Source organism: Gymnoscopelus braueri, assembly GCF_963280865.1.
Source record: "Gymnoscopelus braueri genome assembly, chromosome: 13".
NCBI classification, from domain to species: domain Eukaryota; kingdom Metazoa; phylum Chordata; class Actinopteri; order Myctophiformes; family Myctophidae; genus Gymnoscopelus; species Gymnoscopelus braueri.
Window position 1 is genome coordinate 24,939,528 of NC_137615.1, and position 67,052 is coordinate 25,006,579.

A 67,052-nucleotide genomic window follows, 5' to 3' on the forward strand; every position below is an offset into this window, starting at 1 on the left:
TTTACAAGCAGTTGGAGTTGTAGGAGTTGAAACATTATATTGTGTTCGACTCGGTTCCACAGATACATTTTATGAAAATAGCAGATGTACAGCTCACAACGTTGCGAGGCGTTGTGAGCTTGTAGATTGGCTATTTTCAAATGATTTGCCTCTTTCTTAGATTATTTGGCCTATATTTGACCAGTTCTAGTTCAGTTCTTCTTAACTGTCATCTGGGGTCCAGGTCCACAGGTTGAGAACCACGGTGCTACCCAGCAGCACACTAAAGTAACTAAAGTCAGCCTCACCTTTACCAGCTGCAGCATTAAAGTGACACATTAATGCATTACTAATGTTGTGGAGTTACACGTTGTAAACATTTGTTTCTGGCTACAAGTTTATAATAACATACTGTATGTTACATCACATAAAAAATAAGATTAAATATTTACCCCATCATTAAGAATATAAAGTATACTAGGCAAAAAAACAGACAAATAAACAAAGTGCGACCCACGTATCTCAACATGTCCACTAGTCCAAAAAGAAAGTTTTGCTATATTTAATATTAAACCAAATAAATCCTATTCAAACAAGCCTTTGAATGTATGGATGTAAATGGTGCATTTATATAGCCTCTTTATCCAAAGAGCTTTACAATGTGCACTACATTAACGCGATGGCGAAGGAAACCATGAAAAGCACCAACCTGCTCATCGGGAGCTGTTAGGGGTTCAGTTTCTTGCTCAAGGACACTCAGACAGTAACGCAGTGGGAGCCCGGGACCGAACCGGGAACCTTCCGATTTCCCAAGCGGCCGCTCTACCTCCTGAGCAGCTATATCCACACTAAAAAACATGCTGCCAAAAATGCAATTATGGTGCATTTAATTGTTACACAGAACCAAAAAGTGAAACACAATTCCAATTAAGCACATTAACATAAACTAGATCAAATACATCCTTGCGTCCCTTTTCTAAAATTTTGTAGAGAAGAGGATCAGTTCCACTTTTCAGTATAAACCATTGAATGATCGTTCTATCAACACTTGGCAGTTCCAGTTCTAACACGGTTGCCTAAGTACAGTACCACAGAAATGGGAAATTGAGAAAACATAAACAGTAGTTATGAACAAACTTTAATGTGGCACAGGCGCAACATAAGTCAGTTTGACAGCATCTGTGGTTTTTACATTCAGTATTTCAGGATAGACTACATGTGATTCACATGTCACAAAAAGATAAAACATTGAATTTCCTTATTTAAAAGAAAACTAACAAATTAAAAACCTTTCACATCCAACAATCATCTTAGATTTTGAATGAAATATGTAGCAATACATAATGATTTTTTGTTTTGTTTACATACATCATTTTCTTTCAAATGTTACTATATTTAGAATAGAAAAAAGCAGCAGTTAATACAGGGTCTAAAGGTCCCCAACATAATGTGCAAGAACTGACAAAATCTTAATAGTTTCAAGAGAGGAACATCACTCACCAAGGGTAATACCTGTGTAGTTGTAATTCACTGAAGCAATTTTACTGCACTTTTTAAAATTACATTTCCTGTAATGTACCATACCACCGTCTCCATCTCCTATTGTCCTGAGTGCCCGGTTTAGCCTTAATTGCTACAAATTCAAGACCTGATTTCCTACAAAAAGTCATTCCTTCCACTGTAGAAATCTTTGCACACTATCTTTCCATCTAAAATAAAGGTAACAGCACAAGCACCAGAATATATGTCAAGCTTTTGTTTTCTGTGTAGCAGCCACAGCATGTACACAATAAATTAAATGTCTCACTGGTGATCATGCATCCCATCAGATCTTTAGTGCGACAGACCTCATCCCACAACATCTGTTGCATAAGTCAGGATAATATCATCTACAGAGGGACATGGTATCAAAAGCACAGGTCACAATGGTTTTGACTAATGAAGAGGTAATCTCATCCTTCATTCCAAGGCATGTAACAGTACAAGTATCTATGCTATTCCAGAAAGACCCTGTGACATCTCAGAATTGTGGGCTAGTGAACATGGTTGACAGAAAGCTGATTTACACAACATACAGTTGAATCATCCATGCATGCACACATAACATACGTTATCTTAGTTGATTGGCTGTTTAAGTAACTTCTTTAAGGGGTGTGGTATGGGTAGTATAGTCAAAGGTGCAATACTTCAGGAATAAAGGCATTAGTACAGTCTTAATTTCCAGGTAAGGACAGTACAGGGTAACCATAGATAACAGAGATGTTACAGAACATATAGGCCTAAAGGAATCAAAATGTATAAAGAACTTTCTCTCTTCTGCCCTTTCTGATGAATCCATGATATGTTGGCCGCTTTGGTCCGTTTCAGAAAGCATCTTTAATGTTATTGAGTTGCCGAACAGCCAGGTCCACCGGGAGGTTGAATTTGAGGTGGCTGATGCGACCGAGGGTGCGTAGGGCCCCTTCAAAACCAGTCTGGGCCATATAGCTCCATGGCTGGTAGTGTGGGTATATGAGTGTTCCTGTCTTACACAACAGGTTAAGCCACGACACTAGCCGTTGCTCATTTAGGGCCATACACACTAGTGCCTTAAACTCAGAGTCCGCACTTCGTTTGTAGCGTCCGTGCTCCTTAAGCACAGTGTGAATGGCCCACAGCAAGGACTGTTTAGGAGTGATGGTGACTGGGCCACCCCCCACAGGCAGACTATAGGACTGTGACAGCTGGCGGGCTGGAGTCTCCACAAAGGCCTTTCCATTTTTGGAATGGTAGTAGCTGACAAAGAGTTCCCAGGGGTGCATGGTTTGTGGACCCGGTCTGTAAGGAAGCAGGCAGGAGATGGGTGCGAGCACCAGGCTCATGCCCTGGGAGGGTGTGTAGAGGCCGTGGGCCAGCAGATCTCTGAGGGCCATGGCCAGCTCCTTCCTCACAGACGTTGTCAGCTCATCTCTGGGCCCCAGGGAGGGATTACTGGTGTAGTTCACCACATGCTCGACAGAAGATTGTCTGCACGAAGCTTGCACCCGCACCTTGTCCACAGCTGCCTCCAGACGCTGCAGCAGGAGGCCATAATCCTGTCCCGTCTCGCCCTGAGACCACATGTTCTGGGGAACGTGCCCGGCCGCACAGCCAAACTGGCTGACAGCAAAGATCTGCAGCACAGCCAGTGCCTTCTGGATAAGCTGCAGGCCTGTTTCCCGTATCTTCTGGGCCTGCTCTGGGTCCACTACGGCAGGAACAGGAGATCCGTCAGAATATGTACACTACAGTATGTCCAGAACTGTGCAGCAGACTATAATACAATGTGAAGACATTGTGCATGCTGACTACACTTAGTGTGAGGTATACAATGACTGACTGACCTTTTCTCTTCACCCCTGGAGCTCTGGGGTTAGTCCCTGCTGCCTGTGGCTGCTGGCTCTGTTCGCAATCGGACAGAAGAGGGTTCCCCACCTCATCTGTTGGGAAAGGAGCAAGGTTATCATAATTATTAAACCAAACTAGAAAAATATGACAAGAGTCATACACAAGAACAGTGGACAGTGTCAGGAAATATAAACCACTAAATGATTAATATCCGATCCAAGTGGGTCTACAGTACACACCCTGGATGAAGTTAATGAACATCTCCAGGTCCCTGATCTGGGTTTTAAGCTGATCCACCAGCTGTTCTTTGACCCTGGCTGGATTGACGATCTGAGCAATGGCAGCATCTACTCTCTGCCTCAGCTCTTCAGGCGTCGCGTTCCCAATGTCCTCATTCAGGTTCACATCCAGCTTTTTAATCAGCTCATCAATGATGACCTGAAACGTGCAAGACAGGTGGTTAATGTTAGAGTGGCCAATGCAGTCGATGAACTGTGACATGTGACATGTAACGCACTCAAAAGAACAGGGAAGCAATACCACATTGAATGCTCAATATGAATTTTGCCTAAACAAACAGACACTTGAGGGCAATGTAAAGCCTTGTACTTTGTTGCACAACAGGTTAAATTTGGTTCAGGATTTAACATAAACTAGGTTTTGTTCCCCCAATAGACTGGTCTGTACCTTCTGTCTTTCCATCACGACCGACTGCGGTAGGGAGTCGTAGCTTCCCTCCTGGTAGGCAAAGTGTTCGAGGTCATCCAGCTGAGTCTTCAGCTGGACAATGAGGTCCTTCTGCTTCTCCCTCTGAGCCTCCAGGCGCTCCCTCTTCTCCCTCTCACTCTGACAGGACAAACAGAACAGCACAGTCAGAGAGAGACAAATCTACAAAACAAGAGTGACGGCAGGCTTTTCTATTGAGGAATTGAGGCACAGGCAGACGTGGACGCCTGCCAAGAGAGGAGAGGTCTGATGTCTCGTTTATCACAGAGAGAGGTTGAAGTAGAGCTGCACGTTCTACTACACTGGAACAAACGCACTGGCGTACGGGGGACTTATTTCTGAAAATAAGGGGATATACCTAAATAGATAGACTAAAACACAATATTCTATTAATCAACATAGGACACAATTTCATCCATTAGCCTATAATTTACAGAATATTGGGCATATTCATCCAAACTGCTAAATATATATTTACCTCCAATAAATGGTGGGCACACAAGTTGACAAGTTGAACAATGAGCAAAGTTAAGCGTATAAATCGCATTTATGTTTGATCAAGTCCTAATACAGAAATCTTCTGGAAATGAAGACGATTTAATCTAATCTACCAATTTTAAGTAATCTACTGTGCTGAGCATTTGGGGGCAGGGGTTAGACTAAGTCTTACTAGGCATGAGCATTACAATAAAGTATGCAGTACATACAAAACCCTGAAATCTATTGACACAATCTATAGGTATCATACTCACCAAGTCCTCCTACATGTAAAGCATGTCACAAGAGAAAAACATGAAGAGAGATAATTGGAATTTGATTACAAAAGGAGGTGAAGTCCTACAGGTTAGGTCTCTCTAAATGGAAAGAGGCGGGACCGGGGACCAGGGAGTAAACAATGGCAGGGCCTAAGTGCTTCGGTTCAATGTTGCTGTGCACATAGAAGCTGTTAGGTCCATTATACAGGTACTACAGATCTGCTAGAGGCATGTTTGTTGAGCCTGTGCTCTGAATCACCCGCTTTTGTCAAACACCACCATTTTGTGATTTCCTCCACAGATAAGAGATCTCAGGGAACACAAACACAGCCCTGTTGTGTGACGCAACAGGCACCGACAAAGCTTTAATCAGAAGCCTTGCAGCCAGAGTGTTGACATCTCGTGCTGATGTGATGTCTACTGGGTGATATGGGCCGGCAGATGCAGCTAGATTAGGTCATTTATATTCACTAAGGTGCCTCAGGGGGCTTGCTTTGTTTGACAAGACAATGCAACTGACAAAGAAAGTGAATCAACTGTGGACACAAAAAAAGCATGTAATTACAGTTTTGGACATTATGCTCATCTTCTGTGGCGTGCAGGAAACTGCAGAGTAATTCTGCCTATATCATTTCAGCAATTTTTTTTAGAGAATGGTACCTACACAACTGAATGCATAATTCAGTTGTATAACCTGCTATTGATTGGTTATCCACTTAATTCACTCACATAATAACATGCAAACCACTTGTAACTCTGAGAGAGTAGGCTATACAATAACATTCATGCTCAGAGTTGAATGAACACAGGACTTTATCGTGTAAAATGAACGAACAACCAGACCACTTAGCCCTAGAATGGCTGTGACATTACATACATAACATTTCATGTCTTCCAAATACACAGCCATAGATCGATCCTATCCCCGCCATCACATCACATAGACACTCACCGCGTTCTCCATCTGTTTGGCATCCTGTGCTCTGCAGCCCACAACGTGAGGACACCCTTTGAACGCGAACTCCTCCAGCTCCACCAGCATCCTCTCCTTCTCCTCGCTCTGAGCGTGAACGATCTGTTTCAGGCGGAACTGCACCTGCGCGAAGTGGGACGTGAGGGCGAGGAGAGAGGAGTTGAGCAGCTGCTGTTCCTCCTCCAGTTTCCTCATCCTGGCGGACCCTTCCTCCTCGGTGGCCGAGGACGCGGCTCCTTGCCTCGGCAAAGGAGCGTCTGCAACCTCGGGAGTCGGACTGGCGACAGCCCCGACGGGCGCCCATCGCTCCCCAGCGCCAGCTGTGACGCCTTCGCTGTCCGAGGTGGAGAGTTCTTCTGTAGACATGTCGTTGTTTCACCCGAGGGATCGATTTGAGTCCGTTATTAAAGTACACCGGGGTGGTCTTATTGTTGTGACACGGCTTCCACTCGTTTTCTACGGTTGTACGCCGTGATGTTAGGGATTACCGCCGATGAAACAGGTGCATCGCCATCTTTGAAAGGGATGATTCATACGTCAAACAAGGGGAGGGGCGAGGAGTTGAAAACAGTGCAACGTCAACTCTCCGTATTTTCTTAAGGAGTATGTTAAAGAAGGAGAGGTCACAGAACACACCCCTCTACGCACTGGGACTGTCTGGGAGTCAAACTGGAGCAGGAAGTTTGAGAAAAAGAAAACAGAAAGAAAACACACACACTGCGCGCACACACACACACACACACACACACACACACACACACACGCACACACACACGCACGCACGCACGCACGCACACACACACACACACACACACACACACACACACACACACACACACACACACACACTATAGGGAAGTCAAGGGCGGTTGGATCAGGCCCAAATATGGTGTCAGATAAGTCATAGACTGGCCTAGCCCTAGAATGGCTGTGATATTACATACATGTATGTAATAAATAATATAAAGTAATATCACTGCCATTCTATGGCTAAGGCTGGCCCCACTTCCACTTCTCCACTTCTTGGCGGAGATACTGTAGGCCTATGGGCCAGCGCATGAATGCCCCTACTACTACAACTAAAACAAAAAACTTCAATGTCTTATTTCCCTGAAGTCAAGAGATTATTAAGAGTCCCACTCCCCACCAATTTAAAAGTTCTGGCCCCACTTTGCCTCTCGGTGAGTTTTTTTTAAATGTGACGTATTTGACCGCTCCTCGTCCAACAGCTAGACACAAACAGAAAATATGGCGGCCAGTCCTGTTTCGGCGAGGTGACTCGGAGGACCGTGTCTAAGATCCGCTGCTGAAGACCTATTCAAACCGTGCTGGGCCCGGAATGTCCCATTTCGGACTGGCCCACACTTGGTGGCCCTCGGACTCGGCCCCTGGGCCCTGGCTAGTGGTCGACGTCCCGGACCTGATCGCTTAAGGGACTGGTGGTGGTGGTCGACAGGGAGATCAATGAGTGAATCCCTCTGGCTCCCCTAAACTCTAGAGGAACATTGTTTAATTGTATTTGGGAATGCGTAATAGTGACAGAACATCCGACCCAAATTTTTGTATGCTGGGCATTTACCCTGAGACCCTTGTTTTGCTAAGAGAAACCAGAGCCCAAACTACACTGTTGATTTTTGTATGGCAGTTTGCATCCATAATGTTGCATTACCGCCATCTCCTGGTTATAAACAGTAATTACATAAATTATTTTAGTGTCCACTGTCCACCAGTGATAGCATTCACAACATTGTCTACTCTGTTCTGTAATCCAGCCTGAATTGTCTTGAGTTGGTGCAAATCGGGGTCCTTCCCTCTGTGTATCATCTAGATCACCACACAATGTTCTAAAATCTCCTGGCTATATCCTGCATCATCTGAACAATACATTTATAATAAGACCTGTTTGATCACACAGGGGAAATTCAGTTTTCAGCTTCACTCAGCTGATTGCTGCCCAAGTAGTCAGTGCAGGGGGGAGTAGTTAGGGGTCGGGTGTCTTGCTCAGAGACCTCGACACATTGCTGGGGCTGGGAATCGAACCTGGGACTTTCTGTTTCCCAGGCAGCCTCTCTGAGTCTACCCATTCAGCTATGTCCGCCCCTATCTGAATCCTTTCTGATGTCTTCTGTATTTCAACAGCACAATTTATAACCATGGCAATGAATGCCAAATATCTTTTCTTGTCCATGGTATGCAGATATTCTGGTCAGCTCAGCTCCATTCCTTTTTTCCTCCAGTTCCTTTTGCACTGCCTCCATTTCCCTCCATTGTCTTAGCAGCTTCAGCATAAGACAACGCCTTTTCTGCACTTTCACTTCCTTCTACAAAGATGCAGTACTTCATGTAATTTGAAGAAGTGTCAGCTAAAAAAGACATTCCAAGAAAACACTTCTTCAAATAGGCTACCTCAAAAACATGAATTGGCCATGGCAACTCTTACTTTTTTGGAAGTGGAAAGTGGAGACATGCAATCACTTCAATATAAATGGTTGATGCACATGCACATAACCCCTGTTAAACTGCATAGGTTCAATGATAACATCCCACATACCTGCATTAAATGGCATGATTCAAGAGGAAAATTGTTTAATTGTATTTGGGAATGCGTAAAAGTGAACATCTGACCCAAATTTTTGTATTCTGGGCTTTTACCCTGAGACGGTGAGCCCTGTTTTGCAAAGAGAAGAAATTAAATTCATAGACTACAAACAAAATGTATAATTGCTTTAGGCTGGACAAATGTTAATGCCCACAGATTCATATGTGGTGTACAGAAATGTCCTCATCTATGTCCATGGAAAAGATAACTTGTATTATTAGACAAAAAAACTCATGAAATTGAAGAAATCTGGAGACCTATTCACTTACTTAAAGTAATGCCAGTGTTGGTACAGTAACCTACAGCAACAGGAGGAGGATGTGGGGGTCTTAGGGTCATATTCAATAACCTATTGCCTGTGATGATGAGATGCACACCTTTATTCTACTTCATATTTTTGTTATCTTTAATTCAATATGTTAATGTCTGTATGTTTAGTTTTTCTGAGTTCTTGTCAAGGAGAGGCTGGGAGAGGGTGGTGGGTGGGAGATGTACAGTACGTTTGAGAATAATGTTTTGTTAAATGCAAAAGGAACAGTAAACACATTGTTTTAAACTTTCACTTCCTTCATTCTTAGTGAAAGTGAAATGGATATGTGCTGAGCCTGCAGTAATTCCCCTCAAAGTGCAGACACTGCTTCCTCTTCCTCTACTTTGTGATCCTCCTCATAACGGTTGTCCTTCCCACATCCTCTGCACCATGTCCTTACTCTCTGAGACACCTCATATGGCATTGGCCTGTAACACATAGTCCAGATAAACTGTTCCCCTTCGAATGACAAACACACTAACTACTGTCCTAATGCCCTTCTCGGATTGCTTCACACGCCTGAAAAGCACTGACAGTGGCACACTACTTGCACTGTAAAATCCCCAGTGATTTAACAGAGTGTATAAATGTAAAGACATGGCCCCATAATGGTCCATTTGATTACATTTGTCTCTGAGTTCCTATAAAAGTGCAAATCTTCAGGGCTTTCTCTCTCTGACTCTTTGATTTGAATGGCCAATGATAGTATGCTATCATTATATTAGCTGTGTCACACTAGTATTAACACACAAGAAGAAAATGTCGCTATTTTCTTGTCTGCTAAATACAAACACTGTTTTCATCAGAATTCTTTAATTAACCAAAAATACAAATCATTGTTTATATTGGATTGTGCACCATTATTTCATGGTGGAAATATACAAATGCAAATCAAATTATAAGCCTACTGAATGTAGATATGTCGGAAAGTGATGTAGGCCAATACAAGGTCTGAGATGAAGCTGTGCCACAGGTGTAGAATTGATGTGAAATCTTTGTAGAACTCTGTAGAATTTTTAGAACTCAATGAGAAATGCATGTTACACAAAATGTAACAATACAAATATCACAATGTAAGATCAGCTAACAATTTCACTAATTAATTTGAACACTAAATTGGAAGGACATTCTGTACCTACAGACAAATGTACCCTGTGAAGCAAGCAGCAGAAGCAGTGTGTTTACATTAAAACAAAACAAAATATGGTGACTATTATTTGGCAGTGTAAAAACAACAACATTGAACCAGCTAAAATGATCTGGAGTGTTTCAAATTAAACACATATTTTGAACCCAAAGGGTGGTTTCAAGTAGCAAATGTAGCAATAGTGCAATTTGTCTCAAGCCCTGAGTACAAGCGTAGTGCAATTAGTATCCCAACCTACATTCAAAATGTCCCCTGAGGAAAAAAAACATCTATTCATTGTCTAATTCCCTAAACTACATTGCATATGGAAATGAAGTACAGTCGAGAGACACACAGTGTGTTTTCACAAAAGCAGAGCTCGTTTCTTGTTGAAGAAGAATTGCTGCCAGTTGTCCCAGCTGAGTTCTGTGTTCTGTGAGCAGGTCCCATCCTTGTTGCAGGTATGGCCAGCAGGACAGCAATTCTTCATGTCGCTGCAACACACCGCCTGGTGGACAGTCAGGAATAAAACAAGAGGGAGAGGAAAGAAGGACATGACAGTTATTATGGAACTGAATATTCAAATACGGCTCCTTCAGCCGAAGCCAATATTTAAATGACATACTGATATGGTGTCTTTCTACTCCTGTTGATACAACTGCAGTTTGATAACTATGGTGGAAACGTGCACGGCTCAATTACGGTATATAAAGTATGCAAGACAATTGTAGGTTTACTGTAGGCTAGTCTCGCATAGCCAGACCATCAGAGAACTGAATGATATGTCTGATCTAAATTCAGTCCAGTGTGTAAAACTGAAAAAACAGCATCACAGTACCAATTAGTGCGTGCCTTCATATGGGATGTTTTCAGGATTGGTTTTCGAAGCAGTATGCGTAGGTTTGTTACAGCTAGTTTTCTTCAGCGTCCACGCCCACCCAATACATTTCCCCAGACATATCAGTAGGCGGAGATGTCTGATCGTCTGGCTATGTGAGACTAACCGTAGGCTACAGCCTCAAGTAGCAATTAGACATGCAACCCTGAATAAAACTTCCTTTTGTAGGTGTTTTGTTTTTCACTTGTCTGTGCTTGTTTTCCTTTCTATAAAATGTGCTATAATGTTATTGTACTGTATGTCATACATTCGGAGATGGACAACAGCCCCATGTAGTGGTGGATGTCCTGCAGCATGTCTCTCCATCTTTGCAGGTGCCACCCTCACATTGGACAACCCTCCCTAAGTCATACAACTTGGGTTGGGTTTTGGGCTGCGCCAGTGATGGTAGCCCAGAAACCCGGGTTGATGGCACTCTCTGTAGCTGTAGTATGGTGACTTTCAGACAGGATGCTGAGCCCAGGTTGCAGCTGTAACCTTGTGGACAGCAGTGCTCCATATCTGGGCAGCACACAGCCTGAAGGAAGACAAGATACAAAGGATGTTACTGTAAAGAATAGACCATTTATACGCTGCATGTGTGTTTTACATTTAGTCATTCTGATAAGGTTAATCCATAGTGATATTGCATGTCATGTAGGCTGATGAAACTAAATTCTTATGCAATCTCTTTTACCTCTGTCTGTCTCTCTCCCCCCCCCCCACACACACACACACACACACACACACACAAACACACACACACCTTGTGTAGAGGGCAGCAGCCCCACTGTCCTGTGGAGAGCCGGCAACAAGTGGAGTGTTCAGGGCATGTATTCTGGACATCACACTCCACAGAGTTGGGAGTTAGTAGCTGGGAGTTAGTAGCTGGGAGCTTGTTGTACCATGGAATCACCACTTCCCCTTTGCGACACGCGGTTTTATCCGGATCACAAGAGTAGCTCTTGGGGCAGCAGTGGTCTCCATTTTTACAGCATACCGCCTATGGAGAAGTGAGAGAAGAAGTATTCAAATTGACTTCATGTCTTAATTAGTGCTTTTATTAACCATGAGTGGTATGATGGTTCTCTACTGATCATATTCAGAGTGAGGTTTCTCACTCATTGTACACATACAATATAGGTATTGGCATTCTTATACAGTACTTGAAGTTTCTCAACAGTGTGCAAAACGGCAAAAGGGCCATTGTGTGAATATGGTCTATAATGATGTCTTAAGATGGAAATTGTTATTAGTTATAAAGAGTAGCTTGCCTCTGGCACTGGGCAGCATCCCCACTTTTTATATTTATCAATGAAACAACAGGTGGTGTATTTTGGGCAGCTGGTGTGTCGGTCACATGGAATTCCGTCTTCTGCCCCTTCTTCTTCTTCTTCTTCTTCTTCTGCTAGCTCTTGGGTTGTGGCTTCCACAGTACTGGGGGCCACCGTTGTATAAGCAGGCACCTTCTTCACAATGGGCAGAGAATCTGAGGGACCGTTACACTTTTGGGAGGCCAGGTCACAGGTGTAGCCATGGGGGCAGCAGTGTATATGGTCCTCACAGCACACAGCCTTTATTGGGAAAATTAGTGGTGGTCTTGTTAATCATCTTGCAACATAATCTTCCTCCTTTACTTCACAATACAGTTAAAATTAGTTTTTTCTATAAACCTTGCATTTTCTCATCCTTAAATTCTTAAGGCTAATTTGTTTTACTCTCTTTACCTCAGGTATTTCACAACAGGCCCATTTTCCTTCTGCAGTCTTACAGCAAGTGGTCTTGTCTGGACAAGAGGTGGTGGAGTCACACGATACATTACACGCCTTAACATCGTCTCTGTAGGTTGCTGGTACATTCTCTGTGCCCTGGGTGGTTCCCTGACTACTGGGGCCCACTGTTGTATAAGCTGGCCACGTCTTCACAGCGGGCACAGACTCTGAGGGACCGTTACACGACTGGGTGGCCACGTCGCAGGTGGTGCCATGGGGGCAGCAGGATAAGTGGTCCTTACAGCACACAGCCTGTATGAGGAAAATTGGGGGCCAGAGATTATGGCCACTACTGAAGGGTTTGGGCATAAAGTAAAATAATTGTTGTTGTTTAGAAAAGCATAAGTTTAAGGATTCAAGTACTTTGAGGCCTCAGGGTCAAGTACTGACCCTGAGGCCTTTCCTCTAGCGGCACTATTAGGTCAAAAGGCACTTTTTAGCTTTTTTCTTAATATTGCACTTTATTCAACTTCAAGCTTTTGCTTTGTTTACAACAGACAGATGAACCTTGCATTTTCTTCACACTAATATACTTGTACTCTCTTTACCTGAGGTAGATCACAACAGGCCCATGCTCCTGCTGCAGTCTTACAGCAGGTGGTCTTGTCTGGACAAGAGGCGGTGGAGTCACACGATACATTAAACGCCTTTTCATTGTCTCTGTAGGTTGACTGACTACTGGGGGCCACCGTTGTATAAGCTGGTACCTTCTTCACAGCGGGAACAGACTCTGAGGGACCGTTACACGAATGGGTGGCCACGTCGCAGGTGGTGCCATGGGGGCAGCAGGATAAGTGGTCCTTACAGCACACAGCCTGTATGAGGAACATTGGGGGCCAGAGATTATGGCCACTACTGAAGGGTTTGGGCATAAAGTCAAATAATTGTTGTTTTATATAAAAGCATAAGTTTAAGGATTCAAGTACTTTGCCAAGCAAGTCATCATAAGATACTGTGTATTTTGTTTGTGTGTGTAGGGGGGTGGTAATGACATTTTTGCTCTTTAAGGACGGCTGTCCACCCTCCAACCTGAATAATGAACCCTACTGAATTCGGTGACCCTGAGGCCTTTCCTCTAGCGGCACTATTAGGTCAAAAGGCACTTTTTAGCTTTTTTCTTAATATTGCACTTTATTCAACTTCAAGCTTTTGCTTTGTTTACAACAGACAGATGAACCTCGCATTTTCTTCACACTAATATACTTGTACTGTCTTTACCTGAGGTAGATTACAACAGGCCCATGCTCCTGCTGCAGTCTTACAGCAGGTGGTCTTGTCTGGACAAGAGGCGGTGGAGTCACACGATACATTAAACGCCTTTTCATTGTCTCTGTAGGTTGACTGACTACTGGGGGCCACCGTTGTATAAGCTGGTACCTTCTTCACAGCGGGCACAGACTCTGAGGGACCGTTACACGACTGGGTGGCCACGTCGCAGGTGGTGCCATGGGGGCAGCAGGATAAGTGGTCCTCACAGCACACAGCCTGTATGAGGAACATTGGGGGCCAGAGATTATGGCCACTACTGAAGGGTTTGGGCATAAAGTAAAATAATTGTTGTTGTATAGAAAAGCATAAGTTTAAGTATTCAAGTACTTTCCTCTAGCGGCACTATTAGGTCAAAAGGCACTTTTTAGCTTTTTTCTTAATATTGCACTTTATTCAACTTTAATGGACGACTTCACCCATTTTCCACCTATCTTCATATAATTGGTCCTCACTAATGCTCCTGATAAAATGGTACAATTTTTTTCTACTCAGTCTGTGTCTCAGAGAAGGGCTGAGGACAGTTCAGAGTCCCGTCTACCAGTGACATCATCGATGGGGAATCCAAGCTAATAGAAACTGCAGGCTTTGTATTCCTGGAAAGTTGCAATGCAACAATAATAGAAGCCATTGTTCTCGCGTTAATAAAAATAAAAATAAAAACATTTAAATCTTGTTGGAAAAAAAACTCCTGCCTAACGATGATGTAACTGGTAGACGGGTTTCTGAACTGTCCACAGTCCTCCTATGAGACACAGACCCAGTAGAAAAAATGGTACCATTTTATCATGAGTATTAGTGAGGACCAATTATATGAAGATAGGTTGAAAATTGGTGAAGTCGTCCTTTAAGCTTTTGCTTTGTTTACAACAGACAGATGAACCTTGCATTTTCTTCACACTAATATACTTGTACTCTCTTTACCTGAGGTAGATTACAACAGGCCCATGCTCCTGCTGCAGTCTTACAGCAGGTGGTCTTGTCTGGACAAGAGGCGGTGGAGTCACACGATACATTAAACGCCTTTTCATTGTCTCTGTAGGTTGACTGACTACTGGGGGCCACCGTTGTATAAGCTGGTACCTTCTTCACAGCGGGCACAGACTCTGAGGGACCGTTACACGAATGGGTGGCCACGTCGCAGGTGGTGCCATGGGGGCAGCAGGATAAGTGGTCCTTACAGCACACAGCCTGTATGAGGAAAATTGGGGGCCAGAGATTATGGCCACTACTGAAGGGTTTGGGCATAAAGTAAAATAATTGTTGTTGTTTAGAAAAGCATAAGTTTAAGGATTCAAGTACTTTGAGGCCTCAGGGTCAAGTACTGACCCTGAGGCCTTTCCTCTAGCGGCACTATTAGGTCAAAAGGCACTTTTGACCTTTTGTCTTAATATTGCACTTTATTCAACTTCAAGCTTTTGCTTTGTTTACAACAGACAGAAGAACCTTGCATTTTCTTCACACTAATATACTTGTACTCTCTTTACCTGAGGTAGATTACAACAGGCCCATGCTCCTGCTGCAGTCTTACAGCAGGTGGTCTTGTCTGGACAAGAGGCGGTGGAGTCACACGATACATTAAACGCCTTTTCATTGTCTCTGTAGGTTGACTGACTACTGGGGGCCACCGTTGTATAAGCTGGTACCTTCTTCACAGCGGGCACAGACTCTGAGGGACCGTTACACGACTGGGTGGCCACGTCGCAGGTGGTGCCATGGGGGCAGCAGTGTACGTGGTCCTTACAGCACACAGCCTGTATGAGGAAAATGAGAGGGACAGAGATTATGGCCACTACTCAAGGGTTTGGGCTCAAAGTAAAATAATTGTTGAAGTTATCGAAAAGCCTTCATTTAAGGAAACAATTAGTTCTCTAAGCAAATCATCATGAAATTCCATGTATTTTCTTTGTTGAGTTTTTATTTTTTTTACTACATTTTTTATCCCACAATTTTGTAACCCTTTTTTCACCCGGTGCCAATTTTCTAAGTGATCCTGGGCGCTACACTCCACCCACCAGCCTAGGGAGCCCAGGGCCGAGCTCATGCCTCCTTCAATGCATGAGAGCAAACTGACCTTCTTATCACCTGACAGGGGGGAGTTTACCCAGTAGGACGTAACGCGTGGAAGGAACACGTTATTCCAACCAGTTCCCTTCCCCTCCATCAGGCGCCCCGGCTGTCATGGGGGAGGCGGTATAGCGACCAGGATTACTACATGTTTTTGTGAGGGTATTAACTACCCTAGGAGACACGGGGAGAACATGCAAATCCACACAGAGTAGGCCCTTTCGCCAACCCCACCTAGGGTATGGGCGCTGATGACGCGGAGGAGAAGAAACACCCCCAGGGCGTCCCCGGCGGGAATCGAACCCTGGACCTTCTAGCTGTGAGGCGACAGCACTACCGACTCCGCTACCGTGCCCGTTGTTGAGGGGTTGTAAATCAGTTCACCTGCCACTCTGAAGAATGAACCATGCTGAATTTGGTGACCCCGTGGCCTTTCCTCTAGCACCACCCTTAGACCAAAAGGCACCTTTTTATTAGGCTACTTTATTTGATTTACCTTGAAAGATTGATTCAACAGCAGGACAGAACAGTCTGGAGTAGTCATGTAGACTTTTTTCAACAACATTGGCTTTACTTTTTTAGAAACCTTGCATTATCTCTTCCTTAAATACTTCAAGATAATTTACTTTTACTTCTCTTTACCTCAGGTAGATCACAACAGGCCCATCCTCCTTCTACAGTCTTACAGCAGGTGGTCTTGTCTGGACAAGCGGTGGTGGAGTCACATGTTACATTAAACGCTTTTTCATTGTAGGTTGTTGTCACATTCTCTGTGCCCTGGGTGGTTCCCTGACTACTGGGTGCCACCGTTGTATAAGCTTTAAGCTAAGAAAATTGGGGGCCAGAGATTATGGCCACTACTGAAGGGTTTGGGCATAAAGTAAAATAATTGTTGTTTTATAGAAAAGCGTAAGTTTAAGGATTCAAGTACTTTGCCAAGCAAGTCATCATAAGATACTGTGTATTTTGTTTGTATGTGTAGGGGGGTGGTAATGACATTTTTGCTCTTTAAGGACGGCAGTCCACCCTCCAACCTGAATAATGAACCCTACTGAATTCGGTTCACAACCACTCGAGGAGATTGTGAAGTGCCGCACCGGCAAACAACCTTCGGTCAAAATGTCCTCTCAGTACAGGGTTGTGTAGCATGGAATGGCCTTCCTCTACATATAAGGGATTGTGCTACATTTCCATCTTTTAAATTCAATGTGAAAAGATTTTTTAGGCTATGTGATGTAATGTAATTGTATTTCACCGTTTGTCTGTTTTCTGATGTTATTGTTTTTCTGTTTTTCTGTTTTGTGTGAGGACTGCGGATGAAAATTAGCATCTTTGCTAAATCCGGTGTATTTACGTTCATGTGACGTTCATTAATATGCTCTGTCCTGTCTAAATAAACAAATAAAGTAAAATAAAGTAAAGGTGACCCTGAGGCACTATTAGGTCAAAAGGCACTTTTACCTTTTTTCTTAATATTGCACTTTATTCAACTTCAAGCTTTTGCTTTGTTTACAACAGACAGATGAACCTTGCATTTTCTTCACACTAGTATACTTGTACTCTCTTTACCTGAGGTAGATTACAACAGACCCATGCTCCTGCTGCAGTCTTACAGCAGGTGGTCTTGTCTGGACAATAGGCGGTGGAGTCACACGATACATTAAGCGCCTTTTCATTGTCTCTGTAGGTTGACTGACTACTGGGGGCCACCGTTGTATAAGCTGGTACCTTCTTCACAGCGGGCACAGACTCTGAGGGACCGTTACACGACTGGGTGGCCACGTCGCAGGTGGTGCCATGGGGGCAGCAGGATAAGTGGTCCTTACAGCACACAGCCTGTATGAGGAAAATGAGATGGACAGAGATTATGGCCACTACTGAAGGGTTTGGGCATAAAGTAAAATAATTGTTGTTGTTTAGAAAAGCATAAGTTTAAGGATTCAAGTACTTTGCCAAGCAAGTCATCATAAGATACTGTGTATTTTGTTTGTGTGTGTAGGGGGGTGGTAATGACATTTTTGCTCTTTAAGGACGCCTGTCCACCTGCCAACCTGAATAATGAACCCTACTGAATTCGGTGACCCTGAGGCCTTTCCTCTAGCGGCACTATTAGGTCAAAAGGCACTTTTTAGCTTTTTTCTTAATATTGCACTTTATTCAACTTTAAGCTTTTTCTTCGTTTACAACAGACAGAACACAATTGTCTGGTAGCGTATGATCTTGTTAATCTTCTTTCAACAAAATGTTCCTCATTTAATTATTTCACATTACAGTTACATATTGTTTTGTTTTTTATGAACCTTGCATTTTCTTCACACTAATATACTTGTACTCTCTTTACCTGAGGTAGATTACAACAGGCCCATGCTCCTGCTGCAGTCTTACAGCAGGTGGTCTTGTCTGGACAAGAGGCGGTGGAGTCACACGATACATTAAACGCCTTTTCATTGTCTCTGTAGGTTGACTGACTTCTGGGGGCCACCGTTGTATAAGCTGGTACCTTCTTCACAGCGGGAACAGACCCAGAGGGACCCTTACATGTCTGGGTGGCCACGTCACAGGTGGTGCCATGGGGGCAGCAGTGTACGTGGTCCTTACAGCACACAGCCTGTATGAGGAAAATGAGACGGACAGAGATTATGGCCACTACTCAAGGGTTTGGGCTCAAAGTAAAATACATTTATAAGTTATCGAAAAGCCTTCATTCAATTGGTTCTCCAAGCAAGTCATCATAAAAGTCCATGTATTTCCTTGTTGAGGGGTTGTTAATCAGTTCACCTGCCACCCTGAAGAATGAACCATGCTGAATTTGGTGACCCCGTGGCCTTTCCTCTAGCTAGCACCACCCTTAGACCAAAAGGCAGCTTTTTATTAGGCTACTTTATTTCATTTACCTTTAAACAGGACAGAACAGTCTGGAGTAGTCATGTAGACTTTTTTCAATAACGTTGACTTTACCTTTTTAGAAACCTTGCATTGTCTCTTACTTAAATACTTCAAGATAATTTACTTTTACTTCTCTTTACCTGAGGTAGATTACAACAGGCCCATACACCTTCTGCAGTCTTACAGCAGGTGGTCTTGTCTGGACAAGAGGTGGTGGAGTCACACGATACATTACACGCCTTTTCACCTTCTCTGAGCATTGTTAGTACATGCTCTGCGCCAGGAACCCCCAGAAGAGAAGATTTGTGTTAAAGAAATATCGTAATACTTTCGAGATTTAAAAAGAAAAGTGCGGCACGAAGAGACGCACTGTGAGCTTGTATATCTGCTATTTTTGAATAGCCAATGTATAAAATGTGGATAAAGTGGTTAAAATCATTATGATGCTGTATTAAGAAATTTAGCTGGGAACCCCCCCCACCCCCCAAGGATTGATTCAAACAGCACTGGCATATTTCTAGAGGGCAATATTCCATTCCAACGGTTTCCTATTTATTTTGGAAAACATGAATTGATATCAATGAGAACCTTCCACAATGGACAAAGCATTTACCTGCTTCCTCAGTGACAGGTGATGTGGTCACTTCATTCCCTCTCATAACTTGTGCTGTTACTTGTGCACCTTCTGAAAGTGAGCATAGACCCAGAGACAGCAGCATGAACACACACACCCATCTAGTGGTGTAAAGTAGCTAAGTACATTTACTCAAGTACAGTACTTAAGTAAAACTTTGAGGTATTTTTACTTTACTGGAGTATTTCTAATTTTCTGTAATTTTACTTAACTCCACTACATCTCAGAGGCAAATATTATACTTTTACTCCACTACAATTATTTGAAAACTTAAGTTACTAATACTTTGTAGATTTTGATTATTATTACAAAACATACACTGCAGCCCTATATACATTTTGGCCATTTGAAAATAGCAGATCTATAAGCTCACAATGAGTCGCGATGCAACGCTTGGTGAGCTTGTAGATCTGCTATTTTCAAAAGATTTTTTGACATTTTATACATTTGAAAACTTGTGACATGGGACATACTGCATAATGAGTACTTTTACTTTTGTACTTTAAGTATGTACCAATATTTTTGTACTTTTACTCAAGTACATTTTTAATTCCGGACTTTTACTTGTAACAAGTATTTCTACATTGCAGTATTGATACTTTTACTTTCCACCACTGCACCCATATAGACAGTGAACAGGGAGAGCAGGAAGTAAGTTTGGATTCCTGACCTTTCTGGTTCTCCCAGTCTGCTCTCTTTCTGGCAGGCAGCTTGGCCCACATGGGCATAGCTTTATTGGTGGATAAGGAGATGCATTTCAACTGCTTCACATCACAGGTGCTTCCTTTAGGACAACAGTGTGTCTTATCCTCACAGCACACAGCCTGTTAATAAAGAAACATTAAGTATATCCTAGCAACCACAATGGGATAATAAGCCACAGAGGTCAAATAACCTCTTTTTTCTTTTCCCTCATAGACCATTGGTGGGCAACCTTTTCAAGCACAAGATGGTTAACTCTTTTCCAAGGCTAGTGAGAAGAACTACTGTACCATCACCAGACAGTGAAAAAAAAAAGTTTTTATGTCTAATTATAAGTTGCTAATTAGAATAATGCAAAAATAGCATAAGTAAAACAAATACAAAATAATGAATAAGCAAAATCTCTGTATACCTGTCTCTATGGTCTGTCTGTCTGTATGTGTGGTGTCAAGGCGGTCGGATCCAACCGACACGCCCATATATAGGCATACGTGGAGATCCGGTTGTCCAGAACAGCTGATCATATTGCCCATATACTGTATGGTCATACCCATACAGTATATGGGCATATACTGTTGACATCAGGGATCTCCATATTTGGGCATAAAAGGGACACAGCAGACAAACTGACAGATACAGAGATCTCCATAATATATGAGCATAAGGGATACAGACAGACGGGTACAACGGGTACTCTTGACAACGGGTATTGGATAACCGGATGGGGCATGCATTGTTCCTGACTTGTATCGCTCTGAGCAGGCAAGCACCGGTCTAGTAATAATAATAAACAGAATATGTAAATAGTTCTATATGAATACTAAAGAGGCTAGATCATTTCTGAAGAACGTGTTGCGCATCAAACAATAATTAAAATATAATTTTATGGTAATAAGATATTGAAGACAGCACTTAATCCAGTTTCATGTACAGTAGACATAAACAAATACACTATGGTTGAGATTTCAGTTCCTTCTTTCTTTTTTTCAGTTCACTGTCTGCTGGAAAAGTCTTGCGAAATGATTTGTATTTTTTCAGAAGGGGTTTTCCAAGTTCCCTTTCTTTTCCATCGCTGCACAGTTGTAGCTGATGAGTCAAACATTTAGTCTTGTGAAATGATTTGTTTGTCAGAAAGGGTCTATCCGAGTTCCCTTTCTTCAACGATTGATTCTAGGCTGACATGGAATTCCAGCACTGATGATCTATAAGAAGGGTCAGCAGAGGCAACATTTGATGCACAGGCTGAGACAGTATTACGTGGTTAAAGTCTAATGGTACTCTTCTATCGATCCTTCGTGGAGAGTGCAGTCAATACCGCCTTTTACCATCAGGATGATGGTACACAGTACCACAGTTGCAAGCTCGGGCTCAGAGATCATTTGTCCCCACAAGTATAGGCATTCTGAACAAACAGGCTCAATCTCAGTTCTGCGCATAATGTCTAATGTGATATGTGATGCCTCTCGAACTATGACTGGTAGCATATTCCATTTCCTCTCTATGTAAGAGAGGTGTTGTGTAGTATTGTCAATTATTGTGTGATCTGTCTATGTATTGTGTATTTGTTTATGTATTGTGATTTTTGGGTCCTGATGGGTGCTGCTTGTCGCAAAACAAATTTCCCATTTGACATGATTTGATATTATGTGCCTTTTGTCTCATGGCGTCGCTTCCCAAACTCATTCTCAATACTGTTGTCTAAACTGTCTCGTTAGCTGTAGCTGAAAAATACTGTAGCAGTAGCCTAGTACTAAACAAGTAATGGACCTGGACCAATGATATGCTGATTTGCGGTGTGCCACTCCCCTGATATAAATAGTTGGGATTCACATTAAAAAATCCAAACCTGAGCATGTTTGTCCAGAGAACGATATGAATGTATGTTTTCTCTGGATTTTTAACCAAAATTAACCAAAAAGACCCTCGAGTTCTTAAAGACATGGCTGACCACATAGACCATAGAATGATCTATCTTTGGATGTCTGTCTACTCTATACAGTAAAGAAAAGACCGTCAGTAGATCTGTACCTTTGGCATGGGACAACAACCCCAGCTCCCATCTGGGGCTTCACAGCAGGTGTTTTCTTCAGGACACTCAGATTTCCCGTCACTGCACATCACTGCACTGACTAGCTCATCATCATCCCCCAAGTATGGCCTGATCATTCGAAAAGACTGCAGGGATGGCATTGTTTTATTAGACAAGTAGAGTAGATGTACAGATATACACATTTTAACCCTGGTGACACAATTTTGGTCATGTCAGTATAAGCAACAATTTCTGAAGTGTTTAAAAAATAACAGATCTACTGTACAAGCTCACAACAGCTTTGGGTAAGTGGTTAAGTACAACATGAGCACATATGACACAGGGAAATAGTAAGGGGGTAATATCCAGAGGTGGACGAAGTACTCGACCCCAGTACTTGAGTAAGAGTACTTTTTTTTTTTTACAAGTTTTCTCCACTACAAGTAAAAGTAGTCAAAATGTTACTCAAGTAAGAGTAAAAAAGTCATTGCTAAAAAAGCAAGTACAAGTAAAAGTAAAAGAAGGAGTACATTTCTTAATTTTTATATCAATGATATATTGCTGTAATGTTTTCACAATGACTTTATAGGACCTTGTAACTCTTGTTTCAGAGTAACTATATGAAACCACCTGCACTGCATGCACTCTGATGTACTTGCTGATGGGTGAAATGACTGAGGGACCAGAACTAAATACTTTTACTCCTATACACCCATACAAGATGTAACAAAGAGGTGAGTGGAGGGGGAAGCCAGAAACACGGCTAGTGTGAGAGCAGAAGTGTGCCCAATTGCATTTTAGGGAAGAAAAAAACAGCCAACCTAAAAGTACTCAGTACTTTATAGCCTTCCTAGAAATGTACTCAAGTAAAAGTAAAATATTTGTCTTGGAAACATTTGTCAAGTAACAGTAATAAGTATCTATCTAATACTAAAATCTAATCCTCAAGTAAAGTACAGATCCTCAGAATCTGTACTTAAGTACAGTACTCAAGTACATTTACTCTGTTACTGTCCACCACTGGTAACATCTCTTACTTTCGAAAGTCTGAGTGGTCCGGAAGAAACTCTCTTAGCCCATGGGAATGAAACGGTTGCATTTACACAGCCAGACTCCTGCACATTGCAGAGTGTGCCTTCAGGACAGCAATGTATATGATCCTCACAGCACTCAGCCTATAGAGGGAACAATGGAATTTGACTACCAAAGTGATTTTAAAGCTCCTATCATACAGGTCCATTGAAGTTTATGGTACTGGCAATCTCATAAAACAGTTAAATACAATCGAAGATGAATAGCATCAGTGTGCAAACATTGGTCTATCTACTTTAGAGTAGGAGTTATCTGAGAGACAGTATATCTTCTGTGTACATTTCAGCAACCATAACTTTCAGCTACTGTATGTCATTGTTGTATCTGTGGTTGAGTGACTGTAAAGTGAAGCATTACAGAATTATGTGTACACACTGAAAACTAAAGGTGCCAACTGGAACCGAAACTAGTTCTTCAGAGTGATGCCAAAGAAGAATTTTTTTTTGACCAAGGTTATTTAAAGAACCATTTATTTTAATGGTTCTAGAAAGACCCCTCAAACACTTTAAAGGAGGAGTTCACCCAAAAAAATACTTATTTTCTATCAATTGCACACCCCATGAAGCCTTGAATTCATGGATTTATTTTTGTTTTTGTGGCATTCTTAAGCCAATAATTTGATGACCGGGTGTGTATCCGGTAGGAGACACAAATAATCTACTTTGTGTCTCCTACCGGATACATTAGCCGGTAGGAGACGGGAATCAATTTGGCTTAGGAATGCCACAAAAACAAAAATAAATCCATGGATTCAAGGCTTCATGGGTGTGCAATTGATAGAAAATAAGTCATTTTTTGGGTGAACTACTCCTTTAAATCCTATATAATTCATTGACCGCTGTCTCCCAGGGCTCTGTACTTGGCCCGCTCGGGCCGATCTACAAGCTCACAACGCTTTGCAACAACTCGACTTTTGGCGACTGTTCGCTTATTAAGACAAAGGTTAAGGTGGTTAAAAGTGCCTCAAAGAACTTTGGCAAAAAAAGGTTCTCTAGAACCATATGAGGAACATGAAGAACCATTCACAAAATAAAATGGTTCTTTAGATGTATGGTTCTTAATGGAACCATACAGCCTTTAATTCAAAGAACCATTTAAAAAACGTTATTTTTCTGTGTGTACCTGATGAAATGGGCAGCAGTCATAGCCATTTTCCGGAGAACTGCAGCATGTGCGGCCGTTCTCACAATGGCCTCCGTTTGGACAATCATGAGCACAAACCAGGGCCAGCAGGGCCCAACCCAATACAACCCACTTCTGCATCTGTACAGAGAGAAAGGGGAAGAAAGAAACAGAGAGAATGAAAGGTCATGGTTCAGTAGGAGTTGTTTATTCTTTCGGCCTCACTTGGGTCCCCCAGGGGTGAAAAGGAGGGGTCCTTTTCACCCTCTACACCAAATCTCTTCACCACAAATAACCAATCTACAAGGTTGCAACGCCGGCAAAGCGATGTGTTGTGAGTGCGTTGTAGATCTGATATTTTCGCTAAATGTATGCCTATTTTAACATGCCCAGAATAGGGATGCTATAGGGTTCATGTGAAAATGAAATGTTTCCTAAAAATATAATTTTGTGTAATGATGGTATATCTTCAATTTGATAATTTTTTTCTGACGTACCAATATTCAGTCAACTGTATTTTTAACTTTGCCAAGCAAGCCATGACAAAATGAAGGCTTTTTAAACTCAACTGGACAGAGTGCCTTGGAAGTGCACCTGATTCTCTCACTTGGATGTCATTGTCAGCCTACTGCAAAGGGAAGGAACTTAAATGTTTTGACATACAATTGAACCATCTCAAAAGACCACCTGTTTCAGTTCCTGATAATAACCCTCGTCTCTTAATTTACCAATAGAATATTACTTTAAAAGCAAATATCAAAATAAAATGTATAATGAAGATTTCATTTTTAAATCCTTTTATTAATGTTATTTAGCTAAAGCTAAGTAAAATACTATGCAGAACACAAGTTAGTAATAGTTACTAGTGATATTAAGCTATATTAGTGGACGCATTCATTTCTAAAATCCCTCTTACTCCTCATGTCATCATGACGACATTGCATTGGACTGTTAAAGCAATAATGGATTAAAAACTTTTGCATATCCACAAAGGAGAATATTGCATAATAGGTACAATTTTGGCAGTATATTATACTATAATCAGTGGTAAAGTAAAGTAACATTTAGATGAAAAAAATATTTTTTTAGGTACTTTTACTTTACTGGAGTATTTCCATTTTTTTATACTTTCACTTTTACTCCACTACATCTCAGAGTCAAATATTGTACTTTTTACTTAAAAAGACTTGAGTTACTAGCTACTTAAAACATACATTATCCACGTAAGCCCTATATTTACTTTGGCTATTTGAAAATAGCAGATCTATGAGTTCACAAGTGTCGCTTTGGAAGCGCTGTGAGCTTGTAGATCTGCTATTTTCAAAGGATTTTACACATTTTATACAATTGAAAACTTGTGATATAGGACCTTGCATAATTGCATAATAAGTACTTTTACTTTTGGTAATATACTTTTTTACTCAAGAACATTTTTAATTCCGGATTTCTTCTTGTAATAGAGTATTTCTACATTGCTGTATTGATACTTTTACTTAAGTAAAACATTTGAGTACTTTTCCACCACTGTATATATATATTATACTATAACGCTAATGCATAGGGTAAATAGCTCTTACCTCTCCCATGGACGTCCAGGCTGCTGTGGTCAGTCAGGTGTTTGGGAAGTTTCTTTTATATTACAAAGCATGTACACGCCCCCGATAAATCGAAAGGCATCCCTATAGTTCCTGCTATTCAAAACCTGCAAACACATGTTTTAATCATGAATTCACAGATTAAAAACATCTTCATGCTGTTGAATCTGTTAAATTGTACAGAGTGCACTGAGACTGCGCTCATTCCAGAGGTCGAACACCTTTTAGGAAGGAAATCTTTTGTTTACAAATGCCAACTATTATGATGAACGTCAAGGTTAATCCGCCAGGGGGCGCTGGAGATTCTGTCTGATATTATACTGGAAATGGAAAACAGTAGTGATTCCATCATTTTAAGAGGCGTGGTACACAGCGTTGCCATGTCGGCTTACTATAAGCGACTTTGGGTATGTTTTTCTGTAAAGTTGCTTGTAAAATTGGTAGTTGCGGTTTGTAGTTTTTTTTGGTCTTGTTTCTGAAGTGTACTTGCTTATTTAGGCTTGCTTCCATTTAAAAAATTTTTTTAATTTAAACCAGTGGTTCTCAAATATTTTCATGAAAATGTTTTGTGCCAGCCGCCGCTGCCAGGAACAGGGAGCATTTGTGTTGTTAGAATGTTTGAAAAAAATAATCCAAATATTCCACATTTTATTTCAAGAGTTTTTGAAAATAGCAGATCTACAAGTAGATCGGCTATTTTGAAATAGATATAGGTTTAAAGTGCTCACTGCTCATGTGACCTAAGTTGCTTTGTTTGGGCTTGTTTTCTAAGACCTGGTTGCTTATTTCTCTCACAAAGTATGGCAACACTGGTGCTAAAGGTTCCTGGTCAAATTTAACTGATCTCCCAGCAGTCTGTAGGGTATTGTATCGCTTTTACGTATGGAATTAGTGTACTCCAGTTTGTAAAGATCTGCATATAATCTTTGAGCACGATTTCACACTTATGAACGGCTCTGAAAACGCAAGCTGGAAACATGCATTGCTGGTTGGTAATAATGGTGGACACTGACTGACTGTACCTAAACTCTATGGACTGTACAGAGAGCTACTAGCATGCGTTTATGTAACGTTAGCACTTGAACGTGGTAACGTTATTGTGAACAAAATGAATGAAAACACGTCGGATTCAACGACACACCGACAATGTTAGGAAAAGAAGCCGTGAGTATTTAACCTATTCAAGCCACGCTGTCCATAATGTTATCTCTTTCTTTATACCTTGCTAATCTGCTCTTGTTAGCCAATGATGTACCATATTGATTTGAGATGATGTTACGTCAGTTGGTAGAATTCATAGGTTACATTTTACATAATAACACTGGTAACAGCCAGGTGGGCACCAAGGAAGAGTGGGTGTGAAATTGGCCATTTCTTCCCAAATGAAATATTTGGAAAATGGTTTAACATTAACACCACTAAGCAAAAACAAAAGTTAAGAGTAGGCATATATTTATTATTATTATTATTATTATTATTATTATTATTATTATTATTATTACTGTTATTATGATGGTGGTGTGTCTTGTATAAATGTACTGTAGCCTACACACTGGGCTACAGTTGAGGTCAGAGCTATGATCCTGACTTTGAGTTATGAGTTAGTCGTGTCTGTTATCATGCTGCTGCTAATTGGCCATTTGTAATTAATCTAATTTGTCAGGCAGTTTAATTGTGTCATCATGTCTGTATGCGGTCATGTAAATGATTGAACTCAATTATTATTAACCTAATAAATTGCGAATTATGAATTGCGGAATTTATCAAGGTAAGTACACAAAATGATTAGATTATTTTTCTGTTAATTGACTGGTTTTGTCATGTATTTGAAGAGCACTTGTAGTCAAGTGGCTTATTGGCCTGGGTAATGTTGTGTATCAAATTCAGTAATTATGCCAAACAGATGGATAAGCTACAGATGAGGTTCAAACTGTCCATGCCACACTAAATTAAATTACATGTAATGTAATGTAATGTAATTTAACGGCACGCTCATGCAGATCAGGATAAAAGTGAAATCTTGCTCTTTGCTTTAATGACTTCTAATGGTGGAGCACCGTTTGTTTACAATGTCTGGATGTTATTTTTTACACATAGACAATATTCACAATATTCTTTGTTGGGTTTATGTGTCAGTTCAGCTGTAGTGTAGGGACATGTCTTGCACACTTGCAGACTTGTGCACACAACAGATAAGTTATCTTTGTGTCAAACCCTTCATTATACCACCTCCTCCTAGTCCTCCTCAGCAGTGGTGTAAAGTAACTAAGTACTTACTCAAGTACTGTACTTAAGTAAAATTGTGAGGTATTTTTTACTTTACTAGAGTATTTCAAAATTTCAGTACTTTTACTTCTTTTACTCCACTATAATTATTTTTGAAAACTTTAGTTACTTTTCAAATTTGGATTATTTTTACAAAACATACATTAACCAACTTACTTACCCTATACACTTCGGCCATTTAAAAATAGCCGATCTACAAGCTCACAATGCCATTGTGAGCTTGTAGATCGGCTATTTTCAAAAGATTTTTATAAATGTATACATTATACTTTGCATTTATAGATTCTGCATAATGAGTACTTTCTACTTTTGGTACTTTAAGTACATTTTGATACCAATACTTTTGTACTTTTACTCAAGTAAATTTTTTATGCCAGACTTTTACTTGTAACAGAGTATCCCAACCACTGCTCCTCAGCAACTCATTTGCGCAGCAGTGGGTTCACAGTGATGGCTGGTTTTTGTATGTAAACTATAGCAAAAATAAAACGGGCACATTCGCTGGATGGCAGGTGCAGGACCAACAGTGGATTAAGAAAAAAAATCTTCAGAAGACCTTGTCTTCTTCAAAAGACCTTGTCTTCTTCAGACACAAGGTCTTCAGAAGAAGACCTTGTGTTGAAACGTTAATCTACAAATAAAGCCTTGACTGGAAGTTACAGTGTGTGACTTGACTTCTATAATTTTTTGTCTGTAAACTATCCCAGTTTCTTCTCAAAGTCTTTCTTTTCTTGTCTTCTTTTGAGTGCTTCTCTATATTGCTTAATTTTAAACGAGCCCCCTTAGAAATCTAACAGTTTCTAACATCAGACTTCTCGTCTTGTTTTTGGTTCGTAGTTTTCTCCCCTAATTCATATTGCGATGGATGGACACTTTTGGAACATCTCAAGGGGCATACATTACACACACTATACATTACAGATAAATGTAGGACACTGACATAACATCAACCACAACGACGGTGTTCAGTTACTTACTGTTCATCGTTGACACTAGCACTCTTACTTATTGTCTTACATAATGCAGAGCCACATAGCTTTAGCATTCAGTTCTTGGCATCCATGTAACAAGGTATGAATAACCAACAAAGTTAGTAGGTATTAGGGAGTGCTTGTGTTCTGTCTGTTTTCATATATCTTTGTATTGCTCTGTCAGGTGGCCAGAATGAGGGAGCGGACAGTTCACACCCCTGTGGCTGGGATCTCTCCTATTCAGCAGATGCTGGCGTCTGGCACTGGAGCTCTCGTCACATCACTTTTTGGTGAGATCAATTGTCCTAGAAATATGTCGCAGCACACACTGATTAACCCATTAAGACCTGAGGCTGATTCAGTGGTGCTCAAAAGTTTTTCATGTCAAGGACCCCCAAAATTATATGTATTTGGCCGCGGACCCCATCTCAAAATATTTTTGTTCCAGGGACCCCCAGAAGCAAAGGTTTGAGTTAAAAATGTTCGCTTTGAAGAATATATATATTCAAAGATTTGCACAAATGTTCAAGTTATTCCAAAAATAGCAGATATGCAAGCTCATAGCGTGGCACAAAGTGCCACGCTTGTATATCTGCTATTTTTGAATAGCCAAAGTATAAAATAATGGTTAAAGTGGTTAAAATCTAAATTGGCACAGATGCTTTCCCGATCTTAATGGATTAACCACAACTGACCTGCTCGAGGTGCCTACAATGACATATAAAAAATACGGTGAAGCAGCGTTCTGCTTCTACGGACCGACAGCGTGGAAAAACTCCCATTACACCTAAGACAGGCAGCCTCTGTCGATAGCTTTAAAGCAGAAAAGTAGAAACTTGTGCCAAAGAGTTTTACTCATTAGTTTCCTTATTTACCCAGGCACTAATTCACCCACCCTCCTAAATGTACTGTATTGCTTGTGCTGATTGCGCTTCCTTTTTCCTACAGTCACACCGCTGGATGTTGTGAAGATAAGGCTGCAGGCACAGCGAACGCCATTCCATCAAGGTACATCGATACAGCGCACTGACTACTTGCCATCTATTTAGTCAGTGTCACAGTTTGTCTCTTTTTGCTGCTTGTCTACTTGTGTTGTGTTAGGTTATTCCTCCTGCTAGATTGCATAACGGGTGAAGGCCTGTTTCGTAAGGCCTCTGACCTTGAGAGAGCTGTTGGTAGATGCTGTGTATCTATATCGGGCATGCGTTGTTTACTAACCCCTCACTGCTTCTTTGTGTCTTTTGCACCGTCTTTGTATTTTATCTCTGGTTCTTTTGCTTTAGCCTGTGAATTCGCTCGCTGGAGTGGTGTCATCCGCCCCTCTAAGTGTGAGTATCTGACCCTCCGTCTCTGCTTACTCAAATCTGGCACCAGTTCAACAACATGTACCATTCTGGCACCTGTAGCTCAACAAGTGCCACCGCTTGCCCAACTAATCAACAGTGTTTCTGTAAAACTAAATAACCACTAACAAGCAATATTAATAGCAATCTTTCCATACTGAAAATATAATCACATTTTTAATTTCTCTATTACTAATTTAAAAAAATTTTTGGGTTGTTTTCCTTTGTAATGGTTGTACAAAGACCCTTGTTCTGCAGTTACTGACTTGAATACCGAAAAACGGGTTTAAATAAACAAACAGAGCTTGGGTCAGCCTTGATGTTACCATCATTGTGGCCAAATGGCCATTGGCATTTGCCTGTGTTATTAATAGCTTTGTGTTTCTTATGTGAGAAGATCTATATGCTTACATTAAAGGTAGGGTAAGTGATTTGCAATTATTCAAATAATTGTATAATGGGTCTATGTTCTGATAGTACTCGTTACTATAGAGTGTCCTGTCCATATAAGGAGTCTCCCATGTCTCTCCAGCTCTTTATTAAACAGAAAATGCATTTTCAGTGCTCTCTCCTGATTGGCTCAAATGTTGTCACCTACCTGAAAATGTACTATATTCTGTTTACTAAAGAGCTGGAGAGACCCCCTGTGACCGAACAAACGCTCTGTAGCAATGATTACTATCAGAATATAGTACTTCAAACTTTTTAACAAAAATAGCAGATCGGCTATTTCCGGTGACATAATTTGCGTGTACTACAGAGAGATCAAATTGATAAACAGCTGAGTTCTCCTTTAATATATTCTGCTGACTTGGCCAGTGGTCCAGGCACCTAGGCTCCATTGCAGCCTGACAGCGTGTCGCAGGTTCGAGTCCCGATCACGACGACCTTTGCTATCTTTGCTATGCGGCACTCTGCGTCTCTCTCTCTCCATTTCCTGTCTATGTACTAAACACTATCAATAAAGGCCAAAAATGTTTTAAAAAAAAGAATATATATATATTCAACTGACTTTTTGGTTGAATGTCTTTCTCTCAGGGAAATGTTTCTTGTATTGTAATGGATTGATGGATCACATCTATGTCTGTCAGAATGGAACCAGCTGCACCAGCTGGTATAAAACTCCAACCCACTTCAGTGGGACTCTAGTAAGTAATCTTATTACAATTACAATTTAGGCATTTAGCAGACACTCTTACAAGTGCGAGTTTGGAGTAAGCAGAGTTAAGCATGGACTCTAATCAACAAGCAACAGGGTAAACCGTCACACAAGTAGAGTGCAGAGAGAACAATATAGTGGCTCACAGAAAGTAGGATGCCAGGTAAATAATGAATCTAGCATAATTCCAAACAAACATTTTTCCAAACATGCTATCTAAATAAGATTCTTAACATTAAGTGGTTAAGAAAACAAAATAACAAAAACATGACAACATGTAGTAACAAACATATATCTGCATAGTAACTAACATCTGTAGGAAAAAAGGTGTCAAAAAGCGATACAAGGAGAGGGTGCTAGGGGGTGAGGTGTAGTCTGAAGAGGTAGACAATTGGGGGTCAGTCTACAGTTGACTGCAAGGGGAGTTCGTTCTACAGTATGGTACTTGCAAACGATGCTGACTTTGTGGTTACTTCCATTGTTATATAAATATATTTTAAATAAATATAAATATAAATGTTTGTTTGTTTGTTTTCTCACCCAAAGGATGCTTTTGTGAAGATTACACGCCATGAGGGTGTCCGGTCTTTGTGGAGCGGGTTACCACCAACACTGTGAGTGTTTAAAAAAAAAAAAACACAGGTTCACACCACTGTGAGGGCTTCTCACATCATCCTACTGTTCTGCGTGTGTACTGTGTGTACAATGCCAAAAATGAAGTTTTATTTGTTTAAGGATTTTATGCAGCCACATACAGTAAGTCAACTTATTGAACATTTAGAAAAAAAAATTACATCTCACTGGTTGTTTGCCAAAGAAGCTGGTAGAACAGACTATGAACTAACTGTCAATATGTTACCAGTGTTTGGCTTCAGTGACTGATAGTTGATATTTAATCATTCTTTGTGTAGAGTGATGGCAGTACCCGCCACGATCATCTACTTCACCTGTTATGATCAACTCCGGGACTTCTTGAGATACAGCCTGGGTTTTCATGGCAACCATATCCCTCTAGTTGCTGGGGCTCTCGCAAGATGTAAGTATTATAAAACCAACCCAGTATCCCATTGTCACAGGAATGGGTTTAATGTGTCAGTAGGCCTGACCTCGATTATTCGAATAGTCGACTAATCAGTCGAGGAGAGTCTGAGTCGACTGCCAATCTCTTAGTCGAATTATGAAAAAAATCATTGGCCTAATTTGCTATATTAATTAAGTAATAGTTTGCCAAAAATAGGATATACATCATGATTTATTGAGAGAAACCAAGCAAGTATAAGTTAAATCAGACATTAAGCACCCCTACAGCCCAAACGGAATGTTCCTCTATTGCATAGAGGGGGAAAAAAACAGTAAAAAAAAAAACGTATTTGTTTGGTGTTGCATTAGTCGACTATAGGCAACATTTGGCCAATCAGATTCGACTATAGTCACAGTCACAGGCCTATGTGTCAGTGAGTGTCGTGAACATTACTTCTTATCCGCCCTGTGGCCTATGTTCACTAAACAAGAATTAAACTTAGTGACGTTAATCCTAACCAAAACCTTAACCCACCTGACCTTAACATTACTACCAATGCCTAGAGACTTAACTAAAACGAATGAAACCACACCAGGCTCATGCATGAATGGTCGAACAACATTGTGAAAGCAGCATCATGATGTCATCACATGTATTTCAAGGTGGTATACGAGTATTTGATGGCGTCATCATATGGGTATTTATTTTCACATTTTCACATGTAAGCATGGCTAAACGTGACATTGACATATTAAAACAAAGTGGACTAGCGGGCATGATAGTAGTAGGTTGTATACCATCACACACATGCACAAACCACATTGAAAAGCATACGTTTATGATGCATTGATAGGTGTAATGATGATGTGTTGCTGTCTTTGTTTTGTGTGTAATCCAGTGGGAGCTGTGAGTGTGATCAGCCCACTGGAGCTGATGCGGACTAAGATGCAGTCCCGCCAACTGTCCTACAATGAGCTGCACGTGTGTATCCGTTCAGCTTTGGCCCAGGACGGCTGGCTCTCCCTGTGGAGGGGCTGGGGGCCCACCGTTTTGAGAGATGTGCCCTTCTCAGGTGAGACCAGAGACCCACCAAAATCACAACACCACTCAGCATTATCACACAGTCTAAACTGAGTAGAAATCAATATACCAATATGCCAGTCACATTATTTGCCAAGTACAGGGACAGGGACAACCAGGCCTCCCAATAAATTAGATGGGAAAGTGAAGTACAAAACAGCGGGAAGACACCAGTATTTACACAAGTTAATTAGTTGATCAGTCATGGAAATAAGTTCCTCTTTCTGTGTGTTTGTGAAGCGTTGTACTGGTTTAACTATGAACTGGTGAAGGCCCAGCTGTGTGAGCAGTACCATACATCTCAGGCCACCTTCTCCATCAGCTTTACTGCGGGAGCTGTCTCTGGAGCAGTGAGTACCAAAAAAACTGCAGTCCTTTTTAGGGATGTTGATAATTAAACATTAGCCCACAATAAGACATTTGACTGATTATTACAGTTAAACGGTTAAAAAACATGTCTGTGTTTTCATTGGGGAAGGCACATTTTTTCCCCCTAAAGTGACGCCTGCAGGCAGCTACCACGTTACAAAGCTGAAAACAGCATGGAAATAAGGAACGTTGAGCACTTCAGGATATTGCCATTGGACTGCTATGGCATTTTAATTTCAAAACCATATGTTTTTGCAGAATAAACACGTTTTGCAATACAGTTATGATCTGAATCAATATTTTAGCCTTGCATCGATCAAAAAGTGTGATGTTCCCACTTAGCATTTACAACCTCTCAGTGGAGATCATGAATGGCATGTTGATAAATGTCAGCCTGATGGCATATGTCTACTCTATCTGAATTGTTTACTGTAGGCTGGAAGTCAAAATGATCTGAGGTTGAACGGGACAGTGAAGTAGGGTGCAATATGCAATTGGTAAAGATGTCTTGCATCAGAGGAAATGAAAGTTTCACACGTGTATTAAATTTGTCTCTGAAATCTCAGCTACTTATTATTTTTATTTGTATATTGCCCTACATATAATTAATAAATTGTATTACTAACATAACATTTGAATACATGTGGGATGGAGGAATGTCTCAACAGTCCGCCAGTCAGTTGGAGCAGTTTGTTGCATCTGGTTACATATTACAGGAAAACTGTCAAAAAGGGCCTTTGAAATTTTTACAGAAGTACATATTGTCACACTTAATTATGCAATGTTTTAACAACGTCGTAGACGGGTCGAATTTTATTGCATTATAGAACAATAAATCAAATAGTCAGACAAATGTTCGACCAGCTCTTGCAATTCAGGACACAACAAATCTGTCATAAGCAGTGTCTGATCTAACAAATCTGTTAGTTTGTCGGAACTGTACTTGTTCCTCATTAACTGTAAGGTAATGTTGGTCATACAAAATGTGTCATTTCCTTGTACAGTAATATCAGCCTGTTGATATGCAATATCATTTCTCATTGACTGTAATGCAACATTTGTGATACAAAATGTTATTCCTCTGTAAAATAACATGAACCTGTTGATATGCATTGATATCTTTGACTATTTACCTATTATTTTGTTGTTCGTTGACTAGAGGTCATGCTTACTCTGCTTAATGAGAAAGCTTTCCATTTCAAAGCTTTTCTACCCTCTGGAAGTACCAGTCATGTTGCCACGCCTGGGCATTGTTCTAGATGCATAAAGTTAACGATAAAGTTTGCACACTGTTGTTTGCTCCCGCTCTTGAATTCAAGGATCAGCGTTTTGATCACAAATGGATTTTCATCAGCATAAGTCAGGAAGTGGGAGCACACTCTTATACGGTACATGGGTAGGGTCTAGCCACCAATTGACTGAGAGAATAATAGGTGTAATCACTTGACCCAGTAACAATCAAGAAGTGCGATAATACACACAATTTGTTATAGTGTATGGCAGAGAGCGCTTACATTGTCCTAGATATGACTTAACTTTCATATATCGTCATGTTCACTAGATTGCTGGAATCTTGACTCTGCCTTTTGATGTTGTCAAGACGAGGAGACAGATCCAACTGGGGGAGATGGAGACGCTGGGAGGTCAGTTATTGTGTTACTTAACCAGTATTGTATTCTAGAGGGCATTCCCTTATGCGAAAGTACACTCCATGCCCTCGACTGAATTCAAAATGTTCATTATTTCCTTGTAGTTACCTTGAAGAAGACCACATCCACTTGGCACATGATGAAGGAAATACGGTCCGAGTTGGGCTACAGGGGCCTTTTTGCTGGTAAGCAGTCATCTCTTGTTATTTTAACTCAATGATTTAACTCGCCATACCATGTTACTTTAGCTATGTTAGAAATTCAACTGAATTACACATAAAAATGTATCCTTAAAGGACAAATTTTACACTTTTAAGAGTTAAATGAACACGTTTTACTGTGTACTGACTGTACATCTTCTTCATTCGTGCTGTAGGTTTCTTGCCCAGGGTGATCAAAGTGGCCCCAGCTTGTGCGGTTATGATCAGCAGTTATGAGTTTGGCAAGGCCTTCTTCCAGAAAAAGAACCTTGATCGAGCACAGCACGCTTTTTGAAGGATCTCTCCTCTTGATGTTGGTTGATCCCGCGTTAACGGGTAGAGGCTATTTACATAACATTGCACATGTAACCGCTGTGCAGGACAGTTCTGACAAGTCTCTTCAAACAGAAGCTTGAGGGAAAAGATCACCTCGAATTGCTGTTTTCCAGTGCAGCAGTCCAGTGTCTGCTTCTTTTATGGACTCACGTTTCAGTGAGGTTGCTCCTTACATTTCCCATGTTTGTCACGCTGACTGTGCAGTGATTTTAGACAGGATTTAATCCATTTAACCTGAAAAGAGTTTCTGCACAACATGATGAGCCAAGAAGTCCAATGACACTCTAGGCATGAGTGTCATGAGTGACAGCACAGATGGGTGAATTGTATTTTGGATGCCTTACAAAAGGAATCACTCTAAAGCACATTGGCATGGCACACACGCACACACACGCACGCACACAGGCACACAGACACACAGACACACAGACACACAGACACACAGGCACACAGGCACACAGGCACACACACACACGTATTTCAATTGAATCTTAATGGGACATGCTAATTCTTGGTATCTATAGTATGATGTGTAATTGCATCATGGGCAAAAAAAGAAAAAATCTCAAAGACTGCAACTGCATGAAAAATGAGACAAGCTAGCAGGTCTTCATTCCCCAGCCTCAGTAATGCCTCAGACACTGCATGGTACAGTATGTGCATTTCCATTTAATCAGACTGAATGACCCTACAATATTGCCATGCATATGTCTCTCATTACAATACAATTCAATTAATAGGTGTAATGATTTTTATTTAATGTTTTTGGTTATATCGTACATCAGTTTAATGACAGTGAAATACCAAGACAGAAGAAAAGGAAATTCCAGTTATAGGCAATGTGATGAATGAGAACGTCCTACAGCGTATCAGGAGATATATTGATGAGGTTTAGTGTGTATATATAGCCTGATTTATATTCTGTGTCGCACACTGAAAATATCAGGTCTGCTAGCTCACAAAGTGTGTCGCAGATAAGCATATTGGTTTGCTTGTACAGCAAACAAGACCAGATTTTCTTTCCTCATGAATAATAGAGTGGTTGACTGACAGATACATCCGTTTTGTATGAATAAACTTGACCATCTGTAGCACTTAAGTCTTGCAGCACATAAAAAGACTATCCTGTTGTAATATAAAATAGTTTGTGTTGAATGTTTGTCATGTCTCATCATTGGAAGAAAGCCATAGGAGATATTATTCCACCGTTCAAGCTTCAGTTAATAAGAAAGCAAATCTTCATTTCACCAAAAAGATGGCAATTCTTTGTGTGGCTCTGTGTGACAAATCATGAGAAATCATAAAAATGCAGAACATTTTATTGTATTCTGAGAAAGTCTCTGAAAAAAAGTAATCCTACAATTTGGGATAACTTGTCTATATTAATTTGTTCTCAGGGGCTGTTAGAGATCAATATTGATAGGAGTTGAAAACTTTAATGGATGTCTTGGGTGCTTTATTATTGGTTCAATAATATTTGTAGATATTACAAACCAATTAAGTAGTCAGAACATGTTACCTAGCTACAACACTGAATCATTAAATTGTTGCCTTAAAAGTTCAAATACATGTCCTGTGTCGTTTTCTTTGAATGTATTTCCATTTTCTGAATGGAATGTTAAGGATACATTTTTCTGGCTGTACATAATGTGAATGTCACACCAGTTGTATTTCTGAAATACCTTTCAATTGTGTATGTGATGTGAATGTGATCATGGATGTGACATGTCATACCGACAGTGGTACCAATGTGAACCTCACAGGTGAGTTCCATTTGTCCTCAAATCAGGATACCATAACTAGGAGGAGGGGCATACAATTATCAAGCTTTGACAATGTATTGCAACATCCATCCATAATACATTTACAAAACCCATGATCTACAACAATATTTAAAATGTAAAATACACTTGATAATTGGTTGCCCCTCCTTAGGGTACTCTGATGAGAGGTGACAGGTGAGTTCCATTCTCCAGATGGAACTCACCTGTGTGTTCTTCCCTATATAAGTGAGGTTCATTTGTCTTGATGTAGATCCCTGAAGAAGACCTTTTGTCAGGTCGATAGTAAACAATAAAAGCCTCGAGATCGAGGCTAGGTCGATAGTTACTTGGATTCTTAATAATGTATTTAATACATTGCTCTTTTGTATTGTGGCTACGAGCTATGCGACCTATTTTTTTCATTTGTATGCTTTTGCAACATGGTCAGCACCTCTGCGCTATTTCTGGGTGCCCTTCGAGCTTGTTTTGTAACTACAGTAACATTATTTTCTTTGAAATCAGATGTAGAACATAATATAGCCTTTTCGAACAATCGGACAGCGACATCTAATGGCTATAGAGTGATGTACTAGAGGAGGTTCTTGAACGAGGACAGTCACGCTGGATCCCGCGATGTTTGCTTCTGTATAAAAGCAGTCTCCTCCCCTCTCACGGTCTCTTTCAGTCGGATTGGAGACAGAATGGTGAGCATGTTGTGGAGAGCCATCTGCTTGTTATCTAAACCATCCTCTGTGTATTAATTTGTGTTCGAATTCTAAAGTATTATATCTTAGGTGCATAACACGCCTGTGGAGATATTGATGCCACGAACATATTGAATTACATGGTTTTCCTAATGCGCGTTTAGCCACACCGGCTATTCAGAGGTTCAAAATGGCTGCTTGGAGTAGGCCACTGAGGTTGTTAAATTTGTTGACAATTATCTTGCAGCTAATCACTAGTTTTAAGTGATTTAATGTTGTTTGAACTGCTTGTATCACAAACGCAATGAAAGTCACCACCCAGCAGTAGGCTTGCTAATGCTAACGTTCAGTCAGGCTGACGTCTCAACACGAGGCTGCTGCGGATGTTTGACATATGGTGCTGTAATGCTAACTAGCTTCATCACGATAAATGGTGAAGACCTTACCATTACATGATTGGCGGTGACTAGTGTCATAATGATGTGGGGGAGGGCATTGCATTGTTACTGTACGTGTGCCCCGAGCTTTGTTACTAACAACTGGTCTTGTGTCCACAGTCTCACCGTAAGTTCTCGGCTCCACGACACGGCTCCTTGGGCTTCCTGCCCCGGAAGAGGTGCAAGCGTCACCGGGGCAAGGTGAAGAGCTTCCCCAAGGATGACACCAGCAAGCCTGTCCACCTGACTGCCTTCCTTGGCTACAAGGCTGGCATGACCCACATTGTCCGTGAGGTCGACCGACCTGGCTCAAGTGAGTGCAGCTTTTACTTTGAACATGATACAGTAAATGGGAGTACTTAAAGGTAGGGTTTGTGATTTTCTTTGGTTAAAATAAGTGTCAAATGCTCCATTCTGATGGTACTCATTGCTAGAGTGTTTGTTCAGTGAACGAGTCTCCATGTCTCCAGCTCTTTATGAAACAGAAAATGCATTTTCAGTGATCTCTCCTGATTGGCTTAAATGTTGTCACCTACCTGAAAATGTACTATATTCTGTTCACTAAACAGCTGGAGAGACCCCTGTGACCGAACAAACGCTCTGTAGCAATGATTACTATCAGAATACAGTACTTTTTTCATGAATACGAGAGGTAGCTGAAGTTATATTTTCTATAACATGGTGGTCTGTCTGTGATGAAGCTTCTCGACGGGCGGACATAGTGGGTTGGTAGCCCTTGATGAATGTCGAGTACTGAGTGCAGTCTATCATAACAGTTGAGGCTGCATTTAAAAATCTGATGAGTGTATATGACTCGAGGCTGTATGTTTTACAGAGGTGAACAAGAAGGAGGTGGTTGAGGCCGTGACCATAGTGGAGACTCCTCCCATGATCATGGTTGGTGTTGTGGGCTACGTTATGACCCCCCGTGGCCTGCGCTCCTTCAAGACCATCTTCGCTGAGCACATCAGTGATGAGTGCAAGCGTCGCTTCTATAAGAACTGGTAAGTCATCTTGAGCTTAATTGAATTCAAAATATATATTTTAAAGGAATACCTGAAGCAAATGTTAAGTGTTTAACATTACGGTGGCCCCCTGCTGCAGCTCCGCTCAGGTGCCTCGTGGCCTGATGAGCTCCGGGCTCCTCTGGCCGGTGGAAAGTGCTTCTTAGAAACCGAGCCATGAGCCGAAACCTCCTGGTTTAAAAGCTGTGACTGCCCGTCTCCTCCTCCAAGGAGGAAGGGTGAACAGCTGTGCATTGTGTTCTTCCTCTGGCCCACTGTGGTTATGAAGGACCTGTGCCAACCTGTGCTTCTCTCTTGTATACTGCGGTCGCGCTGCATGCTCACAGGTACAAGTCCAAGAAGAAGGCCTTCACCAAGTACTGCAAAAAGTGGCAGGATGACGATGGCAAAAAGCAGCTGGAGAAGGACTTTGCATCCATGAAGAAGTACTGCCAGGTCATCCGTGTCTTGGCCCACACTCAGGTTTGTACCGGTATATTGTATTATCACCCCAAGTCCTATTCTCCCCCTTGTACATTGTATTATCACCCAAGTCCTATTCTCCCCCTTGTGTGTATGTGATGAGACCACGGAAACAGCGTCAGGCATGGCGCCCGACCCACATGAGGAGACAAATCCGCTGCCTTCCTTCTGACACCACAAGCTCTTGTATTTACAGAGATTAGTGTTGTAATTTTTATGGGCATTCTTTTTGTATTGACTCTGTGTTTTGATCTATGCAGATGCGCCTACTGCCCCATAGGCAGAAGAAGTCTCACCTCATGGAGGTGCAGCTTAACGGAGGCTCCATCGCTGACAAGGTTGACTGGGCCCGTGAGAAGCTGGAACAAGCCGTACCGATCACCACAGTCTTCTCCCAGGACGAGATGATTGACGTCATTGGAGTCACAAAGGGTCACGGATACAAAGGTATGTCATAATTATCCTTGGTGTGTCGTTTAACAAGGTGGTTGGCAGCACTCATGCCTCCTAGGGCTGCATGTTTTTACTAAAATATGAATCACACATTTTCTTATCTATGTTTTCAATGAACATTTATTGCACGCTAGATGGCAGTAATGATGTTTAAGATGGAGCTTTTAACGTATACATCAAAGCACTTTGATATACACAGGCAACCCCTGCACTGAACGTAACCTGGTTCACACCTCATTATGAACTTGGGTTCCATTCCAGTGCCAGATTGAACTCCAGTGAGGCAGGGGAGCAGTGCCCTTTTGTGCTAGCTCCCTGTTCACTCTCTGGGAACACCACCAACTCGGTCAACTGTTGGTCAATTGCAAAAAATAACATTTATTGCGCTCTAGATGGCAGTAATGATGTGTAAGATGCCTGCTGTTAAGATGGAGCTTTAACGTATACATCAAAGCACTTGACTAACATGGTAATGGTGTCAAAAGTGCTTGACTTAAACGCAAGTTTCTCAAGACTGAAAGTTTCCCTGTCTTCTGCCCTGTAGGTGTTACCAGCCGTTGGCATACAAAGAAGCTTCCTCGCAAGACCCATCGTGGTCTGCGCAAGGTTGCCTGTATTGGTGCCTGGCATCCTGCCCGTGTGGCCTTCTCTGTGGCCCGTGCTGGTCAGAAGGGTTACCACCACCGCACAGAAATCAACAAGAAGGTGGGTAACGCCATTTGTCATGGTCTCATTGATTTTCTAAATTGCACATATCTGAGTTGTAGGTGTTAACCATCTCCTCTTTGTAGATCTACAAGATCGGCCAGGGCTTCCACAACAAAGATGGAAAGCTTGTGAAGAACAATGCCTCTACCGAATATGATCTGTCCAATAAGAGCATCAACCCCATGGTGAGTGTGTATTAGTGTGTCAGCAAGTGTGTCGCATTCCTGTTCTGTTCAACGTGTTCAGCAAGTGTGTCGCATTCCTGTTCTGTTCAACGTGTTCTAACTTAAATGTATTTATTTTCAATCAAGGGAGGCTTTGTGCATTATGGAGAGGTGACCAACGACTTCATCATGATTAAGGGCTGTGTGATCGGGACCAAAAAGAGGGTGCTCACTCTGCGCAAGGTGAGACCAGATGCACGCACATGACTGGACAAATCCTTAATCTGCTTTCATTTAAACGCTTGGACATCTGAGCAGCCACTAAACTAACCTTTTGCACCAATCATGGCATAGCAAAAATCTGTTACAGGTTTGGTGCGCTTAGTGGCAGAAATCTGTAGAATCACATTCATGACTACGCCATGTTAACCTCTTAATGGGGGGGTGGGTGAACTCTCACATGAGTGAGTTCCTATTAATGAAGGTTTAAAATGTTGATCTATGGTAAATGTTATGGTATTTGGCAGAATCTTCTTAAAAATGACTGAACAGCTGTACCCAGGGTCTGGCTGATGTACTGTTCACGTAATCCCCAGGTTTAGTTGATGGATAACTCTTATCTGACTTGCTCTAAATTCTACACATCTTGAGCAGGACTTTTGTATGTATAGCTACACATTTAAACTGGCATTAATGTATTAAGATGGTAAAATGTCACGTTGGTGCGAACAGAAATCCAGTACTCTGTTATATTTATAAACTGTTAGCATCTAGTATAATTCTGATATACGCAGGCAACCCCTGCACTGAACGTAACCTGGTTCACACCTCATTATGAACTTGGGTTCCATTCCAGTGCCAGATTGAACTCCAGTGAGGCAGGGGAGCAGTGCCCTTTTGTGCTAGCTCCCTGTTCACTCTCTGGGAACACTTTATCTGGACTGCTGTTTCTTAGTGCAGAAACCCAGTGGATCTTAAATTGTTCGCTACCCGTTGGCTTGAACTACTGACCCTCTTAATGCTGTTTCTGCTGGCGAAATGTATTAACATTTTATTTTTACCCCCTTTCCAGTCTCTGCTGGTGCAGACAAGCCGTCGTGCCCTGGAGAAGATCGACCTTAAGTTCATTGATACCACTTCCAAATTTGGACATGGTCGCTTCCAAACTGCAGAGGAAAAGAAGGCGTTTATGGTAAGACTAATGCATTTCCCATTGCACCACAGCAGCTTTCAAGACCTTCATGACTCGTTTCCACTGCATAGTACTAGCTCAACTTCATATTTTTGGTATTTTTTCCAACTTAGAAAAGTTGTAGAGTGCCTCGTATTTGTATCACCTCAGAGGAGCTAATGCTAGAAGGTCTGCACACCACTGATTTGTCACTTGCTTCAACAACTGACTCTATAACTGCATGGAAGTGTAATGATAAATGGCATGGCCTATTTCTTGCATTCATGTTATGGGAAACATTTTCTGGACTGGATAGGTGAAATAGAAATCGTTTCCATACAAGTGCTTAAGCACTCTCCTACGCAGAGGGTTGGATGTCGCTATGACTACCAGCTACACTGAGGGGGTATTTGCAGTGAAAAATCAAGTACCTGGTACTTACGCCTATACCATGCAGTGGAAAAGCATACAATGATATTTAAAATGTCAGTTTATCTTCGCTGGCATTCATGCATTTAGTTGGTAAAATGTTAAGTTGGTGCAAACAGAAATCCAGTACGCTATATTTATAAACTGTTAAAATCTAGTATCATATTTCTGATATACACAGGCAACCCCTGCACTGAACGTAACCTGGTTCACACCTCATTATGAACTTGGGTTCCATTCCAGTGCCAGATTGAGCTCCAGTGAGGCAGGGGAGCAGTGCCCTTTTGTGCTAGCTCCCTGTTCACTCATTGGGAACACCGCCTCCTTGGTCAACTGTTGGTCAATTGCAAAATAGTTTGTCTGTGCATGACTGACACTGTCTTCTTTCTACAGGGACCACTCAAGAAGGACCGCTTGGTCAAGGAAGAGACTGCTTGAAGCCCCTGTCCTTTTGTGCTGGATTGATGTAAGTTGGTGCAAACAGAAATCCAGAACTCTATACGCTATATTTATAAACTGTTAAAATCTAGTATCATATTTCTGATATACACAGGCAACCCCTTGCACTGAACGTAACCTGGTTCACACCTCATTATGAACTTGGGTTCCATTCCAGTGCCAGATTGAGCTCCAGTGAGGCAGGGGAGCAGTGCCCTTTTGTGCTAGCTCCCTGTTCACTCATTGGGAACACCGCCTCCTTGGTCAACTGTTGGTCAATTGCAAAATAGTTTGTCTGTGCATGACTGACACTGTCTTTTCTTTCTACAGGGACCACTCAAGAAGGACCGCTTGGTCAAGGAAGAGACTGCTTGAAGCCCCTGTCCTTTTGTGCTGGATTGATGTAATCATGCAGTACACCTCTTGATTAAAAACAACAAAAAAACATACAAAGACTGTTTTGCTTATTAAGTTGTCAAATCAATTTTATAGTTGTGTTTAAATCAATTTTAGATGGTTGACATATGATGAGGAATGTCTGATTAAGGATGGCTGCCTCAAGCCGTGAGATGGGAGTTTGGTCAGTATTAACCTTGTAGTTGTACCTGAGTCAGCATGTAGGGAGTGCTGCAAATGACAGCTGGTCAATAATTAATTCAGCAGGGGTACTTAATTGGTGCTGTTGTAGAAGTCATTTTAAAAACATGATTTGGTCAGGTGTCTTGACAAGTTGAAAGCAATGTTGGGCATAAAGGGGACATGTTGGATATATAATGTTTACTTTGCTAAAGGGTAGTTGAGTTTTAATTAACAACATTGTGTTTCCATAAATGCCAAAACATGTAATATAAAAGTGTGGCCACATATGCATTCCTTTGAGCTAACATGGCATTAACTGGCCATATGTGTCCTTGAGGATTTGGCTGACGTCAGACAAAACTTAAGCAGCCACTGTACAGTAAGTCTCACCCTCTGACTCATCATTGCCAAAATGTTAGTCTCTACTTCAGCAGGTAATGAGAGGGACCCTAAGAGGGGCCATGAGAGCCATTCAGATGTCCCTCAAAATGCCTCTGCAAGACAACGCTGCATAATATTCTGCACTCTTTGCAGAAAAGTGGATTTTCATAAGATTTTGAAGGTCTCTCACTTCCCATTAACCTAACGCCTTAGAAGCTCGGGGACAATTGTTCTCCATCAAGCAGCATTTTGCGATTTTCTGTATTTTTTTCCCCAACCAAAGCAGTTCTACAGAAGTGAGGAAAGAAAAGGGCCTCAATGGGATGATATAACAATGACGCTTTATCGCATCCCCTTAAGAAGTGGTGTGGTGTGCGGTCTAAAACAGTGTAATGCTGAACAAACCTTTGGGAGATATCTATTGGGTTGTAAATTTAGAATGATATGCAATTGAGTAACAAAAAAAACCTTTTAAATGTTTATGGGGTAATTCTAACATAGTGGAACATAACAGCGAATTCAGGGAAACATTTTGTTACAAGCATTTATTGATGTACCTTTAGAGCAGACCAGCGTGCCTTGAACAACTGCCTGAAGACATGTTTTAGTCAAAACATGTTGCTTGGTTTCCCTGAATAAAGGGGCGATATGTGTTAACTAGACTATCCTCATTTAGATTTTTTAAAAACATTATCATGAATTAATACTACATTGGTTTAGGGTTGCTACAATGGACTGATATTTCTGGGTTCATTGCTGAAAACATTTGCACCCCTGGTCTAGGGGGAGGAGAAGCGTGAAGCCTGCTTTACAATATGTTGTGTGACAACACATTGTAGCATAAATCATGCATTAGACGCAGGCCTGAAACTTAATTTATAGTTTGTGTATATAATATATGGAGGTGTTTATGACCGTGTTGCTTGCAGCTATCTGAGAACTGAAGAGAAGAGTGGAGAAGGGCAGTATGTCATTGTGGCCAGAGCAGACCCATGGAGGTGGTGGCTCCATTGTTATATAATCTCCAGGCACTAACCCTAGCCTTGCAGAAGCACAACCAGGGACAGTCCCAACAAACCCACAAAGCTCCTCATTCATAATTTGTTTTCTACAGTATGGAAGTTAGTTGTCCAAAATGACCATAATAATTGCTCCCCCAGTGCCATTTAGGGTCTGTTTTCACAAGTCTGTATAGCTGTTAAAGACAGCAACTCCAAACATTGAATGTGTCATTCTGCACCATTCAACTCTATTAGTTAAATTCTTCATAAATTCAAATGATCCATCACTGCTAGTATTGCATGTCTATGAGGATGTACAACAGTGCTTCTCAAACTTTTTCATGCCAAGGACCCCCAAATGCACACTTATTAGCCCGCGGACCCCCATTTGAAAATATATGCCAAGAACCCCCATAAAAGAAGATTTTTACAGCTCTAGCAGTGATTTTCAACCATTTTGTTTCAAGGACCCCCAGTTTGACATGCATTAGGCTACGGACCCCCATTTAATGGCACTTCTTTCTCTGGGACCCCAATTTATATTGTAAAATCTATGTTAATGTAACTCTGAGAGTGTACAAATGGAACCAAACGGACCCGTTAGGGTCCATTTGGTTCCATTTGTTACAGACCCATAAGGGTCCATTTAGTTCCTATCCATCATTTAGCTGGGGACCCCCTGGAACTCCCTCAAGGACCCCCCCGGACCCCACTTTGAGAACCAATGATGCACAGTATGTGCGCACGCTTGTGTGCATGTGGACAAGATTGTGCCTGTGCGTGTGTTCACTGTTTCAAATGGTGTATCCTGCAGACCAGTGTCCATCAGTCCTCAGGTAGCAGCTGTTGCTAGTGGGATTGGAGCCAGGTAACCAGGGTGCATGCTGGGACAGCAGAGAGGTGGGCCAAGCATTTGATTTGCACGCGTGCATGCGTGTGTGTGTGTGCGTGGGTGCGTGCGTGAGAGAGAAGGAGGAAGGAAGCAAATGTGCCTATAGTGTACACTGTACAGTATGTGTGTTTGCCTTTGTATGTGAGCAGGTGTGTGCATCCCCATGTGTTAGCCTGCATGAATGTTACCACATAGCTGTGTGTGTGTGTGTGTGTGTGTGTGTGTGTGTGTGTGTGTGTGTGTGTGTGTGTGTGTGTGTGTGTGTGTGTGTGTGTGTGTGTGTGTGTGTGTGTGTGTGTGTGTGTGTGTGTGTGCGCGCGCGTGTGCGTGCTCGTGTGTGTGCGTGTGTGTGTGCGTGTGTGTGCAGGGTTAGGTGGAGGAGGTGTCCAGGTCTGGCAGTCTGGCAGAGAGTCAGTGCTGGGCTTCCCAGCTAAGTGAGGGAACTGACTGTGATGGTGTGTGGTGTCTGATAGGGGACAGACTGTCGGGGAGGACCACACACAACAAAACGATTATTACACATTGATGGAGGCCACAGGCTTCAGTTGTAGCTACTGGACCGATGGTGTTTTTTTGCTTTTTGTGTACTATTCTTCTCTCCCATTATGCAACTTGGTTGCAGCAAGAGAGGAATTCACTTTTTATAGACTGATATAAAATGTACCTCTCTTTGTTGTGGTGTGGAGCAGGAATGGCTGGAGTGTAATGGATCTCCTCTCATTGTTTACTTTAGGTGAAGTGTATTTCATTTGATCTGGCTGTCTGGCTGAATAGTTTTACTATATAGGGCATGCTGTCATGGCTTATATTCTTACTTGATTCGTCTGATGGTGAAAACACACACACACACACAGACACACACAGACACACACACACACACACACACACACACACACACACACACACACACACACACACACACACACACACACACACACACACACACACACACACACACACACACACACACACAATCAAAAATGACAAAAAAGCCTGGTCACACAACAAGAGGTCGATTAGAATCAGATAAGAGTCAAGAACACAAGGCATTTTGTTATTTTGGCTTGAATCGCTAACAATTTCGGAAGGCAAATGTGTAAAAGGACAGCAGGTCTGGGGCCTTCAAACCTAATGTATGCATTGTGGTAGGCCTATGAGGCTTGGGTCCCGGCTCCCGGGGAGACATTACATTTCTCTTTTGCGTACTGAGTCCCAAGACTCAAGACCCAAAAGAGAAATTTGATGTCTCCCCGGGAGCCGGGGTCTTGACTCAAGACCCAAAAGAGAAATTTGATGTCTCCCCGGAATCATACGAGGAAGTAAAATGTATAATAAGCAAGAAAGGAAACACGCCCGCAATAAATGGATCCAGGGAGAAAGCGTGGCAAAGTATTGCAGACAAATTAAATGCACAAGTCGTCCAAAAATATATACAATTTATATACAAGTCCATAAATATATAATTCAGTTAGGCTTAAACATGAGGAGTGTATAGTGAATATTGGAATTATCGCCTACTAATCTACAATGCGATAGCCTATTATATGCGCCATGCATCCAACCAATATGTCTGAGTCTGTGCTCAGGAATGTGTCAAAAACTAAAAAATCTCCATAAATTCAAGGCTTCATGGAGTGTGTAATTGATAGAAAATAAGTATTTTTTGGGTGAACTATTCTTTTAAGTGTCTTGTTCAGGGACACTTTGACACATTGCTGAGGCCTGCCTGGCTTCGAACTTGGGATATATGGCTTGCCAGGCAGGCTCTCTAACCATTCAGCTATGGCCACATCATCAGCAGAGATTCTAAGGCAGTTCTACTCTGTAACAGTAAAGGGGTTTCAGGGGAAACCAGCAAAATGAGGAATAATATAATAAAAAACTGTCTTGCTAATAAAGCGTCATGTCTCTCATTTGTTACAATGTATTTGATATTACCTTTATATTATTTAATAAATTATGCATTTCATCCTCGATATATTGTCCAGCAACCTTTATGATAAAGGCGAAAAAAGATAGTAGACCCGTGGGAGCCAGATTGCTCAGATGCCAAGGTTCCTGTGCTGGGATTCGATCCCATGATCTTGTGGTCTGAAGTCAAGAGCTCTTCCGACTGAGACTGAGCTATGGATAGAGCAGCCACATGACAAGCAGAAGTCACACTTTCAACTCCCACCCACGCCAGGGTCAAAAACGTTATATTTGAAATCCGAACGTTTATGTAGATGAATGAACGGGTCAAAAATGGAGAAAGTGCAAACACCAAGTTAAAGTTCATCCATAACGGTCATGACATTACATTACATTACATTACAGTCATTTAGCAGACGCTTTTATCCAAAGCGACTTACAATAAGTGCATTCAACATAGGTAGGGAACGAAACTACTAATCACCAGAAGTCTTAAGTGCATTTCCTGCAAAAACAAGCAACCAAGAGTATACCTAGCGCTAAGGTAAAAGTGCAATATATCAGCTACCTACTTTCTTATGACAGATCCAGACTGCACTAGCGATTTGTTTACATTCGACCGCATGGCTCATTTGCATAAGATGTTACCATATTGATTTTATCCCACTGTTGAGGGTTAGTTATGTTTTATATATTTTGTTTAAGACTTACAGTAGGCTGCCTTGCCCCACTGGAATACAGTGACTGATATGAATTAATAATATACTGGACCATACGTAAAATGAAGAATACCTTGTGATGTCAGTGACATTTTATTACAAATGAAAATGAAAATAAGAAACATTGCAGTAACAATACGTTTTCATTTTGCATGTACAATATAAATATTAATATATTGTCTGCCGGGCGGAAACCTCATTATGGCCAAAACTGTTACTTTTCAGCATAAACATTCTAAAATAGCAAAAACAGCAGATCGACAAAAAAAAAACAAGATTCGCGCAACATAATTTGATAAGACACACCATCTCCGGTTTACTCCCCGTATCTGCATAGTCTCGCGGCTCGTGTAGCTATCTGCGTGAAGTGGGCGGACACCAACCTGCTTCCGGTCTCCTAAAAAGGCGTCCGCCCACTTCACGCAGATAGCTACGCGAGACGCGAGACTATGCAGATACGGAAGTAAACCGGAGATGGTGTGTCTTGCCGATTTTTGTTGCGCGAGTCTTGTTTTTTTTTTCAGGACTTTCAAAAAGCGTTAAGCATTGGTTCTCAAAGTGGAGTCCGGGGACCCCCAGGGGTCCATGGGGGGGGTCCCCAGCAAAATATGATTAAATATGGCTCTTTTATTGCTACTTTTAACTTTTTAATGGATCCTATGTAAGTAAAGCCTGATAAAAGTGTCAAACTCCCAAAATCCACCAGAATACTGGAAATTACATCTACTCTGTTGTGTCCTGGGGGGGAGTGGGACCCCCAGCCGACCCCCAGGAAATTTTGGCCCAGCGTGGTCAAGAGCCCCCCCCCCCCCCCTGGGAAAAAAATCTCCTGTTATCGGACGGTCTGAGGTTGGCAGCCTTGGCAGGTATGCTATGACCATGTCGCTCAGCGAAAATTCTTTATCGAGCGACACGGTCGTACAAGAAAGTGTAAATGAGCCCTTTAGTCTTTGCCTGAGCGTGCCAGACTGCAGCTCCTGCACCCCTGCACTGTGGCATCAGTATTCCAAGCCCGTCCATGGACACAGCGTTCCTTGGGCTGACAGAGGGAGCCTGCATTCACTATCCCATCACACCACCAGAGGGCAGAGCAGAGTGGTCCTTTTTCTTCACGCATCTCAGAGCAATTTGTGTTGTGTAGCCTACTTTACTTCTTTTATCTCCCCCACCCCTCTTCTTTTTTTTTTTTTTACTGCTTTCTATTCAGGGTTAGATTTAAAAGCTTATTATTATTTCATGAAATAATTACCACAGAGCTTGCAGTTTTCTTGAATTCATGTTTTTTTCTCTCCCTTTTTATATTCTTAATCTGTATGTATTTTATCTCCACTGATGGTGATGTGATTTGTTGACTCAGACTCATTTTGCCCTGATGGTGTTCTTCAGTGCATTGACTGTGCTTATATGCACTGTAGCTCTGTAACTCTGCATGACCCAAAAATAACCTGGGGTCAGTGCTGTCAGCAACTCTGGTCAGCTGAGCACACACACACACACACACACACACACACACACACACACACACACACACACACACACACACACACACACACACACACACACACACACACACACACACACACACACACACACTGTGTGCGTGCGCAGGGACACACGTGTGTACATGCACACGTGTATACTTACAGAAACAGATTGTGTGTGTGCATACATCTATATAAGTGTACACCATTTAAAAGCATTAAAGCATAGTTTTACTTGGTGTTAGTAACTCTTTTTTCAGAGTGGTTAGAGAGAGACACACAACACCAGTGATGTAGTGTTATTTAGCCCTGTGACCATTTAAGCCTAACGGATACTTCATCATCATATGAGTGTTGTCGCACTGTCGCTTTTCAAATCAGTTGTATTCGGCATTCAACAAAGTATGAATTAGCCTCTTTTATTGTAAGTTGGCTTTAACGGCGAAGACTTAAGGGGATGTGCCTGAGTCCCATGGGGCAGTACTCTGTCCTGGGATGCTGCTGGCTGATAAAAGTCAAAGAAAGGTCATTGTCGGTTTGATGTGGGGTTATGTAACCTTGCAGACACAAAGCCGGGCTAAGCAGTGAGTGTTGCTCTTAGTATTCCCAGCCAGAAGGGGACAGTATGTTCCTCGGGCCTCCTCTCCTCAAACCCCCCACCCCATCCCACCCTTCCATGCACGCATGCACACGCACACACACATGCACACTCACATGCACATGCACACACAAACATACACATGATACATACAGTACCACCTCCTCTCCTCCTCCACTCCCTTGATCACACAGCACTGCAGAGAGACATACCGGGCACTTTGATCAACACACCAGGAATGAGAGAGAGAGAGAGAGAGGGAGAGAGAGAGAGAGAGAGAGAGAGAGAGAGAGAGAGAGAGAGAGAGAGAGAGAGAGAGAGAGGGAGAGAGAGAGAGAAATGCTGGGGAACAGGGACATGGTGTGGTTAATCCCTCCCATCTTGCTGCACTTTGAATTGCAGGTATTTAGGAGAAAGAAGGGACAAGAGAAAGAGAGGTAGAGAGTGGGCACACACACACACACACACACACACACACACACACACACACACACACACACACACACACACACACACACACACACACACACACACACACACACACACATACAATTAGAATGTGAGAAGTGATTTCCCCTGTCCCCATATCTCTCCTCTTTGTTCCATTTCACAAATGACACTTGGTACCCTGCAGCGACAGAGCGAATGGAAATCCAGCCTTGCAGACTGGGGCCCTGCTCTGGCTGCAAACGGAGCTGTGCTGCAGCGTTCAGCCAAGCAAGCGTTAGCGTAGCACCGAGCTCCCCCCTAACCCTCTGTGACGTCACGAAGGAATATCCAACTCTGTTAGTCTGCCAAGAAAAGTCTTCGACTTTTCAAGGGCGCGCACCTCGCTACAACTATCGGCTCTAGCCGGCTTCCCCTCTCCTCTGTGAGGACAGGGTTTGAAGGCAGGGGAGTGCAGAGGACTGCAAGGACCAGGGCTCTTCATCTCATAACCTGTCTGGTCAATCGATCTGCGAGGCAGATAACTGTAACACAGCCAAATGTGACTTTACACTTTACACATTACACTCATTAGATTATATAACTGTTTTTGTACACTTTTTGAAAAGATAGATTTAGCCATTTCAGACTAGACTGCATCATAATGTTGCAATGCATAGTTCTTCTATGGAACATCCGATATAACACTGATAGTGGACACTGACAAAAATGCAATAGTTATGTCATGCATGAGACAGGTTTACCCACTCCACACCAGTCTCCAGTCCCACCACAAACTTGGAATTTGATAAGATCGGAACCGCCCATTCATCTGAGTTGTTCCCTTGAACTCAGAGACATGAAGTATAATGAAAGGAAAACAAATGGGAAGGGGTGAAACACAGAGGGAGATGAGGACATACTACACAGTAGAATCCTCATTCCTCAGTGTTTAACTGAGAGCATAAAAATTGACCTGCTAGAGTTAAATTAACATTGACTGTGTAGGAAAGAGTACAGGAGATGAGTGGGGGGGGGGGGCAGACTTTGTGATGGTGGAGAGACACTAGAGAGCATGTGCCAACAGGAGAGGAAGATGAGAACAGGGTGAGAAAGAAATAAAGTGCGGTGGGGGAAGGGACAGTGAGCCACTTGGGGATGGAGAACGACAGACTGTATAAGAGAGGCAAATTAAGGACAAAGGCAACTTTTATCTTGCCTTGTCAACCAGGCGAGATAAGACGGTAGGTATACAGCAGGGGAGATGGAACCAAGAGAGATAAACCAGAGACAGGTTCCATCCTAATACACAGAAATTTGACATTCAGGTGGCTACCGGGGACAGATATTCCTTTATGGGAATACCAGCATCACTAGATATCGCTCGACACATCTAGGCTTGTAAAATGGGCACTGCTTATAAATTCTGAATAAAGATGGCAATACATAAAAAAGACTTCATTTAGGGTGCTTTGCTGACATTTATGGAGAACAGCTTGTGTCACTGAACTCCGATAACAGTGAACTGTGATATCAGCACTTTGGCTATCAGGAAGCTTTTTTCACCTTGCACGTTTAATTTGCTAGCCTCCTTCCCCTAACATGAACATGAGCCAGAGCCAGAACACTTTCAAAGAAGCTTACATATCATACAAAGCCATCCTTTGCTTTGAATCACCTTTTATCCCCCACAATGATGGATAGAAAGGCCTCTCTCTACTTCAACTCCCACTCAGCTCCACATGTACAACACAGTACATATACTCTGTTGCAGTGGTTTGTGCATTATGTATATATACATAATGCACAGACCACTGCAAGAGAGAATGAGCCCCCTTTGTCTCACAAATAGGTTCTCACTTTGTGTGTCTCAACACACAGAACACGGAACATTCATGCGCACAAATGCATGCACATGCACACACTCAAACACACTGGCTCCCACACACTTTAGTATTCTAGGTTGTGAAATGCGATGCTTTTAGAGCGGTCGTGTAGAAAGGTGTTGGATCTACTCTTTACAGGAAAAGCCCCAGCCAAATGCTCCTGGTGGCGGGTGCTATTGCAAACCTGTATTTCTTTGTCCATTTCCTAGAAAAATGAAAGTCTCTTTCTTAAATGCTGTCTGTCTCTGTCTTCAATGGCGTTTACCTTAGAGAGAGAAAAACAATTGTGCCTAGTGGTAGTATAAAAGAACCATGACATTCCATGAGAGCTATGTAATTTTCCATCAACATGCAAGATATTTTCAGAGAGCTTTGGCATGGTATATAACTCACTGGCATATAACCACCTTTCTTTCGTCTTCTGCTCTTTTAAAGGTTTTTGTTGTTGTTCTTTTTCCTATCGATTAGTCACCCCATGGAGACTTGAATTCATGGATATATATATATTTTTTTTTGTTGCATTCCTAAGCCAATAATTTGATGACCAGCAGACCGGTAGGCAGCGGTTCCGGTAGGAGATACAAAGGAGACTCTCTGTGTCTCCTACCGGAACCGCTGCCGGTCATCAAATTATTGGCTTAGGAATGCGACAAATTCACAAAAATATTCCATGGGGTGACTAATCAATAGAAAACACGTCATTTAGGGGGTGAACTATCGCTTTAAGATCCTCTGTTCTGTGAAAATCATCCAACCAGTAGGGCTTGCATGGACTGCAGGTGAAATGGCCATACTGCCTACTTCTCAGTACACTGCATTTTAAAGTGAGAGTAAGTGATATTTTTGGTTAAAACAAAACTTTTTGTTCAATAACAGGGGTCTCAATGTCTCCCCACCTCTTTAATAAACAGAAAATACATTTTCAAGTGTGTTTTCAGTCAATCAGGAGGGAGTACCTATTCATCATTTTTTGTAGATCTGCTATTTTTGAAAAATGTTGAAAATGTGTGCAAATCTTTGAATATATGTATTCTTTTAAAGCGAACATTTTTAACTCCAACCTTTCCTTCTGGGGGTCACTGGAACAAAATATTTTGAGATGGGGGGTCTGTGGCCCAACATACATTCAAGGGGTCCTTGACAATTATGAAAAAGTTTGAGAACCACTGATATAGAAACATACGCTTTTTAGAAAACTGTTGGGATTTAGAAGACATTTGTAGAATCGGCTTCAGGTCTTAATGGGTTAAAACATTTGTTGGGGTAAAATGCCACATTGCCGTGCTGACAAGGATGTTTACTCATTATCTGCAATTATTCCACACTAAACAAAGGCGTGTTTCCATTCGTAGACATGCTGCAGAAGATGAGTTGATAGATTACACCACTGGAGAATCACACCCTATTTATTTAGCTAGATCACACCTAGTTGCAATGGATTGCATAAAGGATCACATACACAGAACTTCCTGGATAGTGTCCACTTAAGTATCCATCTATAGAGTACAGAAGTCCTGACGTCACTCGTTCATCCCCTGGGTCATAAAGTAATTTCTCTATGGAGAATAGCATTGGGTCATCTTAGAATCATCTCATATAAGAATTGTGGCCCAAAAATAAACAAACTGTTTCGGCGATATTGTCAGGGAGGTGGCTCTGTATCGTTTATGATAGTCAGTCTCTCATATTTGATACAGTCTGTTTCTGGCACCATTTTTATTAATTCGGCGGAAGTAACATTAGCGTTTTCTCACCGTCAGTTGATGCTTCATATCCGAGTCAAACCGCTGGGATCATTTGTTTATTTTTGCAACACAGTTCTTATTTGACGTGAAATTGAACACGTCTATGGGAATTCAGAACGGGGGGGGGAAAACGCGACCCAGGTAGGATGTGTAAATTACGTCAGACTTCGGTGCTCTATTGTATCCAGACTATCCACTCAACAAAACCAGGTTGTCTACTCAAAGGATGTCATTTCAGTACACTGAATAGTAGACACATACAAATATTCACTCACAGCTAGGGACTCCCATCATTTTCTGCCGATCTCTGTAAGTGCATGTGCTACATTCAGAGAGCATCTTTTACTTCTGACAAGCACAAGGGTGTTTAAGGTAAGTGTATGTCAGAGAAACGCAGCAAAACAGGGTAATTTGTTCCCCCTAGGGTTTGTATTTTATTCATCAGGAGTTGATGCATCCAAGTATAGGATCATTCGGTTTTGGCACCTTTAAAGATTTCATTTTCAATTTGAACAACACATCAAAAATAAAAAATAAACAAAGAAATGACTAAGGCTGTGTGAATTTAAAAAATAAAGTACATACATACATATATTCATATATTTATAAATAAATTAACCAAACCATTTAAAAAAGCAGTTTTGTTCAATGTAGATTGTTTGGTTTGTCCCATAAAAGAAAAAAGATAAAATGAATAAAAAATAAAGGAAAATTAAAATACACATGAAAACATTATACTTTAGCATTTTTGCTTTTTTCCCCATATAATCGTTATCCTTTAAAACTTAAGTTTCTCAAGAGCAGATTTGCTGTAATTTAATAGCATGCATTTAATTTCTGAAATTGTGAGTCACTTAGCTTCTCATGTACTATTTCTTATTTAACTTTGTTGCTTGCCTTTTTTTGCAAGTTGTTGTTTTGTTCGTCATCCTCTTCTTTTCCTTCCCCTCTCCTCCTTCCTTTATTTGTAGAAGTCGTATTTGGAGTCTTGTCTTTGTGAACTCCATGACCCCTTTGTTGGTTCTTTCTGTTGAGGGGTTCAACTCTTCCGTAAACGACCCCCCCCGAAAAAAGAAAGCGAACAGGGACTGAGAAAAAGACGAGAAGGTTCTATTAAAAGAATATATATTTTTCTAACTGTTGACTGCTTTGCGTCTGTCTCTGGTGGCATCAGTAGGTGTGTGGTGTAGCTACCTACCATACCTTGTCTTGTTCTCAACCTTCAAGCGAACAGATACTAAAAGAGTCTTTTCTCATGTTACCAACAGCACTTGGTTTAGTTTAGTTTTTTTTCCTCTTTTTTCTTTTTTTGCTTCAGTGAAGTCCGTATCTCTTGATTATTAACGTAATAATTTATTTATAAAAGTAATACATATATATAGTACCTTTGTTAGAGTTTACAGATTGGGCTAATTCTTACTGAATCCCAAGCTGCAACGATTCACAGTTTTAATGCAAAAAAATAAACCAATGAATAAATGTCTACAAATAAAAAAGGTGTATGTTTGAGCGGTTGGCTAGGAGAATTGCTCCAATAGAACTGCAGGGCCAACTGTCAAACCAATAACTTATGAAACCATGAAAACATCGTTATTTCACAAATGCCTCCCCCTTCCCTTTCAGTGCCCCAAACCCATAAACGACCCTGTGCAAATAAAAATAAATAAATAAAAATAAAACCACTTTCACTCTCTGTACAATCTGACCCATTCTCACTTTCTGCCATTCACTCTAAGGAACACAGCGAACATTGTTGAATATCTCTCAACAATGGGAATGGAAAAGTCATGCAGCTGAACAAAAAAAACCCTGATGTCTATAAACATGGAACGCCATCCACTCTCATGGTAAATAGGGTGCACAGGGGGTTCCCCTGGGCTCTCCCTTCTGGCTGGGCTGGGCTGGGCTGTGTGGGTCCCTCATACGGGCGTGGTGTGGTGGTTGGCTGTGGTGTCCCTCATACGGGCGTGGTGCGGCGGTTGGCTGTGTTGGCAGAGTCTTTCAGGTCTTTCTGGATGCAGTTGTGGACTTGCAGGAAGTTGTGGTCCCTCTCCGAGTTGTAGGTGGTGGTGGGTGTGATAGAGGATTTTAGGGTGTCTCGTGGCAGCGTGTACATGGAGATCTCTGTGGATGGCAGCGCGCTGAAACCCTTGAGGCCCACCGGCGAGGCGTCGCGGGAGTGTGATGGGTCCGTGGAGCGGGAAGAGGAGCGCGAGCGGCGCCGGTATCGGTAACGATAACTGGGAATTCGCGTTATGGCCGAGCTTTGGAGGTAGTCGGCCGCATGCGCCCCTACCCGGAGCTGCCGATGGCGATCGATGAACATGTGCACGGCCAAGACACCCACCATCTCGGCCATGACGAAAGAGAGTGCTCCAAAGTAGAAAGACCAGCCGTAGGAGTAGCTGTTCTTCTTGGATTCGCTTTTGGAGGGGTCCCCCGCGTTGGCTGATATGTACACTATGATCCCGATGATGTTGCTCAAGCCTGGGGAATGACAGTGGCAGAGGGTTTAGGGCAAGAAACAAAGACAGAGGCCGGGTCATAATGAGCACTGGATTCACAGAGATGAGAGATGGAGGGAAAGGATGGGAGAATATAGTTTTAATTTTATTATGAAAATACAAATATTTTTTTTTTGAAGATGAACATTTGAAGATGGTGGTTAAAATTGCATTCATACACCAATACAACAGTGAACACACTGACCTCACAATATACATGTACTGTATATGCAGTGTCAGGCCAAACATTTTTAGATAACTGACTCATGCCAGAATATAGCGCATTGGACACTGTGTACAACTCTGTCCAACTATCTGTCTGTCTGACTGTCTGACTGATCGCCTTAACCGCTGCTCTTACAGCGTGAAGAGAGGCCGGAATGAGGCCTTGATGTAGATCATCTGGGACAGCAAATGGAATGATTCACACAGGGGTCACGTTCCACGGTGGAGACGATCATGCATTCACATATATTATACACGTATGGTGACTGTTCAGTTTCAGTCATATGCAGAAAAGAGTGTGACATGGTATATCTGGGAAGATGGATCATTGGGAAAGTATGTCAGGGACATCATATTTTTAGAGATGAATCCCAACGGGTAACTTTTAGCCTGGCAACAGGATGAAGAGAAGAGATGTAAAGAAACAAGGGAAGAATGGAACAAGTGACTATATGAGAGACGGACTGGCACGCCACAAGTCTTGCATTCATGTAATGGCAACTAAAATAAAAACAAAGTCTACTACTCTTGGTCCTTCTCTATCATTGTCAGCTGATGTTGCACCGCTCTCCTCCTACCCATATGTCCTAGATGTCCATCCTACGATAACACATATAATTTTCCTCCTCTTCTGTAGTGAGCTCTCTCTCTGTGGGCACTCGACTCACCTGAAGACACAAAGAAGATCCCTGCGCTGAGGATAATGTTGTGCCGCGACTTGTAGAACTCGCTGGCAGCTATACACAGACCTCCCATGAAGAGCAGGATGACACTGAGGATGGGGAAGATGCTGGAGGCTCGCACCGCACCTGAGAACCACCGGAAGACAAGAAAGAGAGAGAGAGAGAGATTTGGATGTTACGGAAACAGGGAAGAGGTATGGGGGGGAGGGGGGGGGGGGGGGTTAAGGCAGGAAAAATTTTGTTTTAAATAATTTTGAGAATCTGCTCCCCTTTTTCTGCGAAGTAAATTCTCAGTGTTAACTCAACTCTTGAGTGTACAAATGGACCCACATCACCTGACTTGTACAGACCCATTTTGGATTCACGTCTTAAGCACTTAAACACTATATACTTGTTTGACCGGAGTCCCTCAGGGCTCTATACTCTTTTCTGTTTAAGCTCTACATTAAATATCTTTGCTGAAAATATCCGATGCATTGCGTTGCAAGTGCTATTTTCTGCGAACGTTTTCCCCAGAATACGGCCGTGTATATGGTAAACACTCGGGATTTCACTGTGAGAGCACTTCCTAATCAACACTCCATCAAGACTGTGAAAGACTCCATCAACACTGTCTATGAGTGAGTAGCTGTTATCCAACCTTATGCAATCACAACGCCTGACTCCCCCCTCTGTCAGGGGTCCCAGGGGATGGCAATTGCCACCCACTAGCATTCACATTTAACCTCAAATTCAGTACTTTTGTGCATATTTTCTCCACCTCTGTGCATTCTTTTATTTTGTATTTGTTGGGGGGGTTTTCTGCCTTTATATATAGTGACAGGAAACAGGGAGTCGAACCTGCATTAGAGCCTATGCCGTATGCGCCTCAATCACTCAGCCATCAGCGCTCCCTCTGAGCATTCTTTACAGATTCATCTGATTTTAGATTGGATGCACCTAAATCCACGCCCATCTATCTACTATGTGACCTGACACACATGTTATAGACTTGAGTTTTCTTGTCTTGAAACCACATGCATTTATTAACCACTTTCAACCTGGTCCCTATGTTGGTTATGGTTGGTCATTATCATCGTCTGGACTGGACTACTGCAATGGAGTCCTGTTCGGGCTCCCAAACAAGTACCTGGATAGGCTCCAGTATGTCCAAAATTCAGCTGCCAGAGTTCTCACCCGCACCAAGCCTTGGCAGCACATCACCCCCACCCGTAAACAACTGCACTGGCTTCCTGTTAAGTTCCGCATCTATCACAAACGCCTCCTTCTCACCTACAAATGTCAAAATGCCCTGGCTCCACAGTACCTCTCAGGCCTCCTCCATAAACCCACTCTGTCACGGAACCTGCGGTCCACAGACTTGGACCTCCTTTCTGTCCCCAAAACAAACAAAGGAACCATGGGGGACAGAGCCTTCAGTGTGGCAGCCCCCACACTGTGGAACTCTCTCTCCCCATAGGGATTCGCCATGCTCCAACACTGGACTCTTTTAAGGCTGCCTTGAAAAGACACCTATTCTCTCAGGCTTATGGCAAATAGTTGTTTGCTGTTTTGTTTGGTTGTTTGTTTGTAGGTTGTTCATTGTTTTTGATGTAAAGCGTTCATAAAAGGCGCTATATAAATTAAAACTATTATTGTTATTAAAAATCATTTCACTAACAGGGCTTAAGTTGTAACATTTTTGCCACCTTCTAGCTTTTCCTGAAATGACACTCCTGATCTTTCTCTCTCTCTCTCTCTCTCTCGCTCTCTCGCTCGCTCGCTCTCTCTCTCTCTCTCTCTCTCTCTCTCTCTCTCTCTCTCTCTCTCTCTCTCTCTCTCTCTCTCTCACACACTCACTCAGCAGCCCTCTTGTTCCTAGACTGGATAGCCAACGTGTCTGCATTGTGTGGTGTCATGTAAAAGGCTGTTAACACAGGTGCTGTGGGGCTTTGGCATGTGTATTAGCAGGGCTGCAGTGCAGGGGGATGCAGCTTTGTGTCCTTGAAACAAACTGATGTCCTTGCAGCTAATTATCATGAAGCAAGATGTGGAAGGTGGAGGTGGAGGGAAATGATGTTATTGATGAAGGCTAATGGGGTTTCTCTTCCATCCTATAATGCTGACATGGTCCCCTGTGTGGAACGGACCAAGGCTTTGGCTTATAGGGAGTTCTGCTGTGGTTCCAGGTTGAGTTTTTAAAGGCATATACTGTAGACTACTGCTACAGTTTGCAGTGTTAAATCCCAGAAGTGAGTTCTTAATGGGTTTCCTAGACAGATTTCTGATGCTTTCTTACCATAGGTCTTTTCAAATTCTGCAGAAAATAAGGTCTGCCGTTAATATAATATAAACAGAAACGTTTTGTTCTACATGACATGTTATGTGTTCTTTGTTTTGTTTTTGTACTTATATTGCGTGTGGTTAAAAAATATAAGCGTTTGGGTGGCAGTGCAGGGGAAACGTTGATTGATTGATGTACTTTATTTAGTAAAAGACATGAGAAACAGTACATGGAAGTACAATTCACAATACAAGGTCTACTAAACTGGATAACTCATAAAGCACTGAGGGTGATCTCTGTCGCTGCACTAGTGACTCCTCCAGGTTGGCCGGGGGGTCTGTTCAGCTGCGGAGGAGACTTGCGGTTGTCTATCCACCTGTTTCCGCGGGAATTTACTGGAGCAAAAATCCTGTGTGGGAAACATCCTGCGGGGGGACCGGAAGTAGGAAATAGCGGCTCAGTGTGTTTACATTTGCCAGCAGAACGTAGCTCGTTCGCAGCTGGCGAACGGGCCTTTTGCATGTAGTTGAAGCGCAAGGGGGCGGGGGGGCGGTGCATGGGGAGAGAGTCAGCGCACTGAAGTCAAGGCACACTACAGACTACTGTGTTGTTGACAGACAACGGATGCACGCTTATTATGAGAAACAACACAAATAAAACATGGCAAAACAGTTGCGTGCATTAGTGCACGATGAGGGTAAAGGAAACATTCAGTCTAAATGTCCAGTAATTCGCACGCGAAAAGGAAACATTAATGTCCAGTTTGCTAATCCACAACTACAACTACTGCCAGATAATCACCAAGAGAGTTAAAAAAAAAAAAAACGTTTCAGTCATTCAGTCCGACTTCACTGTAGCCTATAGTAGCCTTTTCATAAATTATATTTGTATTAGGCTGTCCTAAGAGTTTATAATATTTAGAGAAATGTAAGGTTTCAAATACAAAAGTATTGGTAGTAGTTGCTGGACATTTAGACTGAATGTTTCATTTATCCTCATCTTGCGCTAATGCACGCAACTGTTTTGCCAGGTTTTATTTGTGTTGTTTCTCATAAGCGTGCATCCGTTGTCCGTCAACAACACAGTAGTCTGTGCCTTGACTTCAGTGCGCTGACTCTCTCCCCCCCCGCCCCCCGCCCCCTTGCGCTTCAACTACATGCAAAAGGCCCGTTCGCAGTACAGCTACGTTCTGCTGGCAAATGTAAACACACTGAGCCGCTATTTCCTACTTCCGGTCCCCCCGCAGGATGTTTCCCACACAGGATTTTTGCTCCAGTAAATTCCCGCGGAAACAGGTGGATACCAGTGGTTCTCAACCTGTGGGTCTGATGATGAAAAATATTTTGGCGGGTCCCCAGATGATTAGCTTAATGTGAACATTGTTTTCTCACTCAACAGTAAACAAACCAACATACAGTATTGTATAAACATACAGGGTATCTGCACATTTCTAAAGGGACAATTTAAGGACTTTTAAGACCTTTTTGATACCTCTAAAATTAAACATTAGCCAAATTGTCAATTATTAGAGACGCACACACACACACACACGCACGCACGCACGCACGCACGCACGCACGCACGCACGCACGCACGCACGCACGCACACACCACACACACACACACACACACACACACACACACACACACACACACACACACACACACACACACTTTTGTGTTTTTCAGACAGAAGTTAACCACCTGCTAAACCACTTGTTAACTTGTTAACCACTTAAGCCCTATGCTCAAATGACAAATTGTGGGGATTATAAACCTTTGTTTGTTACAGAGCACACCTCCACGGAGGTGTGACCCACAAATTAAGACATCCCTGTAGCACCCTTTTGCTACCGGACCGACCCACTGCAGTCACAGGCAGCTGATGTTAATCAATTAACACAGCCAGGGCAATATCCTATCCTATATTAAAATTGGCTTAAGGCGGACCGACTGGCCGGAGGGCGGATTCATGTCACAGCCACGTCACTATGTCAACATAACCATAAACAAACCACTATGACAACTCCTCTAACGTCACGCTCATGTCACCATATATCTGACTCATCTAAATATGCAGTGTGTTGTCTAACCTCCACAAATCAGTCAGCTCCAATGACATCAGGGATCTCCATATATGGGCATAAAAGGGACTCTCCATATATGGGAATAAAAGGGACAAGGACTGATATATACAGAGATCTCCATACTGTATATGGGCATACAGTATCAGCATGCCCATATATACTGATGACATCAGGGATCTCCATATATGGGCATAAAAGGGACAAGGACTGACAGATACATAGATCTCCATATATGGGCCATTTACGCAAACAAATCAGTTAGCTCCATATATGGGCACAAAGGGACATGCCCTGATGACATCAGCAATCTCCATATATGGGCATAAAAGGGACACAGACAGACGGGTACAACGGGTACTCTGACAAAGACCCTGACACTGGAGCTCTTTACGGGGCACCGATTCCGAAAAATACGCGACAGGACCTGAGACCCGCACGGGTCGGGTCCGTGTTTTATCATAATCACTCGGGGCCAGGTCGGAATCGGCGCAATTACCTTGAAACTCGGGTCTGTCCATAATTATGTGTAATACCCGAGTGGATCAGAGAAGACCCGTCATAGGCGCCGGAGGGGGGGGTCAGAACTCAGAAGGGCCTGAATGTCCCCCCACTATCGAGGGGACACTATTGCGATCGACTGGTCTATTTATCTATTTATTTATTTATTTTCCCCGGCCGGCGCTGGTCTAGCACTGCAACGCTTCCCATTGTGTTGCACTGCTTCGTTGTGTATTGGCTGCAAGCTTGCCTCTCGCCGCAATGACCGCTCTGTTACTGGCTACGTGCCCCCCCGCCAGCTAATGTCCCCCGACTTTTTCCCTCATGCCGGCGCGCTTGAGACCCGTAGTATGCCTACTGTGTGTGTGCACTAATCAGGAGAGAAACGCAATGAAATTATGTTTAACTTGTGTGTGATGTTTTAGACAGACCTAGGATCAGGTTAGCGCAGCAGCGACATGAATTGCTGTGCATCTTGCATGATGTTTTAGGCTGGTTTAAGATCAGATAGATTACTGCAGCGCAAAGAAATAAGTTGAGCTACGCAATGCATGCGCACCATACTGCAAGGCAAGGCAGCTGCCAGGCTGATTTGAAAACGCTGGTGTGCAAATCATGTATTCTTCTGACGAGGTGAAAGCAAAGCTTTGATCATAAAATGGTCATTGGTCAATAGGTCTGCTATTATTTCATAAAGTCCACATTTATTTACAAAGAAAACCTTTTGTCACGCATATTAAATTAATACCTCTACGCATATTTATTTATTTTAGTAGTTTCATGTGCGCTTTTTTGAAGGGGTGTCTGGGCTGGGTCTGTCTCGGAATCTCGGAAATAATCGGATCTCGGAACAAATTTCACAGAGTCAATTAGGGTCCGGTTCTGGAAGGAAAAAAAAGAGTCGGAACGCCTCGGAATCTGACCAAATTGTCACGGGTCCACTCGGGTTCAATTCAGTTACTTGAAAATAATCACGGAACGGCTCGAAATCGGACCAAATTTCCTGGGACCATTTCGGTTCGGGTCCTTTTTTTTTACCCGTGAAGAGCTCTACCTGACACTATGACTCAAACATATTAGTCGGATCGGCAGTGCGACGTACTCTAGATGTGAGGGCCACGTAGTGGCCAGAATCTCTAGTAGTCGAAACCAGTGTAAAGAAGAAGTATTCATGTGTCTTTCTATGTGCCTTTCTTTTTTTGTAGGTCACCTCCGCCCGTCCTGCACACAAGCCTTTCTCCTGTCAGCTCTCCCACTCACCGCTCCTTTAGCCTCCCTCTCCTGATTAACATGAACACGCTTAAACTTTCATCAGGCTGGTTAAATTTTCACCACCCCATCTCATCTCTCCACGCAGCTGCCACCTCAGCACTTTCCTCCCCATAGCTTCTCCTCAAAGTGCTGACATCGGGCTGGGCATCTTGTGCGTTGAACCCTTGCGCGCCTTCACCTCCACGGGGACCAGGAGCTCCTGGCGACCCATCTGCCTCACTACCCCCCCCCCCCCCACCCGCCACTATCCCCGTACTTTCTCCTTCCTCTTCGCCCCAACGCACCACAGCTCTGTGGGAAACACCACCCGGAGCCTGAGAGACAGCAGCCAACAGCTGCAGTGGGAGAAAGAGGGAGAGAGAGAGAGAGAGAGAGAGAGAGAGAGAGAGAGAGAGAGCCAAGTGATGGCCACGGCTGGCTGGCCTGCTCATCATTCACCCTCCGCTAGGCTTTCAACAGTAACTACAGGAAGGACGGTGACAGATGAGGCCTACCATCGTGCTGCTTTCTTTGTACAGTATTCATCGTTGCTGCTCTTACATCGGCATGAGCATGGTTTAATTACTGCCTGCTACAAGCCGTGCTGAAATAGCCATCTGGAGAAAGGAGGCACCTATGAGTTAGATGAGATTGGGTTGATTTTATCCAAGCAGTTTTTGTTTGTTTTTGTTTTTTATTATTATTATTAACTTGTATATAGGCCTGTGGAGAAATTCATCCTCTGCATTTCACTAATCCTTAATACTAGGAGCAGTGGGCTGCCACCTAGGGACCCTCTGGGAGCAATTGGGGGTTCAGTATCTTGCTCAAGGAGATTTTGACACGAAACCTGAGGATTGAACTGGGGACCTTCCGGTTCCCAGATGGCCACTCTACTTCCAGAGCCACTGCGTTTCTTAATTGAAAATCAGTTGCGGTCATATGACAAGTATTAATTAGGTTCTACACTCTGTGTACAAATGTGTGAATGGTGGTTTGGTCATCAACTGTCAGAGATGTGTAGCTGAGCTCATTCCCAGATGCATCAATCCTTTGTCACGATGATCGCTTTCTTTAAAGGCTAATTTATTGTTAGCCTTTACTGTCGACCTGGCAATTCTTTCTGTTTAAAATAGGCAATTTAATTTTTTTCATTGAGAGACGGCGACACTTGTCAAAAAGGTTGTGCGTCAGTCATCTTTCAGACAGCTACAGAAATTGAGCCTCGCTCTGTGTGATTACCTTAATTTCCTTATTCTTTTGCTTCCATTCTTCTTTCACCCATCTGTGTCCATCTGCTGTCTCTTACACGCTTTCTCATCCCACAAGCTTCCTCTTCACTTCACCCTACCTCTCTTTTTCCATTTCTCTCTCCCGCTCCCTCTCTTAACTGACACTCGGTCTGGGCACAAGACAATTTGTGAGATAAAGTGCCGTCTGCCCTTGCACTTCCACTCACCCCCCCCACACCCCCCCCCCCCCCATCTTCTTTATCTGTTCCTGTTCTCCGTCCTCCTTGTCTCCTGTGCGCAGACCAGAGAGAATTGTGGCGTTTAGGGTTACAGGTGGAGGTGATTAAATATTAAGCTGTCCTGAGAGTTGACCCTGCTCCTCTGTCCCCTTCCAAACACATCAGTCCTCCTTCATTCCCTCATCTCTCCAGCCAACCCACTGCCTCTCCCCCTACCCTACATCCAGTTAACCCTGGGGGTATTGACGTGGGCAGTCACAGCAGATTACCTGGGAGAGGACATTGGCACTCCTTCCCATCCATCAGCATCATTTGCACAGAGAAAGGAGGGATAAAGGGCCAGCCAAACGTATTGATTGTTGACACAGAGGGTGTTTAATAGCACAGATCTCAAGGTGATGGCAAAG

The 67,052-nt window shown here is 42.3% G+C and overlaps 5 protein-coding genes across 13 annotated transcripts in view; 2 read left to right on the forward strand and 3 right to left on the reverse strand.

The window, feature by feature from the left end:
- Positions 1–1,096: 1,096 nt before the first annotated feature.
- rundc1 (RUN domain containing 1) lies at positions 1,097–6,312 on the reverse strand. The gene is made up of 5 exons (XM_080447672.1): positions 5,779–6,312; positions 4,033–4,191; positions 3,585–3,783; positions 3,342–3,437; positions 1,097–3,205 (listed from the first exon to the last, which is right to left on the reverse strand). Exons 1-5 carry the CDS (start codon positions 6,163–6,165, stop codon positions 2,343–2,345), a joined length of 1,704 nt encoding a protein of 567 aa, XP_080303798.1. The 5' UTR covers positions 6,166–6,312; the 3' UTR covers positions 1,097–2,342.
- A 3,192-nt stretch (positions 6,313–9,504) lies between these two features.
- grna (granulin a) lies at positions 9,505–26,105 on the reverse strand. Of its 7 annotated transcripts, XM_080447654.1 has the most exons (19): positions 25,859–26,103; positions 24,282–24,422; positions 23,105–23,242; positions 22,067–22,213; positions 20,007–20,160; positions 19,316–19,387; positions 18,843–18,976; positions 18,158–18,424; positions 17,545–17,652; positions 16,459–16,641; positions 15,237–15,503; positions 14,674–14,940; positions 13,702–13,968; positions 13,032–13,298; positions 12,439–12,735; positions 11,986–12,285; positions 11,478–11,714; positions 10,980–11,249; positions 9,505–10,342 (listed from the first exon to the last, which is right to left on the reverse strand). In XM_080447654.1, the coding sequence occupies exons 1-19, from the start codon at positions 25,865–25,867 to the stop codon at positions 10,199–10,201; spliced, it is 3,669 nt and encodes a 1,222-aa protein (XP_080303780.1). In that variant the 5' UTR covers positions 25,868–26,103; the 3' UTR covers positions 9,505–10,198. The 7 variants fall into 7 exon arrangements, with proteins under 7 accessions (XP_080303780.1, XP_080303782.1, XP_080303784.1 ...); XM_080447656.1 differs by lacking the exon at positions 19,316–19,387; XM_080447658.1 differs by lacking the exon at positions 13,032–13,298 and having other exon boundaries at positions 25,859–26,102.
- Positions 26,106–26,723: 618 nt separating this feature from the next.
- slc25a39 (solute carrier family 25 member 39) lies at positions 26,724–37,793 on the forward strand. Of its 2 annotated transcripts, XM_080447692.1 has the most exons (12): positions 26,724–27,040; positions 29,318–29,423; positions 30,082–30,141; positions 30,417–30,461; positions 31,515–31,624; positions 32,182–32,249; positions 32,547–32,671; positions 33,555–33,728; positions 33,977–34,086; positions 35,667–35,748; positions 35,859–35,939; positions 36,131–37,793. In XM_080447692.1, exons 1-12 carry the CDS (start codon positions 27,023–27,025, stop codon positions 36,247–36,249), a joined length of 1,098 nt encoding a protein of 365 aa, XP_080303818.1. In that variant the 5' UTR covers positions 26,724–27,022; the 3' UTR covers positions 36,250–37,793. The 2 variants fall into 2 exon arrangements, with proteins under 2 accessions (XP_080303818.1, XP_080303819.1); XM_080447693.1 differs by lacking the exon at positions 30,417–30,461.
- Positions 37,794–38,715: 922 nt separating this feature from the next.
- rpl3 (ribosomal protein L3) lies at positions 38,716–44,497 on the forward strand. Of its 2 annotated transcripts, XM_080447687.1 has the most exons (11): positions 38,716–38,757; positions 39,315–39,507; positions 40,030–40,198; positions 40,546–40,681; positions 40,942–41,128; positions 41,679–41,839; positions 41,926–42,027; positions 42,154–42,249; positions 43,079–43,198; positions 44,000–44,072; positions 44,375–44,497. In XM_080447687.1, exons 1-10 carry the CDS (start codon positions 38,755–38,757, stop codon positions 44,042–44,044), a joined length of 1,212 nt encoding a protein of 403 aa, XP_080303813.1. In that variant the 5' UTR covers positions 38,716–38,754; the 3' UTR covers positions 44,045–44,072; positions 44,375–44,497. The 2 variants fall into 2 exon arrangements, with proteins under 2 accessions (XP_080303813.1, XP_080303814.1); XM_080447688.1 differs by lacking the exon at positions 44,000–44,072.
- A 13,123-nt stretch (positions 44,498–57,620) lies between these two features.
- Positions 57,621–67,052, reverse strand: part of cacng2a (calcium channel, voltage-dependent, gamma subunit 2a) — a gene marked incomplete at both ends in the record, with an annotated part of 80,225 nt that continues 70,793 nt past the window's right edge. Inside the window, 2 exons of the mRNA XM_080447695.1 lie at positions 57,621–58,150; positions 59,061–59,201. Coding sequence (XP_080303821.1) covers positions 57,621–58,150; positions 59,061–59,201 — 671 coding nt within the window. The remainder of the gene's footprint in view (positions 58,151–59,060; positions 59,202–67,052) is intronic.

Coding starts and splice junctions, on each gene's coding strand:
- rundc1 (XM_080447672.1), bottom strand. CDS start 6,165: ATGTCTACAGAAGAACTCTCCACCTCGGACAGCGAAGGCGTCACAGCT. Junction 3,784..4,032: donor TCGTGATGGAAAGACAGAAG/GTACAGACCAGT, acceptor TGCACGTTTCAG/GTCATCATTGATGAGCTGAT. Junction 3,206..3,341: donor TCCAGGGGTGAAGAGAAAAG/GTCAGTCAGTCA, acceptor TTCCTGCCGTAG/TGGACCCAGAGCAGGCCCAG.
- rpl3 (XM_080447687.1), top strand. Junction 40,682..40,941: donor GTGTCTTGGCCCACACTCAG/GTTTGTACCGGT, acceptor TGATCTATGCAG/ATGCGCCTACTGCCCCATAG. Junction 42,250..43,078: donor GGGTGCTCACTCTGCGCAAG/GTGAGACCAGAT, acceptor CCCCCTTTCCAG/TCTCTGCTGGTGCAGACAAG.
- slc25a39 (XM_080447692.1), top strand. Junction 34,087..35,666: donor CGGGAGCTGTCTCTGGAGCA/GTGAGTACCAAA, acceptor CATGTTCACTAG/ATTGCTGGAATCTTGACTCT. Junction 35,749..35,858: donor GGAGATGGAGACGCTGGGAG/GTCAGTTATTGT, acceptor ATTTCCTTGTAG/TTACCTTGAAGAAGACCACA.
- grna (XM_080447654.1), bottom strand. Junction 15,504..16,458: donor CCTGTTGTGATCTACCTGAG/GTAAAGAGAAGT, acceptor TTCCTCATACAG/GCTGTGTGCTGTAAGGACCA. Junction 11,250..11,477: donor GCTGCTGCCCTCTACACAAG/GTGTGTGTGTGT, acceptor GTCTTCCTTCAG/GCTGTGTGCTGCCCAGATAT.